The sequence below is a fragment of the Vicugna pacos genome, chromosome 33 (genome assembly GCF_048564905.1).
Source record: "Vicugna pacos chromosome 33, VicPac4, whole genome shotgun sequence".
In the NCBI taxonomy this organism is placed as follows: Eukaryota; Metazoa; Chordata; class Mammalia; order Artiodactyla; family Camelidae; genus Vicugna; species Vicugna pacos.
Genome location: NC_133019.1, coordinates 7,186,493 through 7,258,581, shown reverse-complemented (window position 1 = coordinate 7,258,581; position 72,089 = coordinate 7,186,493). Strand labels below are relative to the sequence as shown.

General features: G+C 39.6%; 4 protein-coding genes, 1 non-coding gene and 1 pseudogene across 6 annotated transcripts; 5 read left to right on the top strand and 1 right to left on the bottom strand.

Annotated features, from left to right (window-relative positions):
- Nucleotides 1–2,167: 2,167 nt before the first annotated feature.
- LOC102537738 (large ribosomal subunit protein uL11-like) lies at nt 2,168–2,769 on the top strand (annotated as a pseudogene).
- Nucleotides 2,770–23,009: 20,240 nt separating this feature from the next.
- Nucleotides 23,010–24,130, top strand: LOC102538263 (olfactory receptor 8A1-like). The gene has a single exon (XM_006209894.4). It carries the CDS (start codon nt 23,171–23,173, stop codon nt 24,128–24,130), a length of 960 nt encoding a protein of 319 aa, XP_006209956.1. The 5' UTR covers nt 23,010–23,170.
- A 9,162-nt stretch (nt 24,131–33,292) lies between these two features.
- On the bottom strand, nt 33,293–34,232 carry LOC102542984 (olfactory receptor 8B12). The gene has a single exon (XM_006209832.3). It carries the CDS (start codon nt 34,227–34,229, stop codon nt 33,297–33,299), a length of 933 nt encoding a protein of 310 aa, XP_006209894.2. The 5' UTR covers nt 34,230–34,232; the 3' UTR covers nt 33,293–33,296.
- An 8,236-nt stretch (nt 34,233–42,468) lies between these two features.
- Nucleotides 42,469–43,485, top strand: LOC102543235 (olfactory receptor 8A1). Its single transcript, XM_006209833.3, has one exon. The coding sequence runs from the start codon at nt 42,505–42,507 to the stop codon at nt 43,432–43,434; it is 930 nt and encodes a 309-aa protein (XP_006209895.1). The 5' UTR covers nt 42,469–42,504; the 3' UTR covers nt 43,435–43,485.
- An 8,554-nt stretch (nt 43,486–52,039) lies between these two features.
- PANX3 (pannexin 3) lies at nt 52,040–70,077 on the top strand. 2 transcript variants are annotated; one of them, XM_072953871.1, is made up of 5 exons: nt 52,040–52,131; nt 62,522–62,743; nt 63,997–64,139; nt 67,104–67,318; nt 68,963–70,077. In XM_072953871.1, exons 2-5 carry the CDS (start codon nt 62,563–62,565, stop codon nt 69,600–69,602), a joined length of 1,179 nt encoding a protein of 392 aa, XP_072809972.1. In that variant the 5' UTR covers nt 52,040–52,131; nt 62,522–62,562; the 3' UTR covers nt 69,603–70,077. The 2 variants fall into 2 exon arrangements, with proteins under 2 accessions (XP_072809972.1, XP_072809971.1); XM_072953870.1 differs by lacking the exon at nt 52,040–52,131 and adding an exon at nt 57,641–60,044.
- LOC116276796 (U6 spliceosomal RNA) lies at nt 55,827–55,933 on the top strand. The gene has a single exon (XR_004186299.1). It is a non-coding gene; the product is annotated as a U6 spliceosomal RNA (small nuclear RNA).
- Nucleotides 70,078–72,089: the final 2,012 nt, after the last annotated feature.

Below are 72,089 nucleotides of genomic sequence, written 5' to 3'. Positions count from 1 at the left end.
TTTTTAAGGGTAAAGCAGGCTTGCATATGTCTAGCGTTAGAAGAATCTGTAGAGGTGGAGAGATTAAAATCTTAGAAAGATAAGGAAATTTGAGGGTATAAAATCCCAAAGAAGATAAAAAGCAGTTGACAAAATTCAACATTCACTCATGTTTTTAAAATATTTTAAATTAGGGAATGATAGATACGAATTTAAGATGGTAAAATATGTAAAACTCACACCAAAAGCCAGCAACTTAATGTGAAAACCCTAGAGGCATTTCTAATTAGAACTAGGAGTAAAACCAAGACATCTACAGTCTCCGTTACTTAACATGGTACTAAGTGTATTAGAAAATTAGATTATAAATGGGAAAGGAATAAGAGGCTAAGAATCAAAAAGAAATAGGCAAAATTCTATTTATAGAAGATTTTATTAACATAATCAGAAAATATAAAAGAATCCAAGGAAAAACTTCTACAAAAAGTTATATTACAAAGTATAAAATTAACATTATAATTCAATAAAATTCACATATACAAATAATAATCAGAATATAAAATAAAAGATAGAACCCTTGTTATAGTAACAAAAATAAAGTTTAAAAAAATTCCCAAACATAAATCTAATAAGAAATGTGCAAAACATAAATGAGGAAAATTATGAAACTCTCTTTAAAGTTACTGAAGTAGACCTGAAAAAAATGGGAAGATGTACTTCATGATTGGAAGTCTCAAGATCCCAAAATGTTAATTCCCCCTAAGTTTACTTATAAATTTAAGATGCAATAAATAAATATGCCATCAGGGCTTTTTCTGGAACTAGACAGATTAATTATAAAGGTTATGGTTAAAAATGAATAGCTAGGAAAACCCTAAAAAAAGAAGAACAATATGGGGAAGTTGCCTTCAAGATATGAAAACATTATGAAGCTTCTATAATTAAAGCAGTGTGGTATTGGCTTATGAGTAGACTTAGAGACCAATAGAACAGAATGGAAAACACAGAAATAACTCAAGTGCCTATGAAACTTAGTATGTATTAAAGGCAACAGCTCAAGTCAGCAGGGAAAAGATGGACTTTTTTTATAAGTGGTGATAGAACAACTGGATAGCCATATGGAAAAAGATAAAGTTGGATCTGTTCCTCACACCATACACTGGTACAATTTCTAAAAAGATCAGACATTCAAATGGAGAAAGGATGAAACCACACAAACATTATGAAAAAAAAAATGAGTGAATTTGTGTATAACCTAAGAGGAAAGAAAGCATTTCTAACTATGATTAAAATATCAGAAACAATAAAAGATTAAAATCTTTAATATAAAAATTTTATGTCATAAGGAAAGTCAAAAGCCAAATCACAAATGGGGGGGGGGAATATATGCAATTTTTACCTCCAATAAAAAGCTAATATACTTAATATACAGTTCTCCTAAAAATTGAGAAAAACAAAATCCAACAGAAAAGAGGCAAGAAGGTGTGAAAAGATACAAGAAGTAATACCAAGAGCCATTAAATACCTGAAAACATCTCCAATGTTTCTATTAGAGAAATGCAAATTATAACAATAGTTAATAAATGTTTCTTACCAATCAGGCTGGAAAATTTGACATTTTTGAGAATACTATGTTGGAGGGACTGTAGGAAAGTAGGCATTCCCATTTACTGTGGAGGTGAGAATAAATGTCAGTTCTCCCCAGAAAGATTCACAAATTTAATCTCAATCAAAATCTCAGCAGGTTGTTTTGTAGGAATTTACGAGCCAATTCTAAAATTCATATGTAAATTCAAAGAACCTAAAATAGCAAAAACGAATTTGAAAAAGATGAATGAAGGTAGAGGGCTTACACTTCCTGATTTCAGGAATTATTTTAAAGCTACAGTAATCAAAACTGTATGGTATTGGCAGCAAGATAAACAAGTAGATGAAAGGAACAGAAACAAACACGCAGAAATAAAATCAATTGATTTTTAACATAAGTAAAAGAACAATCACTGGACATCTTTGTGCAAAAACACACATACCAAAACCAAAACAAATTAAAACACTTTGATTCATACCTCACACTATATACAAAAATGGACTCAAAATTAATTACAGACTCAAATGTTAAAACCTTCAGAATAGAATATATAGGAGAAACTTTTTCTGATATTTTCTCAAGTAAAACATTTTTGGATACATGAACAAAGCTACAATTCACAAAAGAAAAAAGTGCTTTCAGCTTTTGGCTCAAAAGAAGCCGAGGTGCAACTATCTTCAGTCGTCCTGAATCTGGTTCATCTGCCACTCACCACCTCCACCATACCACCTAAGTTCAACCCCAATAAGATCAAAATCTTATACCTGAGGTGCACCAGTGGGGAAGTGGGTGCCACATCTGCCCTGGCCCCTAAGATTGGTCCCCTGGGTCTGTCTCCAAAAAAAAGTTGATGACAGCATCACCATGGCAACTGGTGATTGGAAGGGTCTGAGGATTACGGTGAAACTTTAGAACAGACAAGCCCAGATTGAGGTGGTACCTTCTGCCTCTGTGCTGATCATCAAAGCCCTCCAGGAACCACCAAGAAAGAGAAAGAAGCAGAAAAACATTAAACACAGTGGAAATACCACTTTTGATGAGATGGTAAACATTGCCTGACAGATGTGGCACCGATCTTTAGTCAGAGAACTCTCTGGAACCATTAAAGAGATCCTGGGAACTGCCCAGTTGTGGGCTGCAGTGTTGATGGCTGCCACTCTCACAACATCACAGATGACATCAACAGTGGTGCAGTGAAATGACAAGCTAGTTAACTACAAAGAAAGATGATTTAATAAAAGGTTATTTGACAACCCCCAAAAAAGTGATAAATTGGACTTCATTAAAATTACGATCTTCTGTTAATAGAATGAAAAGACAAACCATGGACTATTTGAAAGTCTCATTTGTTGAAGGACTTGATGCAAAATATATTTTAAAAACTGAAATCTCAATGATAAAGAATAAACAGGCTGCTTTTTTTTTTTTTAAAAAAGGGGCAAATAAGTTGGATAGACATTTTCTCAGAGAAGATATATGGATGACAAGTGACCATATGAATAGATGCTCATCATCATTGGTCATTAGGGAAACACAAACTAAAACCACATTGAGATACTATTAGACACCAATTAAAATATCTTCTGTTAAAAAGTGGATGAGGATGTGGAGGAGTTGAAAATCTCACTGGTGGCAGTGTAAAATGGCAAAACCACATTGGAAAACAATTTGGCAGTTTCTTAAAAAGTTAAACATAAATCTATCATATGACTTCACCAATCCACTCCTATATGTCACTAAAGAGAAATGAAAGGATATGTTCATACAAAGACTTGCGCATCAATGTTCATGATAGTTTTGTTTGTAATAGCGAAAAACTAGAAACAACCCAAAAGGACCATCAACAAGTAGTAGAATATTCATTATACTAGTAGCAGTAGTAGTTGTAGGGCATCCATTCAATGGATGCACTACTTAATAACAAAAAAAAATTGTTCCACAACATCGAAGAATCTCAAAATAATGAAACCAAGTGACAAAAATTTATGCATGCTGTACAGTTTCATTTATATGAAAACCTTGAGAATGAAAACAAAGGACTGACAGAAAGCAGATCAGTGGTTGCCTAGAAAGGGTGGGCAGGGAGAATGGAAGAGTTCTCAAAGGGACAGGATTGTGGTGATGGTTTCATGAGTGTATATACATATGTCAAACTATATCAAAATTAATAGTTTAACTATTTGGAGTTAATTATGTATTATATTTTCTTAAAGTCCCTTTAAGACATAAAAAATAGATTAAGAAAAATACATGTTTATTAAATTAAAAATACTTGCAATACTGGCACCTTCGTGCCTCGAGTGCCCTGCCCCTGCAAAGCATCAACCAAAATAGAAGTAGAGGTAATATAAGCAGAGGGTGGAGCCAGAAGATCAGGAGACCCGAAATATGGAAGAGCCAAAGCCACCGTGGGTTTGCTGTGTCTTCTTTCTCACTTACATCCCTTCACATTTCTCTTCCTCTGGCGTCAGGAAGAATAGTTAAAGATCTCCTAAACAAGACACAGCGCTAACCATAAAAGGCAAAGTTGACAAATTACACTAAGAAACTAAGAACATCTGCTATCAAAAGATAACATTAGGAAGAAGTGAGACATAATCTGGGAGAAAAATAGATACATAGAGAGACAGAGATAAAGATATGTGTGTGTGTATGTATACATGGGTATACAACCCATGTATACCTATATTATACATCCATGTATATATACAAACACATGTGCACATATATGGACTTCTATGTAGAATTTTTAAATTTCTTCAAAGCAATAAGAAAACAACTAACAGCCATGTTTTTCAAATGGGAAAAAGACTTAAATAATTAGTTTGCAGAAGAAGATATTCAAATAGCCAATAAATATATCAAAATGTGCTCAACATCAGTAACCATTAGGAAAATGAAAATTAAAACAAGAAAGCATTCTGCCACAACACCAGAATGGATAAAATTAAAATACTGAGTGTTAATAAGGATGTAGAGAAACTGGAACTCTTGGACATTGTTGATAGCAGTATAAATTGACTTAAATATTTTTGAAAACAGTTTGGCAGCATTTATAAAATCTAAACATATGCCTACTCTGTTATCCAGTAAATTCACATCTAAGTATACATCCAAAAGAAATGTTTGCCTACTTTAATCAAAATGCATGTTCAAAAATGTTTCTAGAAGCTGTATTAATATCAGGCAAAAACTTGGACCTGTTCATTAACAGGCTAAATAACTGTACAGTCACATAATGGAATAGTAAGCAGCCTTAAAAAATAATAATTATCCATATATGCAACAATATAGATGAATATCACAGGGTTTATACTGAGGAAAAGAAGCCAGAAACAACAGAGTACATTTTAAGCAAATTTCAAATACAGGCAAAACTAATCTATGATAATAAAGGAATAGTGGCTAGCTCTTGGCGTAGGGAGTGTTGAGGGCAGGTAGTACTCACTGGAAAAGAAAAAGGAAAGAGGGAACCTTCTAACGTGGATGGAAATATTTTACATCTTAATCTAAGTTGTGGTTAAATATACACAAGCAAAAGTTCAATGAACTATACACTCAAGATTTGTGCAATTTACTGTATGAAAGTTAGATTACAAAATTTTTTAAGGTTTCTGTTTTCTTTCATTATGCACATGGCACTGCATACCCCGTATACCAAACCCATTCCTAAATTCTAGATCCTCTGAATTCAGGGAACTATTCAATCTCATCTAAAGTATAATCCTCTGTATGCTTCTTCTTTTTGTTGCAGCAACATCAAACAGAATCAAAGAGCAAAACTAAACATTTATCCAAACTTCCCTTATTTCCTAAAAAAAGGACTTTCCTAAGGAAAAATCCATAGGTAAAAATATTTCCCCAGCACTTCACTTGTCATTGCTGCTCAAAGCAATTTTATCACTAATGGTGAGTTTAGACCAAAAAATTATTCCTTTTGTTTTTTATATAAAGCTATATTTCCCATTACGTAGTACTGTGCATTTATCAACTTATCCTGAATTCAGCATCCCTTCCCTATGTGCCCCATTATTAGAATATGGTGGCTATTGCAATGCCTGAAAATTCAATAGCTGTTTCCTCTCCTAATAAGCAGCAGCTTGGTGCTGCCCTGATAACTGTATGTGTCCCCACCGCCACCTAGTGCTCTGTTACATCCTCCAGACCGGTGTGTTCCAGTAGAAATAAAATGCAAGCCACGTATGTAATTCTAAACTTCCTAGTAGATACATTAAAAAACTAAATAGATAAATTTGCTTTAATGATATATTTTATTTAGCATAATAGATCCAAAATGTGATTTCATAATGTAATCAATATAAAAAGTTAACAGTGAGATACTTTACATTAGTTTTCATATTGATTCTTCAAAGATCCAATGTGTGTTTTTGCGCTTACATCGCACACTTGCAATATGCTTACAACGTGCCTCAATTTGGATGATCACAATTCAAGTGCTAAGTACCATATGTGGCTAGTGACTACTGTATTGAACAGCACAGCTCGCAATCACCTCACACCACAACCAAGGTAACCCTTGAAATGAAATTCCAAAATCTGCCTTTATTAGTCTTGGAATAATATATAATACCTCCGCTCCACATCTTTACACCTCATAAAATTAAATTTCTCTTGCCTGGAAGTTTTATTTCACTTAACTATGTCTCTGGGGCTCCCCTCACCAAGTCAGAGGTCACCATACTTGATTCCGTCTGAAACTGAACACACTTCCCACTTACACACTACAAAATTCATCAGAACTGGTCTTGTTTTGCCAAGACCAACTCAACAAAATTTTTCACCTCCTACTCTTACAAAATGTGATGTATTAAAATTATCCTGTGAAAAGTAGCATGAAATTACTGTGAATATATTCATAACTTAAATGTGCTAGGTCAACAAACATGTGAAATAAAATCATCCAAGAAAGACATGAGGCAAGAAAACATGGCATAAAGGAAAACAAACTGGACTAGGATTCAAGCTGTGATTCCAGCCCCGGCTCTGACACCAGGTAGTTTGTATGTTCTTGGGCAACTTACAAATATTTCTGAGCCTCCTAAACTGATGTATTATATAAAGGCACTGGATTCAATGATTCCTAAATCTCGTTCAGTATTGAATACTCTATAATTATAGCAACTATTTTCATAAAATAAATAAGGACGAGTTGGGGAATGAGGGTGAAGGAGACTAAGTCCATCTGGAAAAGAGAGTTCAAATCTCCTTTACATACAGGATAGAAAGGAAGCACTGGAGCTTGGAGCCCACACTGAATAATTAATAATTAATAATAATAATAATAATAATAATAACAACAACAACAACAACAACAACAACACCCCAGTAAACATTTCTTGGATCTTATTTCTCAATTTCTAGTATTTCTTCAAGGAAAGGTTATTCTGCCCAAGGTTTTCTTCAGGGCAAATTTGACATCCTTATTCCTCAGGCTGTAGATTAACGGGTTGAACATGGGCACAACAATGGTATAGAACAGGGAGGACACTTTCCCCTAGTCAAGGGGTAAAATGGAAGGTGGTTTGAGGTACATGAACGCCCCCGACCCAAAGAAAAGAGAAACTGCAATGATGTGGGAACCGCACGTACTAAAGGCTTTGGACCTGCCTTCCGTGGAGCTAATGTGTAAAATGCTGGAAAGAATGAAACCATAAGAGATAAAAATGGCAACAATAGGCACCCCAATGCCAGTGGTCACAACGATAAAGACAACTAGTACGTTTATGTACGAGCTGTTGCAGGACAGCTCAAGGAGGGGAAAGATGTCACACATGTAGTGATTGACAAGGCTGTCAGCACAAAAGGTCAGAAACACTATATTTCCTGTATGGGCCACAGCCCCCAAAACCCCCATCCCATAGACACCCAACAAAAGGAGTAAACACACCTGAGGAGACATGGTGACTGTGTACACCGGTGGTCTACAGATGGCGACATACCGGTCATACGCCATCGCAGACAGGATGAAGGATTCAGAAAAGACAAAGAAACAGAAGAAAAAGAGCTGAGTCATACACCCTGCGTACGAAATGATGTTTTTCTTTGAGACAAAACTTGTCAGCATTTTGGGGATGATGGCAGTAGAGAAACTAAAATCTATGAAGGACAAGTTGAAGAGAAAAAAGTACATGGGAATATGAAGGTGAGAATTCAGTCCAATCAGCGTTATCAAGCCCAGGTTCCCCACCATGGTGACCACGTAGAAATCTAGAAACAGGAAGAAGAGGGGGATCTGGAGTTCTGGCTGGTTCGTTAAGCCTGCGAGGATGAACTCTGTCACAGAGGAGGTGTTATCTGCAGCCATTCTCCTCTAGGAGGGTCTCTGAGGGGAAAAAGGAGAGTTGTGCAGAAAAGGAGAGGGGGAAAAAAAAAGAAACCCTTCTTGAGAATGGAATTTGAACAGAGAGATTTTTGAACTTCAGGAAGATGACATTTCTTCATACCTGTATCTCTCTTTTCACGGTCCCCAGGTATCTTGAACCGTCCTAGCAACTGTCTGTGAGTGAAACTTGCCTCTAGAATAAAGGCCAGTACCACCGGGGAGGGGGCCCTCAAGCTCATCTGGGATGACCCTCCGGTCTTCCCTGTGGCCCCTTCTGTGCACGTCCTCCTTCTACAGCCCTGGGGTCCTTTTCTGGGTCGTTCTTGAGAAGTGGAAGTCATTCGACCCTGCCTCATCCTTCCACACTGGGGCTAGTGCTAGACAGAGCAGGAAGAGGAGGTCGTGTGCTCAGGGCCTTTAGCTGGAATGGCTGTGACATTATTACATGAAAATAATAAGTCATCATGTAAAGTTATTAATTAATTTTAAGAAAAAGAAAAGATGTGTTTACTGAGCACTAGCTGTGGGGTAGGCGCTGTTCTAGATGCTGTGTGGCATTATGATTATCCCCATATGATAGATGCGGACACTGGGCCTAAGTGACTTGCTCAAGTCCCAGTGCTCCTAAGTTGCAGCAGAACATGAGCTCAAGTGGTCTGGCTTAACAAGGTTTGAGCTTTTAACCATTCTGCCTCAGGACAGACAGGTCGGGCAGGCACTCACCCTCCTTCTGCTTGGCGTCACAGTTCTGTGCTCTGCTGGCTCTCATCCATCTCTTTCATGGACACTCAAATGGCCCTGGTGAAAAAAGGGTGACAGCTCAGAGCTCAGAGGCTGCTGCTTCTGTTTCTCTAGATTAAGGATCAAGACCTCTAGTTTATCTTGGTCCTTTTGATGAGCAGAAGAACATGATCTTCGATTGTGGCTTTGTCCTGAGCATCTTGTCCAGCTTCCAGGGATGAAACAGTATCCTTTCCTAATGCCCATGGATAACAGGAGACTAAAGAGTTTTATTCTGGATTTGAGATCTCAGGGACCTAGCTAGAGACTCCCTCAAGATCACTCCTCCAGAGACCACCTTCCCCAAGGAAGAAGAAATGTTTGTTTACATCTTTGATAATGTTTAACATGTATTTTAATGACCTATTCTTTTATTCAGGTTACATCTTTTTAAGCACATTTAAGAGCAAAGCAATGTGAAAAACAGCAATGCTTGCTACCTTGTATTGAACACTTACTGTGTACTGAACACCATATCTGACCCAGGACCCTCGTACAAAGGATCCAAAGCCATACACAAATAATTTTATCTTGATTAATTCCTCACAACAGCCTATTGATATGTTAGACCTATTAATCTTCACTTTAAAAGTGAGACACACACAGAGTTTGTGGTTCCATAGTCAAACTCTGGTCTGTCCAACTCCAAACCTCATAAGGGCCAGGGACATCGCTGGGCTTCTTGAAAGGACTTAATTTGTCTCCAGATATCAGTCCTGGCTACTGTAAATTGCACACATTGTGAAAACAGTTCTCAGGAAGGGATTTCATTCAAATAGAGACTAAAATTTTTGTGTGGCAACTTGAATTTTAAACCCCTTACCAGGGGCTTTTATATATTAAGGCTAATAGATTTCATACCCAAGAAATAAATCTTCATGTGGGGAGATCTGAGCTTCAGTGCACCAGTGGATTAGAGAGGTTTTTGGTCCTGAGTTACTGGCAGAAGTCCTTGTAGAGAAGTAAGAAATCCAAACACAAAGGCAGAAGTCTGTCTTCCTTCAAGCAAGTCTGACTGAAAGCACTGCACCTGGGCCTGTGTACGTTTATAGTTTGTGCACATACACCAGTGAGGACTTGCTCACCCTCCGCTAAGACTCAGCAACGATGGTGATTTACCTTTCAATTTAAAAATGATCCGCTTCTCAGAGTAATCCTAATGAACCTCTATCCTTGTTCTCAATATCACTGCACAGAAGTTACAAATGTAGAAAAATAATTCATTAAAATGAAATTAAAATAGGTTCTCCTTGAGATCCAAGTGCGAAGAAGACACTAGGGGGTTCTCAAAAGCTCCAAGGGGATTTTGTTACTTTAGAGACAGTTGCCATGGCAACCTCATTTCCAAATGCGTCTTTAAACAGGGCTTCTCTAAAGCCATGTTACCTAATGACTTGCTCCAGTACAAATAGAAAGAAAAAAATTCTATTTTGTTTTTCTATTTGTGTAGTACTGTCACCTTTCCAAAACTTGAATTTCTGAAAAATGGCTTCCTTCTTCTATTTATTTCTAGCTTAAATTATATATTGTACATGAAACATTATGGGGCATGTGAAGATTTACATACAATAAAATATCTTTGCAAATATGTCTCATGCATGTGCGTTAACTCTCAGACTTCTGGTAGTTCATCGAAGTGGTACAAGTATGGTCCCAAACCAATTCCTCCCTATCATAGGATTCCCAGCTTCCACAGGAAGAAGCACAAACCTGGCCAGAGGGAAAAGATGGACTCTGAGAGGATTTCATGTGAAACAGCTTCGATTAGCTCCTGAGAAAGTAGATAGAATTAAATTCATCTTTCAGTAGTCCTGTGGGTCTGTATAATGATGAGGTTCAGGGATACAAGCACACATGCACATACACATGGCATGCAAGTGCGTGCGCACACACACGGCACGCACACACACACACAATTCATACCAGAAAGAAGCTTACAGTCTAGTAGATGCATTGCCCTTAAAGGCTCATCTTCCTAGTTCTCTCCCTTCCTAGTTCACATTTTCCAGGGTTCAGTTCTTAACCTTCCACACTCTTTCTATTTTCTTATATTCTTGATGAGCTAATTTGTTTCATGGCTTCAATGGTCCCTCCATAAATGGCTCTGGATTTTGTGTCTTTAGTGTTCAGTTCTCTATTAAGCTCCTTTCTGGTATAGCCAACCTTTTCCTGGATATTTCCAAGAAGCCATCCTGTGGTCATCCCTGAACTCACTGAGTACAAGGATGAATATTTGTCTTTCTTCAAAAGTAGATGTCCTTTTGACCTCTCCATTATTTATCTGGGTGTCACCAATGGTTAGGGAGTAGAAAGCAGAATTTATAAAGTTAGAGTCTAAGTCCCAGTTTTCTAGGACAATCCCAGTTTGTGTCTGTTATCCCACAAAAATTAGTAGTTCCCTCTCACTCTGAAATTTATCCCCATTGCATGAGAACTATTCAGAGCATGAACTTTGGAATCCGGGTAGACCTCAGCACAAATCCTGGTTCTGCTACTTAATAGTTATGTCATCTTGAGAAATTTGTTGAACCTTTCTGTGAGTTTCCAAATTTTTATCTTAAAATGAGTAAAATAACCACAACTCAAAGGGTTGTTTTAATGAGTAACTGATGCACCTTCTGGCACAAAGAAGAGACAAAAAGAGGTTTTTTTTATTATTGAAATAACTATTTATATGTTATATACTATTTTATTAGATAGATGAAATGTATTATTTATTATAGTAATAGCAATAACTATATCCTCAGGTGAAAGTAGTTTCAGAATGGGCTAGAACAGAGGGCAGGGGAGTTAATTTTAAAACTTTACACCAGCAGTAGAAACAGAGAAAGATGAACAGGACCACATATTATGATATTATGATGAAATCCCAAACAGGATTTTGTATCTCTATGGCTTGAGGGAGAACAACAGAGAGAAAGAGGCACAAATCATATTTGATTAAGTTTTCAAGCTCAGGGAAACGGGAGCAGGATAATGGAAATGAAAAAAATTAGGAGGGGGAAGGGTAGAAAGCTGGACTTTAAACAAGATCGTTGAATGCTGGCAGGACTTCCAAGCGACAAAACAGAACAGAAACAGAAGGTAGGAAATTGAATATCAGACAGTGAATGAAAGGGATTCAGATACAAACTGGGGAATCATCTAAATAGATGTGATTACAGAAAAATGGGGAAACTTGCTTTGAGGAAGAGAGTTTAAAGACAAGGGCAAAGTTAGAACCTTTCAAAAATGCCAACATGGTGGGAATATAAATTGGGGCAGCCACTATAGAGGACAGTATGGAGGTTCCTTAAAAAACTGAAAATAAACTTACTGTATGATCCAGCAATCCCACTCATGGGCATATAGTTCTAAAAGACACATGCACCCCAATGTTCACAGCAGCACTATTTACAATAGCCAAGACATGGAAAGAACCTAAATGTTCATCAACAGATGACTGGATAAAGTTGTGGTGTACACACACACACACACACACACACACACACACACACACACACACACAAAATGGAATGCTACTCAGCCATAAAAAAGAATAAAATGCCATTTGCAGCAACATCGATGTACCTGGAGATCTTCGTACCAAGTGAAGTAAGCCAGAAAAAGAAAGAAAAATACCATATGATACCACTTATATGTAGAATCTAAAAAAAGACACAAATGAACTTATTTACAAAACAGAAACAGACTCATAGACATAGAAAACAGACTTTTGGTTAACAGAGGGTAAAAGAGGTGGGAAGGGATAAGTTGGGAGTTTGAAATACCGTACAGAAATTATACCACAATAAAGTTGTTTTTTTAAAAAAATAAGTGAAATAAAACCAGTTTTTAAAAATGCCAACAAACAGATAATGGGAGAAGGACACTGACCAAAGGAAATGTCAAAATAAGGCAAGTGTAGCAATTGAGAAAGCAAACCAGAGAAAACAAACCTAGAACCAAACCCCACCTGCATTCCTTCTGTCCTGGAGAAACCTGAGTAAGTTATTTAACCTAATTAAGACTCAACATCCCAATCTAAAAAATGAAATAATAATACCAAACTTGCAGATATTTGTGAGGATTAAATTATAGCCCAGTGAATATTCCCTTAATAAATAGTAGTTGAGTCTGTAAAATGTCACAGAGGCTGAAAGCTGAGAAAATTTCAAGAGTGAGGGATAAATAATATTACCAAAAGTCCAAGGGGAAAAAGAACTGAAAAATAACCTTGAACCAAGTCACTCTTCTGCAAGGTTATTCACTAATTTTTTTTCCACATTACTTTTACTGTGCTTGGTCTGATTTAGCCTTATACTGTTTATTTGTTATTTCAAGACTATATTCCACAAACCCCAATTAGATTAAAAGCTTCTTTAGGGAGAATTCTAGGTCCTGTAGCTTTGGGGTACACTAGCACACTCACTACCTACCAGAGTGATGAATGCATTAGAGATGCTTCTTAAGAACATGCTGAATGCAATGACGTGCAGTTATAATCCATGTGGCAAACCCGTAATTCCAGGGCTAGTTGTTCAGGGAATAATTCATCAAAGGTTCTGATAAGCAGACATTTTATTCCCACAAAAAAGTAATATAAACTATACATAATTAGGTTTACAGAAACTAAATTTGAAGCTTTTAATATGTCAATATTGTGCCAGAAGATTTCTGCTTGTCAAGGTCCAGGTATTTGTAGAAGAAACCTTCTTTCTTAGAGGTGCTGGCAAGGAAAGTTATTAAATGGCAGAAATTGCTGCAAAAACTGGTTAGCTGCCAAGCAACTTAAAACTCTCCAAAACTGGATTCTTTTCCTTAAGGGACTTAAATTCAGGAAATGTGCTAATTAATTAAAACAAAGTTGTGTTAATTAATACAGTTGTTTTTAATACACAAATACTGTAAAATCTACTATTTTCAAAAAGTGCAAAGGGTACAAAAAAAATCAAGATTGTGCTAAAAAGCACAATGCAGGCTGAGTTGATCAGGACAAACCTAAAATAACCTTCAAGTGTAACTTAATGGAAGGGAGAAATTTAATTGATGGGTAGAAGCAGAGAGATTATTCAAAGCATAACAGACATCTTATTTAACTAATAATTAAATTAAATTAAATGTCTTATATGTGCAAAGAAATCAAGCAGTGCAAAGAAAATATAACAAATTCTCTTGTTGGATAGAGACTCCTCAGTAATCTTAATTGCAGCATTAGAGAGACTGTCTACACTTTCTAAAGGTCTCTCTGGGAAGGAAAGCCATGCACTCAGTGATATGTTCCAATATTTAACAAAGCTACCTCTCAGGAACTTTATTCTGGTGACTAGCTTAAATCAAAAGGCAGTGTTGGGCAGGGTGGGTATAGTTCAACAAAAAAGCACATGCCCAGCATGCGTGAGGTCCCAGGCTCAACCCCTAGTACCTCTCATCTAAAAAAAGAAAGAGGAGTCCTTTGCTGTGCAGAAGCTTCTAAGTTTAATTAGGTCCCATTTGTTTATTTTTGCTTTTATTTCTATTGCTTGGGTAGACTGTCCTAGGAGAACATTTTTGAGATGTATGTCAGATAATGTTTTGCCAATGTTTTCTTCTAGGAGATTTGTTGTATCTTGTCTTATGTTTAAGTCTTTGATCCGTTTTGAGTTTATTTTTGTGTATGGTGTAAGGAATAGATGAAACCAGATGCTGTTAAGTTCAGTAAATACTTTTCGGTCCTATCTTACTTAACACAATGACAGCTAACTTCTTCTTGAAATACTCATTTTTCCTTCAAAACGCATTTCTAATTTTCCTCCAACTTCTGGCCACTTCTCAATCTCCTTCAAGAGATAAATATTGATATTCCACAGGGTTCGATCCTCAGCCTTCTCTTGACATCCTATTTATGCTCTCCAAAAGATCTTGTCCAAGCCCATGCCTTGAATTACCCTCTGCTGGTGACTTCCAAATCTTTATTTCTATTGGTATCTATTTCATCTGAATACCCAAGGGACACCTAAAATTTGACACATTAGAAAATTATATCCACTACTTTTCCTCAAAAATGTTCTCTTCCTATATTCCTTGTCTTAATAAATGACACCGTTTTCCCACTGCTCAATCACTTTCATCAATAATAGAGTCAAACTGATTCTAGCTTTTAAAGAAGTCAGGTCACTTCCCTGAAAATCAGTTCATGAAAGCAAATTTACCAACAGGTCAGTTTACCAAAAAACAGTTCATTGAATGGCCAGTTTGCAAAATTTAATTGCTTCTTTGAACAATTTATTTCTTACAAGTATTGCATTTATATTTTAGAAAAATTCTAGAGTACATATTAACATTAAGTAGAAAATAAAAGCTATTCATTTGTACTACTATTACTGTTAGTAGTTACTACATACTGTTACTATTTGGATGCATAATGTTTGATGCTAGATCACATTGTATATACTAGCTTGAAACATTTTCATTAAAACAGTATATTATTGGCATCTTTTCATGTCAATAAGTAAACTTCAATAGCATTATCCTTAATGGTTTCATAATATGCTTCAGTGGATGGACTATCATTTAGTATGGCAGTTCTTTGTTTGACATTTATTATGTCCAATTTCGACTAAACACTGCTGAGTTGAATGTGCATTTTTGTAAACCTAACTGTTTGTTTTCTGAGGATAAATTCCTAGAAGTTAAATTGCCAAGTCTAAAGATAACACTCTCTATTAATACTGCTGAAATGTTCTCATGAAAGGTTTAATTACACTCCTACGAGCAACGTATAAGCATTGCTCTTCTTTCATGTCTTTCCTAACAACTTCCTAACAAATTGTGCCAATTTGATGCTAAAAATGCCATCACATTACTTTATTTCATAATGAAAATAAAATAAAAATAGTAAAACTAAGCAAGAGTAATTATAAAAAATAAAATAAGGTTTGTACTATTTCAATGGGGGAGAAGCCAGCTAACTAAAATTAAACAAGCTTTTTTTTTTCTACTAAATCAGTGAATTTGTTTTTGAAGAAATGTCCAATACAGAAAGATATAAAATAAAACCTTTTATAATAAAGATCGTAAGTATAGCTCATAGTACATAAAGATGAAACACTAATGATGAACACTGAGCAGGACAGTACTGACTGAGGGCAAAAGCGATGATGTTAATGAAGGTGATGATGATACTCACGGGAATGACTGTGGTGGTCATGGTAACAATGAGGATAATGATGATGAAACTGAAAACGCCCTAGTGCTGGCATTAGGCACCAAACTGCCCAGGCTGCAGGGTAACTCTCCCAATAGAAGAAAAATTAACACACCTTGGAGGTAAAACATCTTTCATAGTGCATGTGTAAATCCAGACTAATTGCTCCTTTAATGAGGACCCAGTCTCTGGAGTGGCTATATTCCAGGAGAGATCCTGCCTGTACATAAACGTGCCCAGCACTCCCAATCTCAGAGACCCGTTTTTATGGATTGGCCACTTTGACTGGAGATAAATGTAAATCTAGTAGCTTTCTATTTTCTGATACTCATTTCTTGATCGCTGAAAGCAAAGCACCTCCTAAGATTTCCAGATAACTGTGTTCCAGTTTTCCTCAGTACAGGTATTCAATTATAGTTTGAAAGCAATTGTGTAAGATAGGAACAAAGTATCTTCCATGAATTCCCATTTCTATGGCAGGCCTTTTATGTACTAAATTATATATTCCCCTTCTCACACTGCTTTTTCCCCACTTAAAAAGGAAATATAGTTGTCTATGTAATTCTGAATGTTGTCATTAGCAGCAATTCTGAGCTCCTGGTGAGCTGATAAAACTAGGGGTAAGATTTTTAGCAACTAACAAGAAATTTTTGGATTATTTATAAATTAGCTAGAAGATTACAAGAATAAAACTTAGATTTCTGTTGCCCACAATTTTCTATTCAATAGAAAAGATCTATTCACATCAAGAGACAGGGATTAAAATCTCTACTTACGAACTATAGTCTGTTTTATAAGGAACTTTGATTTCGAGTAATGATACATTTTTGTGGATTTTCTGTTCCTTATCCTATTAGGAGACTCAGATTTGATGGAAGGCGGATATGTAATATATCTTTTAAATCCATTGTCACTATCCAGATGAAATGTGCTTAGCTCTTTTTTAAAAATTGAGTTAACAATTCAAAATTCTGTTACTAGTTACTAAGAAGTTAAATATTTCACTGCCAATAATTTAAGGTATAAAGTTTATAATGATGCAGATTTCCTTGTCTTCAAAACCAGAATGAATGCAAGTAAAATTATTGTTGCTGAGCAAGTAAGTCAATGTCTTTTAATGCTACACAAGAAAGCAGGTTACAACCAACATGTATAGTATGCTCACTTTGAGTAAATAAAATGTATATTCATACACATATATGTAAATGCATATATACAGAGAAAAAAATCTGGTAGAACATACACAGCAGTTTTAAATTCTTGGTCATTAGAATACAATTATTTGATTCTTGCCTGTCTGTCTGTTTGCTTCTCTACAATGCAGATATATTGCTTTTGTAATTAAAAAAAAAAGTTGCTGGAAATACAGCAATAAGATCCCTCCCTGGCCTTAATTGTATTAAATTAAGTTTACTTTAAGTATAAAGATAAAATGCCCCAAAAAAATAAGTTACAGCAAGACAGCACAGTATGGTGGAGGACAAAACAGACTGGGGTCACAAATCCTGGGTTCTGCGCCCAATTCTGCTTTTCACTAGCCATGTGACCTTGGGTGAATTATGCAGCTTGAGTAGTATCAGTTTCCTAGAGCAGAGGTTTGCCAATGTTTCCAGAAAGGACCAAGTAGTAAATATTTTAGACTCTGCAGTCCATGGGATCTCTCTTGAGACTATTTAGCTCTGCCATCCTAGCAGGAGAGCAGCGTCAACAGTGCAGAAAGGAATGGATTTTATATATAGTATCATGTCATTGGCATACAGTGACACGTTTACCTCTTCTTTTCCAACCTGAATCCCTTTTATTTCTCTCTCTTGCCTGATTGCTGTGGCCAGGACTTCCAAGACTGTGTTGAATAGGAGTGGTGATAGTGGGCAGCCTTGTCTTGTCCCAGATTTTAGTGGGAAGCTTTTGAGTTTTTTACCATTGAGTACTATGCTGGCTGTAGGTTTGTCATATATAGTTTTTATTATGTTGAGATATGATCCCTGTCTGCCCACTTTGGTGAGAGTTTTTATCGTAAATGGGCGTTGAGTTTTATCAAATGCTTTTTCTGCATCTGTTGAGATGATCATGTGGTTTTTGTCCTTTCTCTTGTTGATGTGATGTATTACATTGATTGATTTGCGTATGTTGAACCACCCTTATGTCCCTGGGATGAACCCCACTTGATCGCGATGTGTAATCTTTTTTATATGCTTTTGGGTTCTGGCTTTGCTTCAGTGAAACCTTATCACAAAAGCAGGGAGTGGGCTGGATTTGACTGAGTTTGCCAAACCCTGTCCTAGAGAGTAGATAATCCCTTTTTTTCTATGCTCCCCTCATACTAAGAAATGAAGAGTAAACCTCAATATTGTGCAGCCACAATACTGCTGTAGAGCCGTAGTTGTGTGTACTTATTAGCCTACAAATCAGGGGAAAGAGTAAATATTGAGAGACAGCAGAATTAGGTTCAAGTTTCAAGTCACCACAAGTAAGCTTTGAAGAAGTCTTAAAATCTGAGCACTTCAGCCTGGAACTAACACAGTGCTGCAGGGCAATTAAATTTCTTTAAAATTTAATTCTTCAATTTCTTTTAAAAAAAACGGTAAGACAAAGGCAATTTGATCGTAACCTTATCTCTTTGTTTTCTAATACCTCAAGTCTTAAGATTATACAGATTCTAATAAAACTGTATCAAATGAGTAAAAAAAAAATCTCAGCACTTCAGTTTCTCATTACTAAAAAGGGAGTCATAATTCCTGCTATAAATACATTCCCTCCCTCAACCAAGGATTTCAGGAGTAGTACTTGACACAATCTCTGAAAGAAATGTGTATACAATAAAGGATTACAAAAATTTTAGTAATTATTTGAGGAGGGAATTAAAATAGCAAGACTGTAAACTTTTTTCAGGTCAGAAATACATCTCAGAGATAGGGTGTGTCTCAGTATCATCTCCATATGTACCGGTGCCTGCCTCCTGGACAGCATGTCTGTGTTTCATCTCTATGAAGTCAGCAGGGTCATGGTTTGATAGTATGATCTGGTGCTACGGATAGATGTTGGCCACTTACATGCTAGATACTCTGCATGGTGAGGTAGATGTTGTTGTTGTTGTTGTCATTATTTCCAATTTATAGACAAGAATGCTAAGAAGTAAAAAAGTTACGTAACTTGCTTAAGCTCACATAGTAAAAGCCAGAGTTGGAATTTGAACCCAGCTCTGTCTGACTTTGGAGTCTGCACCTTTAACTGCCACATTGTCAAATATTTTAACATAGTTATGCTTTTTATATAAAAAAATATGATCTACATTAATGCCACCAGTAAAAATATATAAGGGAAGGTAAGCATTTTAATCAATTTTTATTTTAAAATAATCATACACATAGTTTAAATTCCAAATGCTACTAAAGGGGTTGATAATGAGAAGTAACGATTACCTTCCCCAAGCATCCCCATGCCCCCTCTGCTGCCCAGAGGAAACCACTTTCAAATATCTGTTTACTCTGGTATTTACCTCTATGTTTCGTCATTGTATGCTTATCATGCTCTTAGAGGACTTTACTATTTTGGAAATTGTTTATGGCCTGTAATAGGACCTAAGTCATAATAATTATTAATATGTATGTTGTTGAGTGCTTTGCTTCCACTTAACATAGATGCAGATTTATCTAACACTCCCCCTATTCCAATTCCTCTCCCTATTCTCCCCAAAAAGTCGTAATTTTTGATTCTCAGTAAATGTCTATGGGGTTAGAACTATGGTAACGCAGCCTGCATTGTCGTACTTAATTCTGCAGTAAGTCATCACTGCAGAGCTGAATGTTGTACTTTAGATTATGTTTCCTTATTTCTACTACTTGTAATTTTCCTGGAATTATAATAATTACCCAATGCTAAGTATCTCTCCTTTATATTTTCATGTGCTCCATAGTACCCATTAATATTATTTTCCAAATGTCCAAACATTTGAGACAATCAACCAATTTCATTTGTCTCCTGGAGGCCTCCATGCTCTGTCGTTTCTGGACTCACTTAGCCTGGAGCTGCCTTTGCTGCTCTCCTATGTTGAGTCCCCTCCATCCTAGGTCCCAGTATTGACACTGAGATGTGCAAGGCACCCTCATTTCTGCTCCTTTATATGTTATGTGATGCACTCTCTATCCCTATCGATCTATTTTTCTATCTATATTTCACCTTATTGATATTTTCAAAGACTAGTTTTCATTTCATTGATTTCTTTCTACTGTTCATCTGTTTTCTATTTTATTGATTTCCATGATTATTTATATTATTTCCTTAATTCCCATTCTTTTTTGTAGCTTATTAAGGTGGAAACCTAGATTAATAGTTTGAGAATTTCCTTCTGTTCTAAAATAATGACATTTCCCTATTAGCATTGTTTCAGCAGCATTCCAAAAATTTTGATTGATGTATCTTCGTGTTCATTCAGCTCAAAATGTTATTTTCTAACTTAATTTCTGACTTCTTCTTTGGTCCATGTGTTACGTTAAACTATGCTGCTTAATTTTCCAATATTTGATGATTTTCTGGGTATCTCTCCATAAATTACTTTTAGTCTGTATCTGTTCTGGTAAGGGTGTATACTGTGTATGGTTTCAACTTTTTAAACATATGGTGGTTTGTTTCATTGCCCAGAATGGATTTCATCTTGAAAACTGATCTATGTGGGAAGGACCTGAAAGATTGTGTATTCTGCTGCTTCTGGGTGGGATGTTCCAAAAAAGCCAAGCAGTGAGTATTTTCTATGTTGTTGTTAATTTTCCCACTAGTTCTATCAATTAATTTAAAAAAAGAGTATTGCAACCTCCAGCTAGCGGTGGGCTTGTATATTCTCCTTTCAGTTCTGTCAGTTTGGGCTCGTGTATTTAGAAACGCTGTTATAGGTGAGCTCATTTATGAGTCTTATGTCACCTTGATGAACTGGTTTCTTCATCATCATGGAACGTCCCTCCTTATTTCTAGGAATATTCCTTGCTTTGGAGTCTACTTTGCTTAACGCTAATACAGTCACTTCAGCTTTCTTTTGATTGATGTTTACATAGTATATTTTTTCCATATTTACAGCTTTTGCTACCGGTGTCTTTAAAGTGAATTTCTTGGAAAAGCATAATGTTGGGTAATACCTTTTTTCCAATCTGAGCATCTCTGCATTTTATTTAGAATATTTAAGCTACTTGCATTTAATTCTACTGTCAGTTTGGGTGTTAAGTCTACCTCTTTGCTATTGGTTTTCTGCTTCTACCAACTGTCCTTTATTCTATTTTTTCTTTTCCATTGACTTCTTCTGACCTAATTGAGTGTTTTGCTGATTATATATAAATTATATAAATTATTATATATTTATGTCCACTATTAGCTTATTACCTATAGCATTTTTTTTACTATTACTTAATTATTGTTCTAGGTTTTACTATATTTATCCTTTCTGGATTTGTCCACTTAGAGTAACATGAAAAATTCCTATAGGCAGGTAAACTGGTGCAGTCATTTGGCTTATGGTATGTTCTTCCTTCCTTTCAGGAATCTCAGCAACCATTTGGTGCTGCCTGTTGTCAAATGTCTGGAAAAAGTTATTTCATGTACCTTGTCGGGTTTTCTAGTTGTTTATGGTGTAAATACAATTCCAGTATGAGTTCACCCTTCATGAGTGGAATAAGAAATCCACTCTAACTTTTAAATAAATATGTTGTGAAATACTTCAGATTCTTAAAAAAGGCTTTTTCACTCATATGGAACTTTTCTTTGCTCATCTATAAGTTGGAATAATAAAAACTAAGTATTAGAGTGGTTTCAAGGTTATTTCATCTAATGACCAATCTTGTTTAGAACTTAGAAAACTTCAGTCAGGGTCAGACAAGTGATTGTCCAGGGGCTTACGTTTACCACTTGACAATTACTCAACAGAATCTACCAAATTAATTCTAGAAGGTAACTTACCAGAAAAAAAAAAACTATCTGCTCTTATAAATGATGTTTTCTTCAGTTTTTTCTCATTGGATAGAAAAGAGAAATAAAGAAAAATCATCACAAGAAGATGTGACTCCCAGTGACAGGAGTTGCTTCTCAAGACCCATTTAAACTGCTGTTTTGAATTAGATAAACCAAGATTCCTTCCAGGGACTCTCCTGGGCATCTACATGTAATTACCATCAGCTAAAAATCTTCTCTTCATTGATCATAGGTTGACTCTAAAACTAGACAAACAGTAGGTAGTAATTTGGAAATCAACAGCATAGAAATAGCAAAATGGTGAAGCAATAAGAGAGATGTGATTATTCTAGAGGATACACTTGGTATGAGGAGAGTAAGTGGCCAAGGATCGACTGGCAGCTAAGCACACCAAGATTTAAGGACATGCAAAGAAAGGGATAAGGGAAAATGCCCATTTCTTACTCAAATCATTTTGCTCTTGATCTGTAGGTTGCATTGTACTTTGCTTCTGCTTCTACCTACTCCTAATCTTGATCCAACCTGAACTTTCCCCAAGTCCTTTCAACACAGTGAAGAGAAATAAATCTCAAATTGTTTCTCAGGAGCTGTATTTCACTCAGCATAAACTGCACTCCAGCCAGTGTTTCAAGCTACAAAATTATTCTGGTTCCAATAAACACAAAACCTAAAAAAAAAAATCTTAACTACCTTTAGCTGAACTTTGCCACCTGCTTGGAAACAGAGCTTAATGCCCCCAAAATGCCAGTAAATCAGAAGTACCATACGTACAAACCTGACATCATTATCTTTTAAATGTCACCAGGTGGTCATTGTGTGTAATCAGAACTAAGAATAGCTATCCTAGGACCTCAGGTTCAGTGAAAAAAAAATTTACTAATGAAAATTTACATTTGTAGAGCAGCTGAATATTTGGAAAGTATTTCCATGTATATTATTCCATTTTTTTAACTTTGGAAAATGATATTATAACTCCATGTAATTCTCAAATGTGGATATTGATATGTCACTCAGTCACTGGCAGAGCTCACAATTGTCTGAATCCAAGAAAACATTTGAAGGAGTGAAGAGATAAACAATCAGGAAAAAGTGAGTTCAAGATCACTCACTCAGGAACAGAGGCTGATACCCAGCCTCACCAGAAAAGCTCACGCATTCATTCCTCGATGTCTGCTCCACCAGTGCTCAAGTCTCTGATTTGAAATGACATAGTGCAGTGAATATAGTCAGCCCTCTGTGTCCTCGATCCGCCGTTGGTTAAATTCCGGGGTGGAAAAGCTGCTGATACCCAGGGCTGACTGTATATAACCTTTCATAGGCTTTTCTGTCTTATCTCCACAGGGCTCTCAAACAGAGGAGAATGGCTGCAGAAAATCACTCTGCAGTGACAGAGTTCATTCTTGGAGGTTTAACAAATCGGCCAGAGCTCCAGCTCCCCCTCTTCCTCCTCTTCCTTGGGATCTACTCAGTCACCATGATAGGGAATCTGGGTGTGATAACGCTGATTTGTCTGAATGCTCAGCTTCACACCCCCATGTACTTCTTCCTCAGCAATCTGTCGTTCGTGGATCTCTGCTACTCCTCTGTCATTACCCCGAAAATGCTGGTGAACTTTGTGTCAGAGAAGAACACCATCTCCTATGCAGGGTGCATGTCCCAGCTCTACTTCTTCCTTGTGTTTGTCATTGCTGAGTGTTACATGCTGACAGCGATGGCTTATGATCGCTATGTTGCCATCTGCAGACCTTTGCTTTACAACATCATCATGACTCATGGAGTCTGCTCCCCACTGGTGGCTGTGGTCTACGCAATGGGGCTCATTGGCTCAACCATAGAGATTGTCCTCATGTTGAAACTGCCCTATTGTGAGCACTTCATCAGTCATTACTTCTGTGACGTCATCTCACTCATGAAGCTCTCCTGCTCTAGCACCTATGACATTGAGGTGACAACTTTCTTTTTGGCTGGATTCAACATTGTGGTCACCAGCTTAGCAATCTTTGTTTCCTATGCCTTCATCCTGTCCAGCATCCTCGACATCCACTCCACAGAGGGAAGGTCCAAAGCCTTCAGCACCTGCAGCTCCCATCTTGCAGCTGTGGGATTATTTTATGGATCTACCATGTTCCTGTACTTAAAACCCTCTGCAGACAATTCCCTGGCCCAGGAGACTGTGGTCTCTCTATTCTACACCACAGTGATCCCCATGCTGAACCCTCTAATCTACAGTTTGAGGAATAAGGAGGTCAAGGCTGCCATGCAGAAAACTCTAAGGAGAACATTCTTTGGGTGCAGATGTCATTATTCTTTCTCAGGTTGAAAATTGGGATAGAAATATAGGGGAGAAGCCCTTTACAAGCTTATACACACATGAATAGAAAACAGCCCCTTCTCAGCATGACCTGTTGAATGCATTTACTCATTTTTCCCTCTTCCCTTTCTCCCTTTCACATCTTTCATGTCTTACAGGTTGAATCTTGCTGGTTTCAAGTTCATGGGTTTTTTTTTTCCCTTTTGTGATCAGTTGTTTGTTTGGATATCCTTTGCTCTCTGGTAAACATGTATCTATCGTGATTGCAACATAAATTTAGAACTTTCAGCAATGAATTTAAGACAGCTGTCCATTGATTTACCGTCTTCTATAGAGAAATATTACCCAAACTAATAGTTAAGTTGCACTTGAGAGTACACAAATGGAGATGAGTTCAAAAGTCTCAAGAAGTCACAAAGTCTTTCTCACCCAGATGTATGCCTTTATTCTCTCTCTTATTATACTGTTACTATCTCATTTGTGCCAAGATTATTTAAATGGCCCCTTCACCAATTATTGCCATCATCATCATTAGGTTTTTGTGCGGCCATAGGTTTCAACTCCTCTGGGTAGATACCAAGGACCACAATTACTGGATTATATTGTAAGAGTATGTTTAGTTTTGTCAGAAACTGCCAATCTGTCTTCCAAAGTGGCTGTGCTATTTTCCATTCTCATCAGCAATGAATAAGATTTCTGTTGCTCTGAATCCTCACCAGCACGTAGTGTTACCAGTGTTCTCGATTTGGTCATTCTAATACATGTGTACTAGTATCTCGTTGTTTTAATCTGCATTTCCCTAATGACACATGATATGAGACATCTTTTCATATGCTTATTTGCCATCTGTCTATCTTCTTTGGGGATGTCTCTGTTAAGATTGTTCCTTTCCTCTTTTTCCCATTTTTTAATTGAAATATATTTGACATATAACACTTTGTAAACTGAAAATCTACACATGTTAATTTAATTTGTTTATATATCTTTAATATGATTGCCACTGTTGCAATAATTAGTACTTCTATCGGGTCGTATAGTTATCCAGTCTTTTCAGTGATTGAAATAATTGAGTTCTAATCTCTTAGCAAGTTTGATGACTATAATACAGTATTGTTGTTAATATTCAACATATTGTGCATCAGATTTCTAGGAATTATTTACTACTTATTGCAAAATTGTGCCTTTAACAACATCTGTCCTGTATCCTGACACCCATCCTCCAGTAACCACCATTTTATTCTGTTTTTAGAGTTTGGCTTTTTTAGATTCTGCCTATAAGAGAGATCATGCTGTTTTTGTCTTTCTCTGGCAACTTATCCTCAAGGTCCATCCAGAGTATATCTATTTTGCATAACGTTCTTCATCAGATATGTCTTTTGCAAATGTTTTCTAGTAGACTGTGGCCTGTCCTTTCATTCTCTTGACAGTGTCCTTCTACAGAGTAGAAATTTTTAATTTTATTGAAGTCTAGCTTATCAATTCTTTCTTTCGTAAACTGTACTTTTGTTCTACCTAAAAAGTCATTTCCACACCCAAGGTCATCTAGATTTTTTCGTTATCTTCTAGGAGTTTTATCATTTTGCATTTTACATTTAAGTCACTGATACATTTTAAGTTAATTTTTGTGAGCCGTGTAAGCTCTAGTCTAATTTATTTGTTTGTATGCTGATGTCCAGCACTGTTTTTTGATAGCACTACCTTTGCTTAATTTTTTTTTTTTTGGCCACTTTGTCAAAGACCATTCATGTGGGTCTGTTTCTGGGAACTCTGTTCTGTTCCATTGATCTACTTGCCTGTCCTTTCACCAATACCATACTGTCTTGATTACTGTGGCTTCATAGTAAGTCTTGATGTCAAGTAGTGTCAATTCTCCAACTTTCAATTTAGTTCTAGTTCTTCACTATATGTTGGCTATTCTGAATCTTTTACCTCTGCATATAAATTTTAGGTCAGTTTGTCTATATCCACAAAATAAGCTGATTGAAACTTTGACTGGAATTGTACTGAGTCCATAGATTAAGTTCAAAAGAACCGAAATCTTGACAATATTGAATCTTCCAGTCCACAAACATGGAATAGCTCCATTTATTTGGTTCTTCCTTAACTTATTTCATGAATTTTGTAGTTTTCCTCATGCAGATCTTCTACATATTTTTTTTTCGATTTATACTTAACTATTTCATTTGGGGGGAATGCTGATGTAAATGGGACTGTGTTTGTAATTTCAAATTCTATTTCATCTTTGCTGATATAGGAAAGTGCTTGACTTTTGTATGTTTACCTTAGATCCTTCAACCTTGCTGTAGTCACTTATGAGTTCCAGGAGTTTTCTTGTTGATTCTTTCAGATTTTCTGCATAGACTGTTATGCTATCTGTGAACAAAAACAGTTTTATTTCTTCTTCCCCAATCTGTATACCTCTTATTTCCTTTTCTTGACTTACTGCATTACTAGGACCAACACTATATTGAAAAGCACTCATGAGAGGGAATCCTTGCCTTGTTCCTAATCTTAGTGTGACAGCTTCAAGTTTCTCACCATTAAGTACGATATTAGCCTTAGGTTGTATGTAGATGTTCTTTTTCAAACAGAGGAAGTTCCTCCCTAGTCTTAGTTTACTGAGAGTTTCTATTCTGAATGGATTTTGGACTTTGTCAGATGCTTTTTCTGCATCCATTGATATGATTATATGATTTTTCTTCTTTAGTCTGTTTATGTGGTTATTATATTAATTAATTTTTGAATATTGAACCAGCCTTGCATAACTGGAAAAATCCCACTTAGTAATGGTGTATAATTTTTTCTATATGTTGTTGGATTCTATTTGCTAATACTTTGTTGAGAATTTTTGCATCTATGTTCATGAAAGACATTAGTCTCTATACTATAGTTTTTGTTTGTTTTTCTTGTACTGTCTTTGTCTACTTTTAGTATTAGGGTAATGCTGGTCTCATAGAATGTGCTAAGAAGTAATCACTCTTCCTCTGTCTTCTTAGAGAAATTACAGAGAATTGGTATAATTTTTTTAAATATTCGGTAGAATTCGCCATTGAACCCATGTAAGCCTGGACAGGATGGCCAGAGTGGGCTGGAGATGGGCATTTCCTTTTCTCCACATTAGAGGGCTACACCCAACTGGCGCTTTCCCCTATAATGCCTGCCAGGAAAAGCCTTCATAATTGCCTATGGTCGGGCCTGAAACATCATGCATAGGTTTTGGCCTGGAGCAAGACTCCTCAGCTTCCAGGGCCCATGCAAGCCTCTTCTCTGGCTCCATCCTTCCAACAGCAGGCTACACTGTTGGTGCATTTACTCCAAGGGGTGGTCAGGAAGAAGCTGTATGCAAAGGATGTGGATGGCAACTGGGTATATGGACTGGAGGTATTTATACTTTGCAAATGTGTCGGCCCCTCACACTGTAAGAGGGGTAGGAGTGACAGGCAGAGGGAGTAGGCTGTGGCCCACAGGAAGGCACTTGGGAACCAGGGTGGATCTACCTGTGCTACCACCTTTTTGTCACAGAACTTTAAACATCTTAGGATCCTCTGTTTTAATCAGGCCTTCCAGAGTTGTGAAAGTAGTTTGTCAAGGTAAGAGGTAGGAACATATTTTATTTAACACTATATTGGTTTATTTTTTATTTACTTTTTATTGTGGTAAAAAAGCACATAACTTAAAATTTCCCATCTTAACTATTTCAAATACATAGTTCAGGGATGTTAACTATGTGCACATTGTTGTGAAACAGAGCGACTGTATTCGTAATTGCCCAAAACAATTTGGAAGCAACCAAAATGTCCTTCAGGTGGTGAATGGATACACAAACTGATCTATCCATATAACAGACTATTGTGCAGTGCTAAAAAGAAATAAGCTATCAAGCCATGAATAGACATGGAGGAAACTTAAATGCATATTACTATGTGAAAGAAGCCAGCTCTATGACAATCTGGAAAAGACAAAACTATGGATCATTAGAGAGATCAGTGGTTGCCATGGGTTCTGGGGAAGAGAGGAATCAACAGGTGGAGCACGGCGGATTTTTAGGACAGTGAAACTACTCTGCATGACATTATAAGGGTGTATAGATGTCATTATACATTTGTCCAAACCCACAGAATGCACCACACCAAGAGTGAACTCTAATACAATCAATGGAGTTTGGGTGAAAATGATGTATCAATGTAGGTTCATTAGTTATAACAAATGTACAATGGGGGATGTTGATAATAGGGGAGGCTATGCCTGTGAGGGAGCTAGAGATATCTGAGAAATCTCTGTACCTTCAGCTCAATTTTACTATGAGCCTAAAACTGCTCCAAAGAAAAATAATTTCTTTTTTAAAAAATAATTTTTTATATTCACAGTTCCCAGGAGAAGGGAGCATGCCACACCATGAAGGCCACATAGGGAAGCACCAGAATTGGTCATGAGGCAGAAAGAGCAGGAAACTCGACAAGAGATTCTATTGTGTTTTCTGCAAGAAAGAATGGGCAGGAAGCATAAGCAGGTTTAGGACTTGGATAGTTTGAATAATTTCAGCTGGTTCTGGGACACAGGGGCTGTCCCCCAGTTGCCTGCATTTGGGATAATTTGGACAAGTGGATAGTGGCCCAGAGTTTGAGAGCTGGATGAATAGGGTCGTTAAGGGTATGGACCCTGGAGTGGTTGGTTTGCATTTGCAGCTACACTTATAGGCTGAGGGAGTTCATCACTGCTGAACCTGCTTTATAAGAAATGCTAAAGGGAGTTTTTCAAGCTGACAAGAAGTCACTAATTAGTAACATGAAAACGTGAAAATCTACAAGGTAAGTATATAGTCGAATTCAGAATACGCTTATACTGTAATATGGTGATGTCTTAACCACTTTAGTATAAAGGTTAAAGAACAAGATTATTAAAATAGCTATAGCTGCGATAACTGTTAATGGATACACAGATGAAATGAAGTAAATTATGACATCAAAAAGTTATAGAGGGGAGAGTAAAAGGGTAGAGTTTTTGTATGCAATTGAACTTTAGTTGCTGTCAGTGTGAGGTAGACTGTTGTAGCTATAAAATATTTTATGTAGGCCTTGTGGTAGCCTCACAAAGCAAAAGACCTAAAAGATACACAAAAGATAAGTAGAAGGGAATCAAAGCAATACCACGGAGGAAAATTATCCAAAAAGGAAGGTAACAAGGGAGGAGGAAAGGTACAAAAGAACTGCCAAACAGCCAGAGAACAATAAGCTAGCATCAGTAAGCCCTTACCTGTCAGTAATTACTCTTAATGTAAACGAATTAAATTCCCCAATCAAAAGGCAGAGTGGCTGGATGGATACAAAAACAAAACCCGACTATATGCCACCTACAAGAGACTCGCTTGGGTTTTAAGGACACACATGGGCTCAGAGTGAAAGAATGGAAAAGGATATTCCATGCAAGAGGAAGTCAAAAGAGAGCAAGAGTATCTACATTTATATCTAATAAAATAGACTTTAAGTTACAAATGGTCCCAGGGGACCAAAAAAGGGTCATTATATGATGGTAAAGGGCCAATTCATCAAGAAGACATGATAATCATAAAGCAGAGGCACTAAACGTTGGAGCATCTGAATATGTTAATGAAATACTAACACATCTGAAGGAAATCATTGACAACAACACAGAAAGAACACAGGGTTATGATACCCCACTTCCAACAAGGGGGAGATCCCCCAGATAGAAAATCAATAAGGAAATGTTAAACTTGAACTATGCTTTAGACCAAATCAACCTAACAGGCATAGATGGAATATACCGTCGCACAATACACATTCTTCTCAAGGGCACACAGAACATTTTCCACCATACATCATATGACAGGTCATACACAAGTATTAGGAAATTTAAAAAGACTGAAATCATACCAAGCATCTTTGCCATCTACACTGGTGTGAGACTAGAAATCAATAACAAGAGGGAAGCTGGGAAACTCGCAAGTAAGTGGAAATTAGACAGACTGCTGAAAAATCGATGGGTCAAGGAAGAAAATTTTTTAAAAATCTGGAGACAAACAAAACAGAAGCACAAAATACCAAAACTTATGGGCTACAGCAAAAGCAGTTCTATGAGGGAAATTTATAGTGATAAATACCTACATTAAGAAAAAAGATAATGAAAAAGAATATGAAAAGGATATATGTATGTATATGTATGACTGAAACATTATGCTGTATACCACAAATTGACACAACATTGTAAACTGACTATACTCCAATTTAAAAAAAAAGTGACAGGGGGAGGATATAGCTCAGTGTGTGCTTAGCATGCATGAAGTCCTGGATTCAATCCCCAGTACCTCCATTAATAAATTAATAAATAAATAAACCTCCCACCAAATAAAAGCTTAAAAAATTAAAAATAAATAAATAAGAAAAAAGTTGTAAAATAAACAAGGTAACTTTACACTGAACTAGAAAAAGAATAATCAAGTACAGAGTTAGCAAAAGGAAAGAAATAATGAAGATCAGAGCAGAAATAAATGAAGTGGAAACCAGAAAAATCAATAGTAAAGATCAATAAAACCAGGATATGGTTTTTGAAAAGATAAATAAAATGAAAAATGAGACATTACAGTTGATACCACTTTAGAAATACAAAAGATTATATTCCATGAACAATTATATACCAACAAATTAGATAACCTAGAAGGAATGGATAAATTCATAGAAATATACAACTTACCAAGAGTAAATCATGAAGAAACAGAAAATCTGAATAGATCAAAAGTACAGAGGATCTATCAGAAACCAAGTCTGCCAGCAAAGAAAGGCCCAGGACCAGATGGCTTCCCTGGTGCGTTCTACCAGACATTTAAAAAAGAATTAGCTGACTCTTTGATGTCACATAGGTGATAAGTTTTTTTTGTCAAGAGGTCATGATTTTGGGAGAAATGATAGAATTAAAGAAACTTATGAAGGAAAAGCTAAAGAGTAAAAAGTGCTTTGAGGTATTGACATTAGGATTATCCAAGTTAGGATGATCGAAGAACAAAGAGAAGAGAGAGGGCTGGAGCTCTCAACCACCTGTCAACTTAGCAAAAATATATCTGAGAAAAGAATGATTAAAAAACATATTTCTGAAACAAGTGGGTCAAAGAAGAAGAAATTATAGGGAAATTTGGAAATATTTTGAAATGAGAAAAATGATGAAAATAAAATAAGAATCTCTCCGATTGCAGCAACACGGATGCTCCTGGGGAAGGTCGTTCTAAGTGAAGTCAGCCAGAAAGAGAAGGAAAAATACCACGAGATCGCTCATATGTGGAATCTAAAAAAAATTAAAAAATGAACATAAATACCAAACAGAAACAGACTCGTAGACATAGAATACAAACTTGTGGTTGCCAAGGGGCAGGGGATGGGAAGGGACAGACTGGGATTTTAAAATACAGAATAGATAAACAAGATTATACTGTATAGCACAGGGAAATATATACAAGATCTTGTGGTAGCTCACAGTGAAAAAAAAATGTGACAATGAATATATGTATGTTCATGTATAATTGAAAAATTGTGCTCTACACTGGAATTTGACACAACATTGTAAAATGACTATAACTCAATAAAAATGTTAAAAAAAAAGAATCTCTACTAGACAAAAATTTTAACACAAAGTGATAATTATAGCATTACTTACGGTAATAAAACATTGGAGATCTTGACACAATTTTAATTTTCAACAATAGAAAAAACTTAAAGTGACTTACCTACAAGAAGAAATCGATGAAAAAGTATAATTCAAAAAATATTTATTGATAAGTAAGTGCTCACATCCCACATGTCCCACAGGTCTCCTGAATTCAGTTCTTTTTCTTTATTCCATACTGACTTAAAGCAAAAATTTTCCCCCAATATTTTCAGTTTTGTAACTTCACCTGCTTTGATCTGTGTCACACTAAGTGGCAAAACTAGATACTGATCCAAAGTTTTCTTTTTCCCTGAAGAAGAGAACCTTCCCAAAGAGAAGCTCATATGACAAAGTGGCTCCCCAGTACTTAACATGCGTTTCCAAAGAACCTTCTTTTATTACTAATAAGTCATTGAGATCAAAGCACTCTGATGTATTCTGTACCTTTTTACTCAACGTTGTGGATGTATAAACCAGTCAAGGTGAATTTTCTCTTTCCCACAAATGCTTGTATCTTCTCATGAAGATCAGTGCAATCTGCAGAGCCTTAAAATTCTGTGGAAATGGCCTCTTCTCGGTAACTTGGTACTACCTTTATAACTAATTAGATCCCCCAAATTATTTACTCTTCCTTAAGAACTTACAGACCATTAGTTGATTATCCTGAACCACAGATTTCTCCATCATAGCTAAAACACCCAAACTAACCCTTAGGAAAAAAATTCTAAATTCTGACTCCCTTAGTCTTGAAATAACGTATGAAACTTTCCACTCAGCATCTGTATAACCATTAAACCTACAGAAATTCTAATTCACTAGGCTGGGTCCCTTGGCTTCCACACATAACTTCAGGAATTACCACGCTTTGTCTGCTATCTGGGACCTACATTCTTGCCACCCATACACCACAATCTTAACACAACTCTCTTTTCATTTGGCCAAGATCAAGTTCAGTAAATTTTTTGTCCCCTACTCTCTTGGAAAAAAAAGATGTTATATTCAAGAATCATTTATTGTAAAGTTACATTAAATTACTATAAATAGAATCAGACTTTAATATGCAAATATAGCATATTTTCAAATTGAAATCTGCAAGGGCAGTAACAAAATGAAACAAGAAAACATGGCATGAAGTAAAATCAAGTAGATTGGAATTCAAGGGCCTGGATTCCGACCCTAGTTGTGGCACCAGTTAGTTATGTGGCCCTGGAAAACATATGTAATATTTCTAAGTCTACAGTATTTATTAAATGAGATTTGATTAAATGGTTGATAAAGCTCATTCAAGATTAACTGATCTATGATTGTAGAAAAACTTGCATAAAATAATCTTGGAATCTTAAGTCGAGGGGGGTCAAGGGACAGGGAAAATAGATCTTCACTAAAGACTCATCCAAACATAAAGGCTTATAATTCTCTTTCTGTACAAGAGAGAGAAAAATTTGAACTTGCATCCTTTATTAAAAACACACACACTAACAAACAACACATTGCATCTCCTTCTTCAAACAGTACTCTTTTCTCAAGAAAATATTTTTCTTCCCAAGGTTTTCCTCAGGGCAACTTTGACATCCTTGTTCCTCAAACTATAGATCAGTGGATTCAACATGGGCACCACAATGGTATAGAATACGGAGGACACTTTCCCCTGGTCAAGGGGCAAAACAGAAGGTGGCTTGAGATACATGAAAGCCCCAGAACCAAAGAAAAAAGAAACCACAATTATGTGGGAGCTGCACGTACTGAAAGCTTTGGACCTGCCCTCAGTGGAGGGAACGTGGAGAATGCTGCAGAGGATGAGAGCGTAAGAGATGAAGATGGTGACAATGGGCATTCCGATGTCAGTGGCCACAACTATGAAGACCACCAGCTCGTGCACATAAGTGCTGTTGCAGGAGAGCTCAAGGAGGGGAAGGATATCACACATGAAATGATTGACAAGGTTGTTGGCACAGAAGGTCAGACTTGCTAGGCTTCCCGTGTGGGCTATGGCCCCTGAAAACCCCATCACATAAACACCCAACAAAAGGAGTAAACAGACCTTAGGAGACATGGTGACCGTGTACACCAGTGGGTTACAGATGGCAACATAGCGATCATATGCCATCGCGGACAGGACGAAGGACTCAGCGATAACAAAGAAGCAGAAGAAAAAGAGCTGAGTCATACACCCTGAGTGCAAGATGATGTTCTTCTCTGAGACAAAACTCATCAGCATTTTGGGGGTGATGGTAGTGGAGTAACAGAAATCTATTAGGGAGAGGTTGAAGAGGAAAAAGTACATGGGGGTGTGCAGGCGAGAGTTTAACCCAATCAGCGTTATCAAGCCCAGGTTCCCCACCACGGTGACCACATAGAAACCTAGAAACAGGAAGAAGAGGGGTGTCTGGAGTTGCGGCTGGTCTGTTAAGCCTGCGATGATGAACTCTGTCACAGAGGAGTTCTTGGCTGCCATTGTCCTCTGGGGACGGTTCGGGGAAGGGCGGAAAAGAGAAGAGAATGACTTAGAGAGATGGAAACGCTACCAGCAGCCTCCCAGCATCCTCCCCCACTCTTGAGAATGGACTCTCAAGATTCCACAGAGAGATTTTAATTTTAATATGGAGGGAAGATTTTCACTCTTTTCTGTGTATCTATCTCCCTAGCCCAAGTGACTTTAACTTCCAGAGAACAATAAGAGGCAAAACTTTTTGCCTCCAGCGTGAGAACTCTGCTTCTAGAGAAAGCAGTATTTATTCATATTCCAAGTCATTCAAAAATAAGACAGCTGTCTTTTAAATATTTGTCTGTTCATTTTCTGTGCCCTTCTCTCTCCTGCCCCTGCCTCAGTTGCTGAAACCTGGGCCTCTTCCCTGGAGAGAGTCCTGACTGGAGAAGACACTGTGACTTCTCAGAGCTCCTACCTCTAGGTCACTGCTATCAAATCAAGAAGGTCAGATCACACTTTTCCAAGATCTTCCAGCTCTAGTGGCTTTAGTGTTAATGATAAATGTTTTTAAGCAAGCACTTGTTTAAGTGGTTATTATATGAGACTGTGTACTAAGACTGTGACAATATTATTATCCCCATTTTTGCAGATGAGACAACTGAGTTGAGTAACTAGCAGAGGTCCCCAAACTACCAAGTTGCAGCCAGAAGATGAAGTCGGGCAGTTTGCACTTGTAACCAACATGTTACATGGCTGACTGGTCAGGCAGACACTTACCTTCCTTTAGTTAAGAGCTGTAATGCTGTGTTCTGCTGTCTCTTGTCCACAGTTGTCCTGGGAAGGAAAATGACCATAGTGAATAGAAGATGACAGCTTTGAGCTCAGAACTCTCTCTTCCCAGTCTGGTTCAAAGAATCAGAACTTCTAATTTATCTTGCATCTCTTTCTGCATTGAAGAGCGTGATTTCCAATTGTTGATTTGCCCAAAAGCCCTTCTAGCTACACAGAAGGAGACAGTGTCTTTTCCTGACCAGTGGATAACAGGAGAGTAGAGTTTTATTAGGGTTACAGATCTCAGTGACTTGTTTATTAAGACAGAAACTCCCTCAAGACCATTTCCTCAGGAAATGTTTGTTTATACCGTGGTATTTCCCAAAGGACACTCAATAATGTATTCATATTTCAATTCATTCCAGGAATAATTGCACTGTGACAAAAATATGACAAAAGAGGCAAGAATATACAATGGAGAAAAGACAGTCTCTTCAAAAAGTGGTTTTGGTGAAACTGGACAACTACATGTAAAAGAATGAAATTAGAACATTTTCTAACACTATAAACAAAAATAAACTCACAGTGGACTGAAGACCTAAATGTAAGACTGGAAAACATAAAACTCCTAGAGGAAAACATAGACAAAACACTCTTTGATATAAATGGTAGCAATATTCTTTTGGATCTGTCTCCTAAAGCAAACAAAAGCAAAGATAAACAAATGGGACCGAATTAAACTTAAAAGCTTTTGTACTGCAAAGGAAACCATCAACAAAACAAAAAGACAGCCTGCTCAATGGGAAAAAAAATATTTGCAAATGATATGACTGATAAGAGTTTATATCCAAAATATATAAACAGCTTATACAACTCAATATCAAGAAAACAAATAAACCCAATTTAAAAATGGGCAGAACTGAATATACATTGTTCCAAAGAGGACATGGAGATGGACAACAGGCACATGAAAAGATGCTCAACATGGCTAATCATCAAGGAAATTCATATCAAAACCACAATGAAATATTACCTGACACCTGTCAGAATGGCTGTCATCAAAAAGAACACAAATAAATACGTTGGTGAGGATGTGGAGAAAAGGAAACTCTCCTACACTGTTGATGGGAATGTAAATTGGTGCAGCCACTGTGAAGAACAGTATGAAGATTTTCCACAAAACTAAAAATAAAACTACCACATGACCCAGCAATTCTACTCCTGGGTGTATATCCAAAAAAAAAAAAAAACCCTCAAAAATGCTTATTTGAAAAGATACATGCACTCCAATGTTCAGAGCAGCATTATTTACAATTGCTGTCATTGTAAATACAGCAATTGTAAATAATGATATGTAAATCATTTTGCATATCTGTAAATAAATATGGAAGCACCTAAGTGTCCATCAACAGGTAAATGGATAAAGATGTAGTATATATATATATATATATATATATATACAATGGAATACCACTCAGCCGTAAAAAATGAAATTTTGCCATTTGCAGCAACATGGATGAACTTGGAGGGTACTTTGCTAAGTGAAATATATCAGAAAGATAAAGACAAATACTGTATAATATCACTTATATGTGGAATCTAAAAGATACAACCCACTAGTGAGTATAACAAAACAGAAGCAGATACACACATATTGAGACCAAACTAGTAGTTACCAGTGAGGAGAGGGGAAGGTGAAGGGTAATATAGAAGCGAGGAATTAAGAGATATGGACCAGTATGTATCAAATAAACAAACAACAGGATATATTGCACAGAGACTATAACCAATATTTTATAATAACTATAAATGGAGTATAACGTTTAAAAATTGTGAATCACTATTGTACACCTGTAACATCTAATGTTGTACATTAACCATATCTCAATTAGAAAAGGAAAAAAATAAAAAATATTTTTTTAAAAAAAGAAAAAAGAAACAGATTTAAAAAAAAGAAATACAATTGCAGGTGGCTTTGTCAACCTTGACAGAAATAAAATATAAAACCTTCAAAAAAGATAATTATGCTATTTACCTTAAACTTATATAGTGCTTTGTGTCAATTATGGCTCAATGAAACTAGAAGGAAAAAAAAAGACTCCAAGAACTACATAAAGTTACAGTTATCAAAACAGTGTAACAGTGAAATAAGGGCCAGTAAATAATGAGGCAGAACATCTAGAAATAGACCCATATGTATAAGGTCGGTTGATTTTATACTGTTGACACGTGTAATACCGAGGTTAATCTTGAAAAGAAACAAGAAATTAGTCTGGAAAATTGCAACAGGAATACACAAAGTAGAGTTTAGAATCCTAAGCCTAACGGCAATTATTAGCAAGTGAGTAACCTCTAATAGTCTTTGAATAAGAGAGAACATTCATTGATCCATTCAACAAACATTAATTGAGAAACTACATGTCTGGCACTGTTCTAGGAACTGCAGATAAAGCACAAGACAGAGCTCATGGAGTTTTTACTCTAGTAGGGAAAAGACACACAATAAATAATTAGCTTATGTAATATTTAAGAAGATAATAAGAGCTATAAAAAAAACACAGCAAGGGATGTGGGTTGTATGTTTAAATAGGACGGTAGATTGGGTGAAGGTGACATTTGAGCAAAGACTTAAAAGACTGTGGTGTGCTGTTAATGTATCAGCTACTCTAATGGACCAGTGAATTATTGTCCTGTGCTTTAGGCGAACAGCTTCACCATAATCTCTGGCTCTAACGTAGGATGTTTTGTACCTCGTGACAGGTTAAAGAGACTGAAAGACCTTTCTGATCTTTTTATAATATCACAGGTCACACAGTGAAGGTCACTGTCCACACACATTTCTGGTCTTAAAATAGCTAGCACCAGCTGCTTCAAATTCCCTTTTCAAATCATTTCTCAGAAAGGGATCTGAAAATATCCTTTGTACATAGACTAATTGAGCTGGTATGTGGTTACCTATATGCAAAATTCTTCCTCAAGTCATTTATGGTATTTTTACCAAAGAGGGAAAAACCTCTAGTTGGAGAAACTCAGGCCTCAGTGAACAGGTGGGTAAGCTATGTTTTTGATCAGGGCTTCTCATGAGAAGTTTATGCAATCACCACAAAGGCAGAACCCTTATCAAGTCCAGCTATAATCATTGCACCAGTCACTATGTTTTCGTGTGTGCACTTATCAGTGTCTGCTTGCTTAGCTACCTCTGTGAGACATTTTCGGTCAATGCTTCACAATCATGGTGTTTTATTTGTGGATTTACCCTTAGAATCTTGCTATATCCTACAGTGACTCTTATGAATCCCAAAGCCTAATCTTAATCCCACCACAAATAAGTTATAGATGGGGGAAAATAATTAACTGTCATAAACTCTCCTACGGACCCGCAGGCAAACAAGACCGCAGGGACTCATTAAAACTTGAATTTTCTCTAGGAGCCTTAGAGCTCTCTTGTCTGTATGACGCAGGACCAGGAAAACTTCCTCTGAGTTAATGTCACTTCAGAGACAATTGCTGTGAAAATTTTATTGTAAATGCATTTCACCCATGGCTTCTCCAAAGTCAAGTTTACAGATGTCTTGCTCCAGCACAAGCAGAAAAGAGTACAAAAAAGAAATATTTTGACTATATATTTTGGTACAGAACCTTCCCCTTTCCAAAATCTGAATCTCTTATTTTTGGTTTCTTTGCTTTAGTTACTTCTAGCACATGTCTAATATATGTACATTGATACATTATATACATATGTGTGTGTGTGTGTATATATATATAAAATATGTAATGTAAATGGATGTCTGATACATAAACATGTATACAGTGTCTTTACATCCATGTTTTAGGGTTGTGGTAGATCATCAGATAGCACTAGTATGGCACTGGGTGAATTGTTTATCACTACACCCCAGAAGAACAAGAACAGGCATAAATTCCAACAAGAAGAGGCATAGATCCTGGCTGGAGAGAAAAGAAGGTGGCTGTTAGGTCTTCATTTGAAACGGTCTCAAATCCTAAGAAAGTGAATAAAATTAAGGTCACTAAACAGAATTCAGATGGGACAGCATTCCATTTAATGTTCAATTTGCCTTTAATTTGTACATTTTTTAGTATTTAAAACTCTAGATTTAGGGCCAAAAACATCTGGTTCATGCCTTGGAGGAGCTTACTGTCTAACAGAGGCAGCTCTCATTTGCCTCTTGTTCCTTTTCCTCTCTCCCCGTATTTCACCTTTCCCAACATCCTATGTCCCGCTTTTTCTTCTTTAAGTGCTTAGTGAAGTCATCTGTTCAGCAGCCTACTCTGTAAGGGTGGCTCTCAGGCTTGTGATGTTAGTTCTCATCTTTCCATTAATTCTCGTCTCTCCAGGTGATTATGCCTAGTGGGGAATAACTGATGATGAGTAACAACCATAAAGGTAGTGACTGCTGATGATGTTGTTGGTAATGATGGAGGTGGTTGTGGTGGTGATGGTCATGGTGGTGGTCCTGATGATGATGATGGTGATGATGATGGAGGCATTAGACTCTATGTGTCCCAAGCTGCAAACTGACTCTGGATAGTAAAGGAAAATTAACACACCTGGGAGACAAAACGTGATTCACAGCACAGATGTAAACCAAGACTCTAATTGCTCCTTACTAAGGACTCCAGTCTCTGAAGAGCCACGTCCCGGGAGAAGTTCTGCCCACATATATAAGTACATAAACAGACCCCCCAAGTCTCCCAATCTCAGTGACACATTTTTTATGAAGGTGCCGGCTCCTTTGAGTAAATTTAGGACTAGATATAAATCTATACGGCCCTCTCACTTCCTGATATTTATTTCCTGACTGTTGAAACCAGACAACCCTAAAATTTCCAGGAGACCGTGTTCCATTTTTTCTCAGCACAGGTACTTAATTACAATTTAAAGCAATTGTATGACAAAAATATTTCCTCTATGAATTCCTATTTCTAATGCAGGCTGTTTTCAACCATATGCTTACTTCATCTCTGAGTGGTTTTGTGTGTGTGTGTGTGTGTGTGTGTGCTGTGTTCTTATCCACAGCAAGCCTAGCCTCTGAGGGACTGGTAGAACTAGAGGTAATAATTGTAGTAACTGATATCAGATACGTCTGTCATGTTTTCCTATTTTATACAATTAGATAATTATGGGAGTAAATATTTCAATCAGTGCTGTCTAGGGTTTTCCCATCTGCACTGTACAAAGGGAATGGTGTTCACTCTGTACTGCTCTGCAAAGCACTTTTATGTCTGCTAATGGTATATTCAAGGTGGATTTTCTATGTTTCTTATTATTTTGAGAGGTGGAACTTGAGTAGAAGGGCATATGTAAGGTATATCTAACCTACTGTTGTTACCTAGAAGAAATGTTTCTCCTTTGTAATAAGTGAAAATAATATTCAAAAAAATCTTAGCTACTTGCGATAGCAGTTATTATGAGGTCAACAATTTAACCGCCAATAATTTAACGTGTAAAGTTTACAATGCAATGCGTATTTTCTTGTCTTCAAACCACATCCTAAGAACTTAAAGACTCTTACCCCTAGAAAAAGAAATATAATTAGTACTAGAGTTATAATTATAGGAATAAAATGTAAAATGCTACATTAAAAAATTTTTTTAACTACATGAATTCTTATACACATGTAAATATAAAGATGCACTGAAAAATCTAAATGGATAATCATGACCATTGTTAGTCTCCAAGGAGCAGAAAAATGGTATTTTATTTGGAATTGTTTGTATTCCTGATTTTCAATAATGTACATATACTACCATGGTAATTTTTTAAATGCATCTGAAATTAGCAATAAAGTCTACTCTTCTACGTCCAAAAATTCAGTAAGTTAAGTTTACTGAATAATAATAAAGTGCTACACACAAGATAACCTACAGTAAAACAGCATAGCTTAGTGGAAACAAAGCAGACTGCAGGTCAGAAAGTCCTGGGTTTTAGACCCTGTTCTGCGTCTTGCTAGTTTTATGACTTTGGGTAACTTATTTAACTTTTAGAACTTCAATTTCCTAGAGAATAGGAAAATAATAAGCATTTCTTTTTCTTTACATGCTATGCACAAACTGAGACACTAAAGCACATTCAGTCTCAACATTGCTTAGAGCTGTAGGTGTGCAGATGTCCAAGGCTACACACCTGGGGCCAAGGGAAGCAGCTCATGATCAGAAGAAAGCAGTTGATAGTCAGGAGGCCTTGGGCAAGTCACTTAGCATCTGGCACTTCAGTTTTCTCAGTATGAAAATGGAAATAAAAATTCTACTCCAGACACATTTCTCCTCACACCAGATTCTTCTAGGGGTTGTTAATGAGCTTGACCTGTGAAGAGCATGATACCAAAGTTAGTATCTGTATATGAAAGCAAATAAAATAGTGCAAATTTAAAGTTTTTAGCTTAAGAAATACATGTCAAGAAGGGATATCTGTAAGTGTCATATCCAGCAATGACTCTCCACACTTCTTAGGTACAAGTCTACGATTTGAGTACTTTATCATTAAGGAGATAATGGAGCCATGGTTTGATATTATGATCTGAAAAGAAAAAGAACAGTAACAATAAAAGTAGCTATTGAGTACTTACTCTGGACTATAGTATGTGCCGGGGCCCAAGCTTCACGACAGACAGATTAAATCAAAGCCCCTGTGGAAACTTGGTAAATGATCCAGGTGATTATAGTAGACAGCCAATGTTGAGAGCCACTGCCTTAGGGCCTAAGTCCAGTACAAAACTAAGAACAAATTCCAGACACCTCATGACGACTCACATGTTTATAGGAATTGAGTTCTTGAAAAAGTTTTTGTAAATATGCAGTATCTCCTATTATTTTTACAACCACCTTTGGAATTGATATTACTAATTGCTTCATCGTTCAGATACAGAGATTGACTTGTAACCCAATGATACAGGTAATAACTACCTTATCGCCCTGGCACAGCATCAATCTGAGATACATACTCGTATGTTCACATTTAGCGAATAATTAGAACTTGAACAGACCACAGGGAAATTTCGTTTCTGATGCAAAATACATCTCCAACTACAAAATGTGAATTATCCTGCTTATTACCTATAGGGTTGAGGTTCTCAAACTTGAGCATGCATTAGCATCACCTGGAGACAGCATTAAACACAGATTGCTGGGCCCTGTCCCCAGAACTTCTGAATTGGTAGGTCTGGGGTGAGTCCTGAGAATTTGAATCCCTAATGTCTTCAAGTGATGCCCATGATACTGGTCCAGGGACTTCACGTTAAGGACCACTGCTCTAGGATATTTGAGAAACATGAAAATGATGAAAGTTCCAGATCATTCCTCTTTTTCTTGTCGTCTCTGGATCCTTGAAATGCCCAGGGTGTGGTCTCCTCCCAAAACAAACAGCAGGAAGTGGAGAGCATCCATCAGGAAGGATCCCAGGACCACTCATCTGGCCTCAGATGCGGAAAACTAGCTTCACCAAGCAGTACAAGATGCAGCCTTTCACGGAGTTCTTCTCTCCCCTCTTCACAGGACTCCCCACCAGAGGAGAATGGCTGCAGAAAATCACTCTGCAGTGACAGAGTTCATTCTTGGAGGTTTAACAAATCGGCCAGAGCTCCAGCTCCCCCTCTTCCTCCTCTTCCTTGGGATCTACTTGGTCACCATGATAGGGAACATGGGCATGATAACACTGATTTGTCTGAATGCTCAGCTTCACACCCCCATGTACTTCTTCCTCAGCAGTCTGTCGCTCGTGGATCTCTGCTACTCCTCTGTCATTACCCCGAAAATGCTGGTGAACTTTGTGTCAGAGAAGAACACCATCTCCTATGCAGGGTGCATGTCCCAGCTCTACTTCTTCCTTGTGTTTGTCATTGCTGAGTGTTACATGCTGACAGCGATGGCTTATGATCGCTATGTCGCCATCTGCAGACCTTTGCTTTATAACAACATCATGTCTCATCGAGTCTGCTCCCTGCTGGTGTCTGGGGTCTGTGCCATGGGGCTCATTGGATCAACCATAGAGACTGTCCTCATGTTGAAACTGCCCTATTGTGAGCTCCTAATCAGTCATTACTTCTGTGACATCCTTCCCCTCATGAAGCTCTCCTGCTCCAGCACCTGTGACATTGAGATGACAGTCTTCTTCTTGGCTGGATTCAACATTGTGGTCAGCAGCTTAACAGTCCTTATTTCCTATGCCTTCATCCTGTCCAGCATCCTCCACATCAGCACCACACAGGGAAGGTCCAAAGCCTTCAACACCTGCAGCTCCCACCTTGCAGCAGTGGGGATGTTCTATGGAACTACCGCCTTCATGTACTTGAAACCCTCCACGGCCAGTTCCCTGGCCCAGGAGAACGTGGCCTCCGTGTTCTACACCACAGTGATCCCCATGCTCAACCCCCTGATCTACAGCTTGAGGAACAAGGAGGTCAAGGCTGCCATGCAGAAGACTCTGAGGGGAAAAATGTTGTGATGCAAACGTTATTATCCTTTCTCAATTTTAAAAATAAGTTGTCATAAATACCAGAGGGAAACTCTCTGAATGCTTGCCCTTAGGAGATGGGAAACAATCCCCTCTCTACCTGGCTGGGTGACTGCCTCCTTCCTCCTTCCCTCTCCTTCCCTCCTGCTCTCTACTCCCATTTCTGTCTGAAACCCGCTGATTTTGAGTTCGTGTGTTTTCTCATTTGGGATCCATTCTCTATCCTGAGCCCTTTGGTGACCGTACTACCTTATTTGTAATTTAACATAAATTTAAACTTTCACGGACTCACTACGGAGAACAAAGTAATGGTTACCAGTAGGGAGAAGGACGTAGGGAGGGGCAAGATAGGGGTAGGGAATTAAGAGGTACAAATTCCTATGTATAAAATAAATAAAAATGGGATATAGTGTACAGCACAAGGAAATATGACTTACTTTACAAGAACTTTAAATGGAGTAAATTGTAAAAATATTGCATCACTGTTGTACACTTAAAACTAATATAATATTGTAAGTTAACTATAATTCAATTAAGAAAAATTTAAACTTTCAGCATTGAGTTTGAAAGTTATTCATTGTTTTACTACTCTCTATAGAGAATGCGTTACTCAGCCCAGTTCCTACTTCTTTGCACTCGGGGGTACACGGGGCAGAGAGTGTCACGTCACCAAGAGGTGACACCAAGGGCCTTTCTCATCTAGACCTTTTCCTCTCCTCTCTTTCATTCTTCTCTTCTTATTCCTGCCCAAGAACAGCTACCTGACCCCTTGATGTGATTTCCTTAGTAACAGTGACAGTAATACCAGCCACTAACATGGTTTTGGATTCTTGCTCTGAGCCAGGCCGCTCTTCTAACTGCTTTATGTGCATTATTTCAATTACACCTCACAACAGAGCGGTACTGTGGAAACTCGGTTTAGTAAACAAACAACTGGACCCTGGGATTGAGCATCACCTGGAAAGTTGATAGTAGTGCAAATTTGAGGTTCCTGCTCCACATCTATGGAGTTACCGGGTGGGGCCCAGCAATCTGTGTTTTAATGGGTCCCCTGGCGATTCTGATGTTTACTGAAGCCTGAGACCCACCTCACTTCCACCTGTCAAATCTCACACAAAAGCATTTCATTAGTGGAAACATTCACATCCATGGCTCCAGCTGCAAGGGAACCTGGGTTATGTCATTTGTAGCTTTTTAACCTGAGTTGAAGGAGACTGGAATGGCCGCTGAGACAGCCACTCCCAAGTGTCTCCTCTACCTATTTTTTCCTGAGCCCTTTCCAGCAAGAGATAAGGTCTACCACCACGGGTCCCCTCTACTTAGAAGAAAAGGCAGGGAAATCTCTTTCTTATCTAAAGGTGAGGAACCCATAAAGCCAAATAAACTGGTGTATTTATTCTATCAAAAACTAGGGCTCTTATTCAGCAAAGGACACCAGGGATAGAGTTAATAGAAACAACACAGGATGGAAGAAGATTTCTAACTAGTATATTTTAGAAACTTCAGCAGCAACAGAGAAAATGGGCTTGGTATACGGAACAGTTGACAGAAGAGAAAACCTGAAGTGCCACTGAGCACAGGAAGAGATGTTCAAACCAATGACTACTCAGAGAAGTGCAAGATAAAGCAAGGTGTTTCTGTACACCCACCACCAGGTAACTAAATAGGCAAATTGAAGTGGAGACATGGCCTCAGTTAGAAGCAAAGGATTAGCTATAGGAAATCTAGCTAAGAGCTGCTGTGCTGTGTGAGAAAAGAAAGATCATGAGACATAAAACTCAATATTACTTGTGTATATTTGACATACATGGACACAAACCGAAAAGAAAGCACATTTAGAGAGGAAAAAAACCATTATTAATAAAACACATATTGAACAGGTTAGAACGGTTACCCAGAGAGATAAAATGCATGGAAGGAGGGAGTGTGAAGAAGGGAAACAGAAATAAAACTTCCTTTTCCTGTTCCACCCTCAGTTGCATGCCATCAACTCACTCAAGGCCCTGGATCAGAGCTCCCACTGAACCGCTGGGTAGGGAGACAGGCCAGCTTACTTTTAATATTGCAGGGCCGGGAGATTCTCTAAATATTTAGAAGTTAAAAATTATGCTTACAAAACATTAAATATTTTCTTCTTCTTACCCTGATGAGTGTATCTTTACAACTAGCTGCAAGGCCACATTCAAATTTAGAAATTTCAGAATTCTAAGAGTCTTATGCCAGAACACATAACAAACTGGCGGTTACCAGTGGAGAGAGGGAAGAGGGGAGGAGGATAGAGGCATAGGGCATTAAGAGGTACAAACGATTATGTTTAAAATAAGCTAAAAGGATATATTGAACGACACAGGGAATATGGCCAATATTTTGTAATAACTGTGAATGGAGTATAACCTTTAAAAATTATGATCACTGTTTTGTACACCCCTAACATATATTATACATCAACTATACTTCAATTAAAATATACAATTCAATACAATACAATACAATACAGGAAGGCTCTCTCTGGTCCCCAGCCCCCTGCCCACAGCCACAGCCTGGCCTGTTCACTTTCCACTCTGCCCTTTGTCCCAGTCCATTCATACCCCTGAACACAGCCATTCCCTGGCCATCCTTTGGTCTGGGTACAAACAGCTAGCTGTGTGGTCTCACTTTGGGGTGTTGGACTTTGGGAAGAGCCTTAGAAGCAGGTGCAGTGTATCTGGGCATGGAATTCTGTATCCCAACACTGAAGCCAAGTCCAGAAGGAGGTGTAAAGGCCTTGCCTGTGCACATCCCCTTGGATCCATTCACCCCCTGGGGAGGGATACAGCCAGAGAAGGGCCAAGGGCAAGTACCTCTCACCAAGTCAGAGAAAGTTACTATGACTACTGTGCAGAGAGGTGACCTTGCCTGTGTGTTGGCCCATAGTTGCTGCTTCTCCCCACTGCTGGCCAGTCCCGCAGTTGAGATAAGATGTGTGTATCCCTCATATTACAGTTTACAAAGCATCTTTTTTATAGTGAATTCTGATTTACATGCAGAAGACCATTCTTTGAGGGAAAGTCACATTAAAGTTGAGACAAATTTTATTTCAGCTTTGTCAGGATATCTTTTCCCTTTTTATCAGTGTTTTTCATAAAAAAGAAAATCATGTGAGTGCATATTTCATGCTTCTCATTCATTTTTTTGCAATTGTTGTTCCTGAAACACTCCTTATTTTTGCTGAAGCATGATTGATTTCCAGTGTTGTGTTAGTCTCTGGTGTACAGCATGGTGATTCAGTTATACACATGCATTCACTTTTCATACCATTAGAGACAGAAGGAATATGTACACATAGAACACCCCAGATGTGTCCTCTGGGAAGTACATGCAGCCCAGACCTCAAGGATCTCTGTCTTTTTTGCCAGTAGTTGGCAGTATTGTATTGTATACTTAGAATTTTGTTAATAGGGTGGATCTTAAGTTATCACAATCAACCAAGGGAGCAGGAGGAAACACTTAGAGACGATGGATATGTTTGTGGCATTGATTTTGCTGATGGTTTCACGGGTGTATGCTTATCTCCAGACTCATCAGGTTGTATACATTAAATACAGCTTTTTGTGCATCAGTCACACCTCAGTAACACGGGTATTTTAAAAGAAAAGGAGGGGGCATCTTAACACTCAGTAGCCATCGATGCTCACAGTCTTCTGAGATCATCTATGTACTGTTTACAAATAGAAGAAATGGAGCTAAGTGACCTGTCCAAAGTGTGGAATAAATGAAGACCACCAAGTGAGGACAAGCAACGTCTATTTATTCAGAGCTTGCTTGATCCAGCCACCATCACTCACCTTTGGCAGAGACTCACAAGCAGGCAGGGAATGGGAAAACTTTATAGTGGAGAAAGGGGAAGGCTTCACGTGTGCTCTGATTGGAGGTTATTGGCATGGGGAAGCTGGAGGGGGGCTAACGACAAGCAGGGCATCCTTTGTGATGGGTTTGGTTTGGGAGCATATTTAGCTTTTCCTAATTGGACCCAAGTTGGAAGCAGAGGTTAAAAAAAAAAAATTGGGAAGCTGGCAGGCAGTGACCAAGTCCTGCCCATTCTGGGCTGATTCTTGCAGAGACTGTAGTTTGGCTTCCCGAGCTGGTTGCTACAGGTTGTGGGTAAAAATTCCATTTTTACACATCGTCTGGCCATTACGTGTTTGTATATGCAGTTTCTCAAAAGTCACACAGTGAGAAACTGGTACTATCATCCTTGATCTTTTGATTGCAGCTTTCAAAATTCATGCCTTTTCCACTTCTGTACTCCTCCATGCATTTCCAGAGTTTTCAGAGGAGTTCATGTAGTTTAAACCACTTGGAAAAAGTCCAGGGTGGTGTGCGGGAAGGGTAGCCTTGAGCGTCGTTAAACACCACAGCAGTTTTGGAATAGGAACCACAGTCCTTATCAGGAAGAGGAATAAAATGCAGGTGTAACAACCCCAGGCGGAGTCTCGGGGCTCCATTCTCATTCCAAACCACAAAATGAGGGCCTTCCACACAGGTAAACAATTTTCACACCAATTGCATAGGGTCTCTTGCCCCATAGGCTGGCTTTCCCCACCACTATACTAAAACTTTCTCATTTGGGAGTGTTTTGCACAAAAGAATGGGGCTCAGTTGGCCCAGGGACGGCTCAGGGTAAGCAGCCTGGCACCAGTCCCAGCTGAAGTTCTATTCTCCTCCAGCAAAGACCAGCTCAAAGCCAACCAGGCCACGCCTCCCTCTAATTAGGAGGGGCCTGGCCAGTTATTTAGAGAAGTATCTCCTGCCCCTAGCATAGATGAGTGCTCAGAGCCCGCAGCCCAAAGCCTTTGTGTCCTCAAGGGATCCTGGAACCCCTTCTGCTGCCTGCCACCCCACCCCCATGCTCAGCAGATCCTGTTGAACATGCAGCTGCAGAGCACATGCCCTTCGAAGCCCTGGTGCCCGACAGAGGCTCACGTTCATAGGTGGGGGCTTCCCCCTGCCGCTGGAGCTCCTGGCCAGGAGTCCCCTCCAGTGTGGCTGCACTATGTGGTCCTCACCACCCTACTCCTCTCTCTGCATGGGATTTGGAGTAAGGCAGCTCCAAATGTGAATCATATGCTGACCAGCTTTCATCTGGGACAGGCCTGGAAGTCATGAAACAAGCTGACGAAGGATATGCTTTCTCGGTCTGGACTTTGAGAAGTAGACAAGTGCAAGTATGACAAGGATAGTGAGGGTGAAGGATGAAACCATCCCTGGTTATAACAGAAGCTAGCCAGATGGAGCGCCCGAGGGACAGGAGGGGAGGAGGGCACCCAGGCTGGGGAGCTCGCTTTCATATCCCGAGATGGGTCTAAGGCCCCTGGGCTGTCTTCCTGGTAAAGTGGAAACGGCCCTTCCCTCTCCCTTCCACATAATACTCATGTATTTATACTTGTTTTTCCCTTCCAGGCTCTTTTACTTGGTGTATTAAAGGGAAAAAAATGTACACACGGTCCAGATTCCAGAGATTATTATTCTTCCAGGGAGTGACATCCTTGGGGAAAAGGGAGGGGAAGTCTGTAGGCCATTTGCCTCGCAAGAGCCCCATTTTAAAGACGATAAACCAAACATTAACGCTCTAATGTCAGCAAAGCAACTATAAACATGTTTGCAACATAGATATCTAGTATCTATATAGCAGCTCAAATTTTACTGGTAGGGGGAGGGTATAGCTCAGTAGTAGAGCGCATACCTAGCATGCATGAGGTTCTGAGTTCAAGCCCCAGTACCTCCATTAAATAAATAGATGAATAAACCGAATTACCTCCCCCCCAAAAAAATTTTTTACTGGGAAGTGTTTTAAAATAATATAATACATCCCCAAAATTATTTCCAAAACCACTAAAGCTAATGACATCATTGTTATCTAAATGTTTAACATGTGGCATAGTTAGCATGTATATTTTAAATACTCACTGTTATAGTGGAGGCCTATGTTTCACATGCATGCACAGACACACACACACACACACACCCCTTTGGTTGTCTGTTGAGGTGCTTTATGTAATCAGTACAAGGAGTAGCCCGTTTTATAAAACTTATTTTATGCTTTTATGTTTTTAAATGAGCATAGTTTATAATATGTGGTGTGCCTTTACTTTTATGACAGATAGTTAGCCATGCCTTTATCTTATACTCAGTCTTCACTCAGAAACCATTTCCTATTTTTTGACATCGTTGCTATGGAAACACACAATCAGGTTTATGATGTGCTAAGACTCATTGCCCTGAGTCCTGAGTGATAAGCAGGTGACCGGCAGAGGGATTTCCGGGCAGAGAAAACAACATTAAAAACAAAAAACATGGAAATACAGAAAAACCCAACTATGTTTAGGGAAAGGTAGGCAATATTAAGGCTAAATCACTGAGACTAAGTCACCTGAAGAGTGAAATAGGAGAGCTTCAGGGAAGAGTGGTGTGACTGCTAATTTTATGTGTTGGTTGGCCGAGTCATGTTAGGTGGAAGTATGGATTTGTTATTGTGTTTATATGAAGACTAAGTACGGTTTAAGGAGATGTGTATGGAGGCCTAGCTGACAAAGGGTAGACCATGACGGTTAATTTTATGTGTCAGCTTGGCTAGGCTGTGGTGTCCAGTTGTTTGTTCAAACACTAATTCCAGTTCTGTGAAAAATGTTTTTGGTAACTTGATAGGGATTGCATTGAATCTGTATATTGCCTTGGGTGGTATGGCCATTTTAACAATATTGATTCTTCTCATCCAAAAACATAGTATATCTGTCCATCTGTTTGTGTCACCTTCAATTTCTATCAGCAGCATCTCAGTTCTCAGAGTACAGGTTCTTTGCCCCCTTAGGTAGGTTTGCTTCTAGGTATTTTATTCTTTTTTTAAATTATTCTTTACTTTTTCATTTTTGGGGGGTGGGGAGGTGATTAAGTTTATTTTTTTAAGGGAGGTACTGGGGAATGAACCTAGGCCCTCGTGCACGTGCTCTACCGCTGAACTATACACTCCCCCCAACCGGCATTTTATTCTTTTGATGTTATGGTAAATGGGATTGTTTCTTTAACTTCTTTTTATGGTATTTCATTGTGAGTGCATAGAAATGCAACTGATCCCTGCATATTAATTTTATATCCTGCAACCTTACCAGATTCACTGATGAGCTCTAAGGAAAGACAGTCTCTTCAGTAAGTGGTGCTGGGAAGACTGAACGGCTACACATAAAAGAATGAAATTAGAACATTTCTAATACCATGTACAAAAATAAACTCAAAATGGATGAAAGACCTAAATGTAGGACCAGGTACCATAAAACTCCTAGAGGAAAACATAGGCAAAACACTCTTTGACATAAATCGCAGCAATATTTTTTTGAACCAACTCCTAGAGTAATGGAAATAAAAGCAAAAAGAAACAAACGGTACCTAGTACGACAATAAAGTGATTTTTTTCCTCTTCAGATATTATGTATATTTTAAGTATCTAGATGCGCCATTTAAACAATATCTTCTATTTCTTTTGGCATGTTTATTTTTTCTTTAAATTATTGAGCATATTGAGTGTATTTATAATAGCTAATTGTAAAGCTCTTCCCTGCCAATTCCACCATCGCTGTCATTTCCAGGACATTTCTGTTGACTTATATTCCTGCTGGTTACAAGCTACATTTTTTGCTTCTTCCACACCTAGTAATTTTTGATTGGATGTGGACATTATTTTAAAATTTTTAAAAATGTTGTTGAATGCTGGATTTTATTGTATTCCTTTAAAGTGTGCTGCACAAAGCTATATCATAATTAAATTGCTGAATACCAGTCATAAAGAGAACGTTTTAAAAACAACCAAAGGGGGAAAAGCACATTACATAGAGAGGAGCCAAATAAGAATGACTATAGACTTCTCATCAGAAATGATGCAAGCAAAAGATAATGGAACAGCATCTGTTAAGGGAAGAAAAATATTGTCAGTCTAGAATTCTATCTTCAATGGAAATATCTTTCAAAATTGAAGATGAAATAAAGGCTTCTACATACAAACAAAAGCTTGGAAAATCTGCTGCCAGATGACTGTACTACAGGAAATGTTAAGGGAAGCTCTCCAGGCAGAAGGAAAAAAGATACCAGATGGAAAATTAAGGAGCCCCTAAAATTGTAAAAAGTAACCTTAAAGATACCATGTAAGTGTAAACTTACATGGGAGCACCTAAAATAGTAAAATGTGTGGGTAAATATAAAAGATGTTTTTCTCAACTTTTAAGGAAAGATGGTAGAAAAAAAGTATGGGCTATAATTTTAAGTAGAGTGGTGAGAATAGGCTTCACTCTGAAGGTAATATTTGTACCACGGCCAGAGTTACGCTCAGCAATGTCAGCTATTCTAATGTGCGCTTGGGTAAACAGCCCAGTGAAACATCCCTCAAAGGCAATGCATTTTTATCATGTGCTTCAGCAGCCCTTCCTTAACCCAAAGCGCTGGCTCTAAGGGAGAAAATGTTAGGTATGGTGAGAGGTTAGAGGCGCTAAAGACCTTTCTGAGCATTTTAAGAAATCATGAATCATATAATGAAGGTACCTATGCACACCTGATTCTGTTCTCCAGACACCCAGCCCTGGCTCCTTTAAATTCCATGCATTGTGTAACTGACTTCAGGAAGGGTTTCTGATGGAGTGATTCCTTCCAGGACTAATAAAGCTGGTATGTGATCACTTGTACTCCACATTCCTTATTAAGGACACTTTTATTTTAATGAGGATAGACTTTTTAGCCAAAGCAATAAATCTCACTTGGGGGAAATTCAAGCCTCAGCGACTGGGTGGGTTAGGCATATTTTTAGTCAGAGTTAAGTGCAGGCGTCCCCCTTGGAGAAATTATGAAATCATAACTCAAAAGCCAAAACACGTCTTATTCAAGGCCTGTTTATGTTTATATGTATACACTTGTCAATGATTGCTTATCTTTCTTTGTAGCCAGTATTCAATGAAGACTCAGAAGTAATAGAGCTTCATTTATAGATTTTTCCACTTAGAATTTTGCTGCATCCTTCAATATCGTTAATAAATCCCATTCCTTGTCCTCAGTCCCACTGCACAAAATTTACGTTAGAGAAAAATAGTGCTTGCTTCAGCAGCCCATATACTACAAATAGAGAAAAGCAATTCATTATCACAAACTTCAAATAAGCCCCAGAAGGCAGACTCTCCTTGGGACTCAAGAGCAAATAAGACCTCGGGGATTCATTAAAAGTTGACTTTTCTCTAAGAACCTGTGAGGTTTCTTGTCTGGATGATGCAACTTCAGGGAAAGTTCCTCTAAGTTGATGTCACTTCGGAGACGGTTGCCATGGAAGCATCATTTCCAATGCATTTCAAAGCTGTTAGAGCAACCCCCTTTTTTGTGTTTTTTCAAATTTTATTTTTACTCTTTATTGAGGTAAAATTCACATATCATGAAATTTGAGGCAAAATTCACGTATCATAAAATTATCACCATGTTAAGGTGTACATCCTGTGGGTTTTAGTACATTCACAATGCTATGCAACCATTAGCACTAAATCCAGAACATTACATTGTCTCAAAAAGAAACCGCATATCCATAAGCAGTCACTCCCTGTTCCGCTTACCCTCAGCCCCTGGCAACTGCTAATGAGCTTTCTGTCTCTACTGATTTGCCACTTCTGGTCATTTCATATAAATGTAATCATACAACATGCAGCCTTTTGTGTCTGCGTTCTTTCACTCAACATAAAGTTTTCAAGGTTTGTTCATGTTGTAGTATGTATCAGTACATCTTTTCTAAGAGATGAGTAATATTCCATTGTATGGATATGCTATACATTTTATTTATCCATACATCAGTTGATGGCCATTTAGGTTGTTTCCACGTGGGGGCTGTTATAAATAACGCTGCCTGCAGGTCGGCCAGAGGTGAGAGCTTAGGGTCTTCTCAGGTCTTTTCTGAGCATGTGCCCAGCCCTAGCCATGTGTGTGGTCTTCTAGGGTCTCAGGAATCTGTGGGATCTTTTCAAAGTTATTTCCAAAAACATCACATTCCCTAGCCTTCCCTCCCAAGATTTTTGGTTAACCTATTGTTTTCGCTAACTGCCCCAGGTGGTAGTGACTAAATACATTTGCGTTTAAACATTTTCCACAAATGGCCTCCTCCCTCCATGGCCCCATCAGCCCTGGGAGAGGTCCAGGTTAGGGGAAATAGAGGGAAGCCCTTTGATGGTCTTTCAGAGAGCCGTAGACGGGTCAAAACAAACCACCACAATTTTTGAAAAATAAAATCTGTCATGCTCCCTCCAGAACTGGTACTTATACCAAGGATACAGGCTGTTGTCTTCAAGGCCAGCACTGAGCTGGGAGCAGAAGATGTATCCAGGATAAGTTAAAATGCCACAAAGCTCTCTTATCAAGACTTAGGGGTTTTTTCTTGATTATGTTCCCCTGGTTGCTACAAGTATTCGGTTAATATCCAGAGTTCCAAGAAAGTTGGTTTTGAAAGTTTTTGCCAGTTTACTCCTTGCATTTGTGGATGAAAGGCCTTTGGAAGTTCCCTACTCTACCATTTTGCCCGACATCACTCTAGACTCACCCCCTTTCATATCTCATATGTCCCAGTGGAGTGACAAATTATATGGCCCTGCCCAGCACTGGGAAAATAAACCTTGGAATCAGTCTGATCTCAGTACCAATCCTGGCTTTGCCACTTCCTAGGTGGATGACAGTGGGTAAATCTGTTTAACCTCTTTCTGAACTTCAAATCTCTTATATTAAAGTGGGAATAATAAACACAACTCAAGAGTTGTAGTTATGACTGAAGGGTATCATTTCTGGCACCATAATTTAAGGTATCAAGCTTATAATGCAATGTGGATTTCCCTATCTTAACCACAGCAATCTGAAGCCTAAAGAAGCATGGTTGGGCAGGTATTGTTAGAAAGTATGTGTGCAGTGGGAGGGGAATTATATGGAACTGAGTATTTTAAAAAGCAACCCAGCAAAGCAAGTTGTAAACAGTATGTATAGTATGATCCCGTTTCAGAAAGAAAAAGGCATATGTATCCAGACAAAATATCCGGAAGGAGAGACATTAAGTAGTTAAAAACATAGAGGAGATATGGTGTTTTTAATTTCTCATTTTTCCTTACCTACTTATATTTTCTCATTTGCTTCATACACATACATTGCTTTTGAAATCTTAAAAAAATGCTTATGAAATACAGTGATAAGATCTCGTTTATCCCCCAGAAATTCAGTAAACCTATTTTACTTGAAAAAATAATAAAGTCCTATACGAAAGTAAGTTATAGCAAAACAGCATGTTATAGAAAGGACAGGATGGGCTGGCGTCAGAAGTCCTGGGTTCTAGGTCATGCCCAGGTCTGCCCCTTGCTAGCTCTGTGACCTTAGGTAACTTGAGTGAGTTCTTGAGCTTCAGTTTCCTAGAAGAGGAAAACAATAATGCAGCATTCCTCTTTTTCCCCTATGCTGTGCTGATGGTAAGCCATCACTACTAAAGCATATGCCTGAGAGACACAGGCTACAGATTTAAAGGGCTACAAACTAGAGCAGTGATTCTCAAATGTTAACGTACGTTGGAATCACCCAGAAAAACTGTTAAGACTCAGAGTGCTTGGCCGTCTCTCCCGAGTTCTCAGGAGGTCTGGGGTGGGGCTCAAGGATTTATATTGTAAGTTCCCAGGCAGTGCTTCTGATGCTGACCTGGGGACCACATGTTGGGAACCACTGAACAAGAGGCAAGGATGCAAACACATTCTTCAGGTTCAAGTTCCAAGTCACCTCTCCCAGACTTTCAACAAATCTCTTCATCTGTCTGCACATGAGTTCCTTCACCAAAAGAAAAGCGTATTACAATTCCTGCTAATAAATACCATCTGCCCCTAAGATTTTTATGAGGATTAAAAGATTTAAACTTGTGAAAAGAATGCATAAACTCTACTGAATTATGCAAATAGCATTAATTATATAAGTTAGGCAACTAACGTAGCTAGAATTTAAATTATCTTTATTTTAAGAAATACATCTCAGACACAGAGATGTCTGTCAGTTTAGATTCCCAACAGTAGAGAGCCACACTTCTGGAAAGCATGTTTGAAACTTGAATCCTTCGCCACTGTGGATGGAAATAATGGTGCCTTGGTTAAGTACCATGACGTGAACATGTAAATAGTAAGAATAATAAATACAAGAGTTACAATTTGTTGAATACTTACTATTTACCAGGTACTGTAGTAATTTAAACCTCACAATCCTATGAAGTGACTGCTGTAATAATTCCCAATTTGTAGCTGAAAAAAGCTTAGGCTTCAAATGGCCAAATCATTTGCTCCAGGGTCACACAGCAAAGATCAGAAGCAGGGTTTCTAGCACTCACTTCGGCAGCACACGTACTGAAACTGGAACGACACAGAGAAGATGAGCGTGGCCCCCGTGCAAGGATGACATGCACATTCATGAAGTGTTCCATATTTTGGGGGGAGTTCGAGATTTGCAGATACTAACTAATATATAGAGAATAGATAACCAGTAAGTTCCCGCTGTGTGGCGCAGGGAATTAGATTCAGTATCTTGTGGTAGCTTGTGAAGAATATGTGAAGAACACACACATATTAAAGTGAGTATGTGTGTGTTCATGTATGGCTGGAGCTTTCTGCTGTGCACCAGACGTTGACACAACACCGCAAACTGACTATACTTCAATAAAATGTATATACAAAAAAAAAAGAAGCAGGGTTTCTAAATACTGTGCTTACACTGCTATTTGTTGATTTGTCTAATTTAGACATTATTCATTGATTCAGGGCCTGGAATAGTAGCTAACTCATAATAGCTATTCCATCACTGTTTGCTCGGGGAATTACTGGCAATTCGATCTGATTGGGATTGAGTTCTCTTACATTCCCCCACGCCGAGGTCTCCTCTCCTACCCTCCCAGTATGAGTACATCACAGTTTTCATTTCTCCACACTTAGTGTTTACTGTAGTAAGATGACATTTCCTGACTTGCTCCATTTTATTCTTCCCCAGAGTAAATACTGTCCCCATGGTTTTCTATGTGTCTCTTCTTAATATTTCCACACCTTCCCATTTCAGGGGTAGAATATGAGATGAGAAGAGGAAGTCAAGGACAGACAGACTTCTTGGGATCCCAACCCAAAGGGCACAGAGCATCTGGCTCCCCGGACACTTACATCATTCTCTTTTGATCTGTGTGTGTCGTAGTCTATTTCTAGTTCCACCTACTTCTGACCTGACCTAACCCGAATTTTCCTGAGCTCCTCTGAGCACAAGAGGAGCAAGAGATCTCATCTTTTTTTCTTAGTTCCCTCATTTTACTCAAAATAAACTACATTCCAAGCCTAATTTGACCAACTTTTTAAGCTACAAAATTATTCTGATTCCCCAACTTTTCAAGCTATAAAACTCTCAGCTGCTATAATCTGATCTTTCTTTAGTAGAATAATGCCTTCAGTGTAGAGTCAGAGATGCTGGCTTTTCAGCAACCACAGGACTTAAGCCCAATTACCAATTTGTTGGATTCAATTTCATATGCAAAGCAAACCTAGTTATTGGCATAAATACACAAAGTGCTATTCCTATTTCTTTTCATCTTTTATTTTCAACACGTACACCCACAGAAAACTGTATACAGTTCTTCACAAATACATAACTGTGATAACATGCATGTTTTTGTCAGTGTGTATAATTCCTTGTTCTTTATTCTTTTCCTCCTTTTTGGCTACCTCGGGCCCATGCTACAGACGGCCACATGAAGGCACCTAAAACACAGTTTCTTCATGGTCTTCTTTTACATCTGTGTGCGTTAAAATTCAATTAGTCCATTAGTCCATTCATACTGATACGCATGGCCTGTCAGGGTGTAGACTGTATTCCCGTTTGGGATGGTTTCTCAGGCAGCGCCCCGTGGTGCTCTTGCCCCAACCACTGCCCTCTGATTTAGCTGGTAACTAACCTCCCCAAAGCAGGAAGATACCTGCTGAGTTACATCACAGAGCTTCAAGTCCAGGGAAAAATTAAGGTCAGTTTCCAGATGCCTAGTGACAATTCACATTTCTATAGCGACTGAGCATTTGGAAAATTATTTCCATGTGCATTATCCCGTTTTGTGCTTACAAGACAACTTAGGAGTTGATATTTTTGCTTCTCATTCCGTAGATAAGGACATGACTTGTCATTCAGTAAGTGGTGTAACCACACCACGCTGGACTGCCCGGATCTGGGATAATGTCAGCTTCACATGATCGTGTTCTAGTGGATATTTTGGAATTGGCTATAGGATACGGGAGATTAAATTTCTGAAGCAAAATTCATGTCCACAGCCAAGAAATAAAACAGAGATTTTTATCTCTAAATATATGAAGAAGTTGTAGGCAGTAAAAACTCCAGACTTTGCCTGTTTCCTCTAACCACGCTGGTCTCTGAAACAGCGCCCACCTGGTCTGACTTCTAACAAACAGGCAGTGGTGAGATGAGCAGAACACAGGAAGCAGTTCAGTGTGGGGTGATGTGCTACCGGCCTTATCACAGGCCTCCCACCTGGAAGAGAATGGCTGCAGGAAGTCACCCTGCAGCGACAGATTTCATTCCCAGGGAGTCAAGCAGGCAGCCAGGGCTCCAGCTCCCCGTCTTCCAGGGACCAGGGAAGTCGGTCTTGAGATTGCTCTAACGTTTCTCAATTCTCAGCTTCACACTCCCCTGTACTACTTTCATCAGAAAGTCATCATTTGTGGATCTCTGCTCTATCATTACCCCTAAATGCTGATGAACTTCATATCAGAGAAGATGATCATCTCTGAGGACAGCTTGTCCCAGCTCTACTTCTTGCTTGCATTTGTCATTGCTGAGGGTTGCATGTGGACCCATGAAATATTAAACATCATGCAGCCTCCAGAAAAGTTTACATTCGTGCAAGAATGAGAGTTAAAGACCAAATAGTGCTCAATATTAGTGTGAAAAGAGTTTTGACCTTGCAGACCCACTAAAAGGGCTTCAGGGACTCTCAGGGATTCCTGGACCACATTTTGAGAACCCCCGCTTAACGTCTGACAGACAAAGAAAAAGTTTTAAGTTGGATGGTGCTAACTGTTGGTGACGATGTGGGAGTATGGGAACCTTTGTGCATCACAGCCATTCTGGAAGCAACACGATACTCTGTAAGACCAGTTAAATATATGCTGCCCTGTGATCTAGAAATTCTAGTCCTTGATTTACACCCCAATCGGATTCTTTTGTAGGGCCCTAAGGGGAAATGTGCATTCTTTGTGGTACAAGGACTACAGGCAAAATGAATGCTTATCAACAGGCAAGCAAGTAGATAAAATGAAATATTTTGCAGCAATAGAAACGTGATCTGTGTACAGGGCAACATGGATGAACTTTCGAAGCACAATGCTAAGTTAAAAAAAGGTAAAAAGCAATAAGACATAAGACATACTTAGGTATATTAAAATTATAATGCACAGACTTATGGGCAAAGTGCAGCATGTCATAGCAGGCAAATTCTCCTGCAACAGCAAATAGAAAAGGTTGTACTTGTTACAGAAACGATGTTTTGTAGCTGTCAGGAATTTGTGGAAGAAATGGAGACAAAGTGAATTACAATTCCACAGAAGAGAGAACCATTTGAGGGGCAAGAAGACAATCTCCAGGAATTTTTCCCCTGGAGGAATTTTTTGCTTCTGGTCGCCAACTCACTGTTGGTCTCGGTCCAGGTGGAGGGCCTCCACAAGGGTGGAGTGACAACTGGAAATTTGAGAGACTTCAAATGCATGCCCAGTCTTCCCTCCAGGACAGTTACTGAGTGCTGGGGCTGTGTGGACTAGACTAAAACTTCCAAACTGTAAAGTGAAATCTCCTACACTGTGTGGTAATTAGGAAACGAATACACTGCAAAGGGAGGGGTCCTGCATTAAAGTCACTGACAGACTCAATGAACAAGTCTCCCCTTCAAAGCGTGTGCCAGATTGAGAAGCTAAATGCAGCGAAAGGCTAATGCGCTAAACTGAAATCCTCTGAAGAGGATAATAGAACCTTTCACAGGCTTTCAGAGCTTAAGAGGCAAAGACCCAACAGACTCAGTCAAAATCCTGGCAGGATCAGGCTCTAGGAATAGGAAAAACTAAATGTAGATTGGCTCTTACTAAAACTCCAGCGCAGACCTAACTCAGGTCAGACCCTGACTGCATTCAGTGGTCACTCCTCACCCTATGCACCTAAGAAAAGAAAGAAAAACCATCTTTGCTGAAAGACAGCATCCTCTGGAGCATCTCTGGTTCTTATGGTCCTTTATCTACAGTGTTCAGCAATGCAAAATTACAAACGGTGATTTTTGCAAAAAGTAGACCGGAGAAGCAGATATCTATCTACAGATCACCCCAGCTCTGGAGTTAGCAGGAAGGATTTTAAAATAACTGATTAATATGCTCAAGAAAATAGAAGATGGATGAGTTAGATGAAAGTATGTAGATTTCTCACCAGAAAACGAGGATCTGTAAAAAAGAATAAAGTGGAATTTTCTGGAGTGATGACAGCATCCTAACCTTGATGAGGTGTGGATTACGCAGGTGTGTGCATTTGTCAAAATCTGTGTATGCACACTTAAGCTCTGTGCATTTCACTGTACATAAATTTTGCCTGAAAAGAAACAAACTTTTAAGCAGATATTGAAGTATAGTTTGTGATCTGCATCTTGAAGTATTTAGGGAGAAGTACATCGATATTTACAACCGACTTTGAAGTGTATCCAAGAAAAAGTTTAATGGTTTATGGGTGGATAGATAAATAGATATGTAACAAAGCAAGCCAAGCAGAATGCTAGTGACAGAATTAACTGTCATAGATATTCAATGGAAAAGTCTTTCAACTTTGCTGTATTTTTAAGTTTTTTCATAATACAGTAATATAACATAATGAGAGAATATTATGAATAATGGTATGCAAATAAACTTGACAGTTTGGGTGGAAAATGGACAATTTCCTCAAAAATTTAACTTATCTGATGTAGTAGTTTAAAATATTACACAAATTCTTTGGCACTTCCTTCAAAATGTGGAGCCCAATTCCTCTCTCTTTGAATATAGGCTGGATTTTGTGACTTAGTTCTATTTTTTTTTAACTGAAGTATAGTCGATTTACAATGTTGCGTTAATTTCTGGTGTACAGCATGGTGATTCAGTTATACATACACATATATTCTTTTTCATTATAGACCATTACAAGGTATTGAATATAGTTCTCTGTGCTGTACAATACGACATTGTTGTTTATCTATTTTACGTACATTGGTTAGTATCTACAAATCCAAACTCCCAGTTTATCCCTCATCACCCTCTTCCTCCTGGTAACCATAAGTTTGTTTTCTGTCTGTGACTCTGTCTCTGTTTTGTAATTAAGTTCATTTGTGTCCTTTTTTTTTTAAGATTCCACATATAAGTAACATCATATGATATTTTTCTTTCTCTTTCTGGCTTACTTCACTTAAAATGACAATCTCCAGGTCCATCCATGTTGCTGCAAATTTCATTCTTTTTATGGCTAAGTAGTATTCCATTGTATATCTAAAAAATTAGGAGTTATAAAAATCAAGCTAGCAAACTGTTAAATAAAATATGTCCTATCTGCCTACCTTCAAACACACACACACACACACACACACACACACCCCATCATAATAACCAGGAATGCTAACTTAAATTTAGAATCCTTAGACTATCCAGGTCCCTTCTTGCCAACCCAGCTAAGTCCCACAGTGCAAGAAGACTCACAATTGCATGTGTGAACACCCAGGACTTCTTAATTCTATCCAGACCCCCTACTAAGAGCCATTCATTAGGCCAAAGGGTGCACACCAGCAGCATGCTCTGCCTGCTGATGGGAGGATGCACCTGGGACAAAGGGCTGCACAAGCCCTAGAAGCAGGCTGAGGCCATCTAGGCATCCCAGGTGCTAGAGGAGGGCTGACGCAGGTGCATGAGCCCCAAATGCACACATCCCTTTGGCCCCGTGGACTCCTTGCCTTGTGGAAAGCCCGCAGCCAAAGGGGACCAGCATGAAAGACAAGGTCAGGGCCTCTCTTCCAAATCTAAGGGCAGAACTAGGGACAAGAGTGCCCTATGTCCCAGTGTTCGCTTTTCCATCCACTGAACCCTACCAAATTAAAGTAAGCGGTGATGTTTACCTTACACTTTACAGTTTACAAGCATCTTCCCACAGGGTGCTTTTCAATCCTCACAATTTTGTACAATCACTATCATACCATTTGATAGATGAGAATACTGAGCCAAAAGTGACTCCCTGCCATCACACAGTGAAAAAAACGAGTAATGTTAGGTCTCCAGTGGAAGGCTTGCCTCCAAATTTCAAAAGTCGTGTTTTTTCCACTACTCAACACTGCCACACATCCCGCAGCTTTCTAGAGAACTGATGGGGGCTAAAAAAGAAAAGTGTAAACACACGGAAATTGTAAATACGTGGCTGAAACACTTTAGGAAAAGACCTGAGGCAGGGAAGGGAAACAACACCAAATACAGATCAGTTTCTGGGAAAAAAGCTGGACCCAAAGCAAAAATCATCACTGGGACAAAGAACGCTATGTAGGAGCAGCAGCCCTAGCTGAGCCTTGGGGGCTCCATTCCCACCCCAAACCACAAAATGAGGGCCTTCAGCACATTGAAGCAATCTCCACCCCAATTCCACACCAATTACATGGGGGGCATGCTCCACAGCCCTCCCCCTCTCCACCACCCCACCAAAAATACTTTATTAATGAGAAGGCAGCATAAAGCCACGGGACTGTATCTGCTCAGGGGCAATCCAGACAGCAGCCTGGCACCAGCCCCAGCCAACACCAGACCCTCCTCCAGCGAGGACCCACTAGGCTGTGCCGCCCTCTAATTACCAAGTGCCTGGCTCAGGGCCTGGCCAGTTATTTAAAGAACTAGCGCCCGCCCCTTGCACAGATATCTGTGAGGCCGGGGCTGCAGGCACTGTCTGCTGAGAGCCAGCTGCCTGAAGCGGCTGTCTTCTCACTCCTGTATCCCAGGACCCCTCCCACTGCCTCTGTGCCCCAGGCTCCCGGGCATCATGTCTCTGGCACACACAGCTGCAGAGTACATGCTCTCGGATGCCCTGCTGCCCGACCGCAGGGGCCCACGTCTCAAAGGACTGCGCCTGGAACTTCCCCTGGACCGCATGGTCAAGTTCGTAGCCGTGGGCTTCCCCTTGTTACTGATGTCGCTGGCATTTGCCCAGGAGTTCTCCTCCGGTAAGTGGCTTCTAGACCCAGTGTGCAAGAGAGACTCTGCTTGGTTTCGCTGTTTGTGTGAGCTCTGAAGTGGGACAGCTCCCTCCCTGTCTCGACTGCATAGCTTGAGCCAGGCATCACCCAAAAGGCAGACCAGGCATGAGTTTGGGGCACCAGGAAAACAGAGGTACCAAAAAACTTTGAAAATCATTTCCAAAATTTTGCCATTAAAAATATTTAGTTTAACTTGAGGATTCACATATTTTATGTCACTGCAATCATTAAACTTTTATTTTGAATTTCATATGGAGGAAAGAGATTGGGATCCTGTAATCTTCTCAGGACCTGGGACCTCTAAAGGTCTTACTTAGCCATGCGTTAGACAAGTCTCATCTTCCTGGAACCTTCCCACTCCCCAGCTTCAGGATTACCCACTTAAGAACATATGTTAAGTGTCTGATAGAACCTGGCACATCATAGGTGCTGAATAAATCTACTCCTTCCTCTCCATGAACCCCAGCCACATACACAAACATTAACAAACACATACGTATCGTGCTCTGGGTGCTAGATTAACTCAGCAAATCTGCCATCTCTTAAAAAGAATTTAGACCTCCCGAGAATTGGAATTTCTGGCTTTCTGTTCTGGCTGTGTGATGAGCTTACTACCTAGCCCAAGGAGGTGTGTCAACCTCCCACTGCCTCTTCCTTCACCCACAGGTGGGGAGAAGTCTTGGTTCCCGCTTCTGCCTCTTTCTAGAGAGTGATGGGAAAATCAAAAGCAGAGACCCTTCCTCCAAACCCACTCTCCTTCCAGCCCCACTTGCCCCGCCCCCTTTCTTGTTCTTGATTTGGGCTCAGAAGTCCAGGAAATTTATCCTCTAAATGTTAGAACCTTAAAGAGGTCAGCTTTCTCAGGAAGGAGACATCACCACCAAACTGCAAGCCCTCTGGTGCCAAAATGCAGGAAGGCGAGGAGCCCCTGCTGCTTGCAGGTCTGGGAGTCCAGCGGGAGCTCAGAGAGAAAAGACCTGCCCCCAGACATCGAAGGCAAGTCAGTGCGCTGGCAGGCCTGGGCCAGCAGTCCTACAGTGATGGTGAAATGGCAGTGCCAAACCCAGAAAGCTGGGATCCGGGAAGAAGAAAGCGCCTGCCAGACACAGAAAGTGGCAGAGTGGCGGAGGTGACCCCGGAAAGCTCTTAGCTGACTGTCCCCTGGATTCCCACTTCCCAACCCCAACTCAGGGCTGCCTCAATGCTCATTCCTGTTCCAGGGTCTCCCATCAGCTGCTTCTGTCCCAGCAACTTCAGCATCCGGCAGGCTGCCTACGTGGACAGTTCCTGCTGGGACTCGCTGGTTCACCATGAGCAGGAGGAGTCTGGCCAGTACAAGACCAAATCCCTCTGGCCTCACAAGGTAAAGTGAGCCGCGCTCCATCAGGCTGGCTTCATGGCTGAGTGGAGGGGACGGAACTGCACCGTTAGACTCTCTCCTGCCTCTCCACCACCTGCCCCTGCCCTTTCATGTTGGTCATGGACTTTCACGTTTCAGACATTCTTCAAATATCTGGTGATAGTCAATGGCCCACTTTTATCTGATTGGAAGTTTTGTGCCTGGGGTGAGGCTGTCCATTTAAGGTGATCCCTTTGGGCCATTTCACTGTGGAAACCTCAGATATCAGTATCTGAAATCCTTTCTCTGAAGCTGGTCAGTTTTCCCAAGAAGAATCATTCAATCTCTAATTTGTGCAGAGAGGGCAGGGGACAGCTGGTATCCAGTTCAGCTGCCAACCCTTTGGGAACTCAGCTGCAGGTCTCAGCAGTCAATATTCATACAACTCATCCCCATTCTCAGTATGGTCCCCCTGCTCTCAATGGATCTCTCTGGTTGGATATTTCCAAAGAATAAACCACGAGCCTTCTGCTAGGGGAGGAAGACGGTGGTTGACTTGTACAAAAACGTGTTACAGCTCAGTGTTATAGTTTAGTGTTACAGCTCAGTTGTGACAGCAACTTGGATCTGGGCGAGAGACCAAGCAGCACTCTGAGAGTTGGAGAACTCAGGTTTGTTACGCCAGTGAGCCCAGAGGAGTTAACGTTTTAAGCTCTGGATTCCGTCTGTAGGCTTACATAGGCTTTTATAGGCTGCTAGTTTACACTTTGTAACATCATATGCAAATAAGGTATAACAAAAGTTGACTAATTAGGAACAAGTTTTGTAGAAATGGACCAATCAGGAGGGAGAGAAATGACCAATCAGGAGTGAGCCCCATGCAAATGAAGTACTACAAATGGACCAATCAGGAGTGAGGGAAATGGACCAATTAGGAATGAAAGAAAGAACCAATCAGGAGTGAAGGAAATGACCAATCAGGAGTTAGCTTAGGGAACCAATAGAATTTTAGGGGTAAGTTCCACTTTCCTAGAATTAAGGCATTTCAGAGGCAAAAAGTGAGAGAGAGCCCCTGGGCCAGGGAACCGGATGGTGCTGGCAGGAGAGTAATGGCCCTGCCCCGGTGTCCTGCCGGTCTTTTTTATGGGACTTCCCACCTCAGACTGAGTGTATTATCCTTCAGAAAGGATCTGTGGGTTTGTTTTGTCAAGATTCCTGTTTCCATCCCCATCTGCACCCCTACTTTCAGACACACCTGGTATCTCCAGTTCCTGAGTCTTTCTGATTTCATGGTGAAAAGCAGCTTGGCTGCACCCAATCAACTCCCCATCCTCTCCACAGCCTGGTATCTTCTATCACGCAACTGCTTCCCAGTTTTCAACACTCTGTTGCTCTTGTCTCCTCTCCCATTTTCTTTGTCCTTGTAGGATTATGTCTTTTTGGTCCCTGAATCGTCATTCTAGTGGGGTTTCATGAGGGAGCAGAAGTAACATACATGCGCAATTCACAATTTTAATCAGAAGTCACTCATACCATTTTCTAGTTATGACAATTGACAGGGCCTCAACGTGCCACAGTTCTAGGACCCAGACAACACCAGAGACTTAATGGAAAGAGGTGTCTGTCCGTGGAAGTGTTCAAGCAGGATCTAGATGGCAGCAAGTTCAAGGCACTGCAGAGGGGATTCCTGTGTCAGAAAAGAGTCAAATTGTCTGATCATCAGGGTCACCTGTGAGCTCTTTAAGCCCAGCTCTGGCTCCACTCCAAACCTACTGAAACAGAAGGTCTAGGGTGAAGAGTTCATTTTCAAGAGATGTCATTTCTTAGACAGGAGTGGAAGGGTTCTGATTTTCTCTCGTGGCCTAGAATACCTTCCCTAACCTGTCACTCCTGTTTAGCTCAGATATGCGCACGCGCACACACACACGCAGACAACCTTTCTCTGCCTAGATGCACCAAATAGCCCCCCTCCCTCTGTTTCTTCAAACTCTCCTCTAAGATAAAAGGCATCTCTGGCTCAGGAGAAGCTATAGTCGAGTATTTGTTAAGGGAATAAGACCTCAAGTCAGACTGCCTGGTTCCAGCCCTGTCCCCTCGCCTCCTAGCTGCGTAACCCTGCACGGGTTACTTCACATTTTCATGCTTCAGTTTCTTTGTCTGTAAAATAGAGATACCAAAAGTACCCACCTGATGGCCCCCTTGTGAAGATGGAATAAATAATGCACGTTGAGCGCGCAGCCAAATGTAGCTTAAATAAGCCTCTATAAGTAGAGTTTTTACTGTGAGCAAAATAGTGGGCCCACCCTGTTAGGTGTGCTCAGTGTGACAAGGAAAAGTCCCTTATCTCAGGTAGCAAATTATATAGTTGAGGATCCTAGACTTCTGCTTACCTCGGTGTCAGGTTATACACGTACAGACCAGCAACAGCTCCAAAGGAGTCCAAGACAGTGCCTGGTGAGGTAGTTTGGCCTTACCAAGAATCCAGAGATGAGAAAAGACCACTGCACACGGGAGGAGGTGGGGAAGGCCACGTAGAGGAAATGGGACCAGACTCCTCTCAGCAGTGTGGGGGCTCCTGGCAGGACTTTGAATGCTAATGGGTTCTGGAGCAGTCCCAGAAAGAAAAGTGGAAGGTTGAGAATGAAGATGCTCCCCACTAAGATGCCATGACTACTGTTGGCCATGATTTCCAGTTAGCTCCCCAGCCTAACCTGCATGGGGAAGGGGAAGCTAGCGCCCTCTCTCTCTCCCTCCCCCTCCCTCCCTCCCTCTCTCTATCTCTCTCTCCCTCTCTCTATCTCTCTCCCTCTCTGTCTCTTTCTGTCTCCCCTGCCCCCACTCTCTCTCTCTCTCCTTGCCACCTCTCTCTCTCCACCTCTGCCTCCCCCTTCCAAGGCAGAAACCAGGGAACAAGAGCCCCTCACTCAGCACTCTCTCCACAAGGTGTCGGCCCCCTGGCCCCGTCCTCAGCTCGCTCTCGCCCTGCAGGCCCTCCCCTACTCCCTGCTGGCCCTGGCCGTGGCCATGTACCTGCCCGTCCTGCTGTGGCAGTATGCGGCTGTGCCTGCCCTCAGCTCGGACCTGCTGGTCATCATCAGCGAACTGGACAAGTCCTACAATCGCTCCATCCGCCTGGTGCAGCACATGCTGAAGATCCAGCAGAAGAGCTCGGACCCCCATGTGCTCTGGGATGAGCTGGAGAAGTGAGTTGTTTCTTGCACTCCTTTCTGAAAGACTCAGTCAGACATCAAAGTGATATCTCTGCAGAGTAATCTTTAAACTCTCCTCTGTACGACCCGTCTCAAGATTTCAAAGTGCTTAACACCTCATCTCATTAACCTTCCATCATTTCTGTACAGGGAGAGGAAAAGGACTCTGCCTCCAGTTGACAGGGAACCCACTCCATCACAAAGGGGTTAATCTCTGAACGGCCACTTTTTCAGAACCTCATCTAGCTCTCCCCAAGCCTACAGAAAACATTTCTAAAGTCTCCCAAATATGTTTCCCAGGCCTTCCACACACTGTCATCAACTACTTGTTCAAACTTCTCTCTAACTAGCAAGGGATGGACACCTTCCCCTCCACCTCAGCAGCCGCCTTCTTTCCTCCTGAGCAAGTGGTTCATTTATTTAAGGATTGAGCTGTCATTTCCCAGCACCCGGCACTGCTCTGGGTGCTTTGGATATGTGTCTGTGTCTGTGTGTCTTTGTGTGTCTGTGTCTGTCTGTGTATCTGTGTGTGTCTGTGTATGTCTGTCTGTGTCTGTGTGTGTCTGTGTGTATGTGTGTGTCTGTGTCTGTGTGTGTCTATGTGTGTGTGTGTGTGTCTGTGTGTGTGTGTGTGTGTCTGTGTGTGTGTGTCTGTCTGTGTGTCTGTTGGGGGTGGGGGCACTTATATTCCATTGAGGGAATACAGACAATGAATAAGCAGGACACATCAGTGAATCACACGGTAGAAGGAAAGTGGCAGGAAGAAAAGAAAGGCAGGAAGGGGCTCGGGAGAGCTGGGAGGTGGGGGGGGGTGCAGTTCTAAATAGGGGGGCCAGGGCAGGCCCCTCAGAGCACAGCTGAGCTAAGATGTGAATCCATATTCGGCCGCAAGTTTGTGCACATCTCTATCCTCTGGAAACAGCTCTCTCCTGTCTGTCCTTCTGAAGCCTGCCTACGTTTTGAAGGCCAACCGGAGACAACACTCTCCGCAGAGGTTTCTGAGCACCCCGGCCCACACTGTCACGTGTCTCTCCTAACCTTCACAACTACCATGGTTTGTAGCCATCATTTTAGCAACAAATCAAGTACTGCTTTTACTTGACATCTGCATGTCTCATCTGCCCCTTCCCCGCAAGCCAGGCTGTAAGCTTCTCCAGAGCAGAGACTGGCTTCCGTGTACCTGAACCCCACGGCTCTCAACAAATACCTGTTTGCACCATTTGGTTTCATAAAATGAATGAACTGGCCGAAAAATCATACACAAAATAAGCAGACTGAGAACCAGAATGTGGTTACTTACACTCCCAGTCCAGCGCTAATTTTAAAAGCCTCAACGCTTCCTAAGAATCCTGCTTCAGCCTGGAGAGTCAGTCTGCCTTGCTGGGCAGACATCCAGTGTGACCACTCATTGATCATTCACTGGGTTTACTGCGCTGCACTCGTTTCTTGGAGAATGAAGATGCACTCGCACACCTCTTTCGGGGGAGACGCGTGGTTATGCGCAAAGAAGGCAGACAGTTATGTGAGCCAAGAGTGCCGTGTTGGATGCACAGATTCTGCTACCTCCTCACATGGCTCTCTCAGGATGTGGTTCTAAATGGTCCCTCCTAATCTTGCCTCCTTTCTTCCTCTGCCCAGGGCTCGGAAAGAACGATACTTTGAATTCCCCTTGCTAGAGCGGTACCTGGCCTGTAAGCAGCGCTCACATTCACTAGTGGCTGCCTACCTCCTGAGGAACTCTCTCTTGCTCCTCTTCACCTCAGCCACCTACCTGTACCTTGGCCACTTCCACCTGGATGTCTTCTTCCAAGAGGAATTCAGCTGTTCCATCAAGACAGGGCTGCTAAGCGATGAGACCCACATCCCTGACCTGATCACATGCAGGCTGACCTCCTTGTCTGTCTTCCAGATTGTGAGTCTCTCCAGCATAGCAGTGTACACCCTGTTGGTTCCAGTGATAATATACAACCTCACACGGCTCTGTCGGTGGGACAAGCGGCTCCTGTCCATCTATGAGATGCTCCCCGCTTTTGATCTCCTCAGCAGAAAGATGCTAGGATGTCCCATCAATGACCTCAATGTGATCCTTCTTTTCCTCCGAGCCAACATCTCTGAGCTCATCTCTTTTAGCTGGTTGAGTGTCTTAAGTGCACTGAAGGACACAGACACCCAGAAGCACAACATTGACACAGTGGTTGATTTCATGACTTTATTGGCTGGCTTAGAACCCTCCAGACCTAAACAGCTCACCCACGGGATATGTGATGAAAACCCATAGTTAAGAAACCATGAAGCAAAAAGTTTTATGGAAAGTAAAAATCTCTCCCCTTTTGCACAAGCCTCACACACTAATATACAGAAACACCCACTTTAGGATTGCTAAGCTTGGATTTAGCTGAATCGTACATCTTGTATTATGTTATCCCAAAGGTGAGATGACATAATCAATATATGGAAACAAATCTGAAAGTTGGGGCTGATGTGTCAAAAAACTAAAAAACTAGGTCTAGAGCATAATATGAAGACAGGGGAAAAAAACTAAAACTAAAGTTAAAGCCTAGACATTGCACAGACGAAGAAGTTTCTACAGGCTCTTTACAGAGGCAGGGTCTTCTCACTGTATTTACTCTGTGGCCTTCCTAGGATACACAGGTTACCCCAGAGAGCAAGCTGGGTAATGTGGTAAGAGAATAAAGGTATAAAATCCCTGATAACCCTTTGGTGTGGCCTCAAATCCTAGGAATTTTCCCAGCTTGTTTTGTGGAAGTCACCAACCTTGCGCAGGGACTCTGTGGCCTGCCAAGTGGGCCAGGAGCTACTGATGGCAAGAGCTTGTAATCTGCTCTTGGGGCCTAAGGACAGCGTAGAACAAGGCCAGGGCTGTTTGTCAGCTGTGAGTGGAGCCTTGAGGTGTTCAGATATGCTTTTTCATCATCTAAACCAGGGACTCACTTCCCCAAGGGCTGGGATTATGGGCTGCAGACTCCTTCACAATTCTTAATGGGTCCAGAGGTGCTTTTTTTAAAAAAAAAAAAATACATTGAGGGAGGGGGGGTTGAGGGGAGGTAATTAGTTTTATTTATTTATTTTTTAAATGGAGGCACTGGGGATTGAACCCAGGACCGCATGCACGCTAAGCATGTGCTCTACCACTGAGCTGTACCCTCCCCACCCCCCATGCCTTTAACAGCCCAGGGGATGCTCTACCTCCACTTACAGCCAGTCAGCAGTAGTGACTACTCAGACCTAAGCAGGACAGTCAGAAAGTGCTGCTGGGCTCCAGCTCTCCCTTCTCTGATTCATTGCCCCATCTTACCTCCTAACTCCCATTCCTATGCCCTGATTTAATGGAACCCTGATCTGACTGCAAAGGCCACGCTCAGCCCCCAGTGCTGTGCTGTCTCTCGTTGGCTATTTCTTTCTGGTGCTGCATGTTACGTATTTCTTCAGGGAATTTTTACCTAGGTCATTTAGACCCTTCTTCATATAGGTAAGTAGAAAAGTTACGTTGCTTCTAACAAATTCAGATAAGTTTACCTAAAACAAGTAAAGGGGGTGATATACGGACATTCATCAATGCTTCCTGTTGTCACTGGGTTAAAACCTAACTTCAGTTGGTACACAAGACCCTTCACAATCCAAATCCTGCCTGCTCCTTCGGCCTCTCCTCTCGCCTCCCTCCACAGTCACCTTTCACTCTAATCCACAACTCACAGTTCTTGTGTTTCTCACGATGCTGGGCCTGTGACAGTGCTGTCCCCACTGCCCACGGTGCCCTCCTCTGTTCTTCGCTGGGCCGCTCAGCCCCTCTCCGCCTCGAGACTCTGCTAACTCTCGAAATCCTTCCCCATTAGCTCTCCTCCAAAGTCCGCTTCAAGAAGCTTTCCCAGTCTCCCTCCTTTCCTAACTGGGTGCTTTCATATCATCCAATACCTACCTCTGAGATAAAACTTATTACACTGTAGTAATATAGCTTTATAGTATTTGTCTTTCCCTCTTAAATAAGTTTCCTAAAGGTTGTATCATCCTTGTTACCAAATAAATATTCTTCTGAATATGTAATTGACGGAATGAGTTGCTGGAGAACATTACAGTATCTGGAGCACACAGACCCAACTACTACATAATACTGTACTGAAAAGGCTTTGTGCACAAAAATGTACTTCACAGCAATGGATGACCAGAAAATCAAACATGGAAATGATTATGTAAAATTATTCTGTCATAACTGGAATATTAAGCAGCCATCTAAAATTGCATTTATAAAGAAATCACAGTAACTTTACAAAATGGCTATAATAAAGTGAACAAAAAAACAAAAGATTATATTCGGTATGAGCTAACCTATATAAAAATGCATTAAAATATTAAACATACAAACTACTATATATGAAATAGATAAGCAACAAGGGTATATTGTATAGCACAGTGAATTATAGCCATTATCTTGTAATAAATTTAATGGAGAATAATCTGGAAAAATACTGAATCACCATGCTGTACACCTGAAACTAATATAATATTCTAAATCAACTATACTTCAATAAAAAATTAAACATACATGTTAAAAGTGATTCACTTCATGTGGCAGCACTATATAGATTTTTAAAAATCTTCTTTGTACTGTATTTTCTAAATTTTGCATGAAATGTTTTATAAATTATAAGAAAATGTTTCTAATGAAGAAGAAACAATAAACATGTTAATGCAAATTCCACTAAAATCCATTGGCCAGAGCAGTTTGCAAACGAAGACAAATGATAGT

What these genes read in the sequence shown, in the direction of transcription:
- LOC102538263 (XM_006209894.4), top strand. Translation starts at nt 23,171, where the DNA reads ATGGCTGCAGAAAATCACTCTGCAGTGACAGAGTTCATTCTTGGAGGT.
- LOC102542984 (XM_006209832.3), bottom strand. Translation starts at nt 34,229, where the DNA reads ATGGCAGCCAAGAACTCCTCTGTGACAGAGTTCATCATCGCAGGCTTA.
- LOC102543235 (XM_006209833.3), top strand. Translation starts at nt 42,505, where the DNA reads ATGGCTGCAGAAAATCACTCTGCAGTGACAGAGTTCATTCTTGGAGGT.
- PANX3 (XM_072953871.1), top strand. Translation starts at nt 62,563, where the DNA reads ATGTCTCTGGCACACACAGCTGCAGAGTACATGCTCTCGGATGCCCTG. An exon ending in TGCCCAGGAGTTCTCCTCCG is followed by an intron (nt 62,744 to 63,996) that starts GTAAGTGGCTTC and finishes TTCCTGTTCCAG; the next exon opens with GGTCTCCCATCAGCTGCTTC. An exon ending in AATCCCTCTGGCCTCACAAG is followed by an intron (nt 64,140 to 67,103) that starts GTAAAGTGAGCC and finishes CTCGCCCTGCAG; the next exon opens with GCCCTCCCCTACTCCCTGCT.